We start from the raw sequence: 72,089 nt of genomic DNA, 5'->3' as shown, positions 1-72,089 counted from the left end.
AAACCGACCGTACTCCGCAGAATGCGAGAAATAAAGACAATGGAACTTCTTACGGCAAAACTGACCCAAAAGATGGATAAGTTCCATATGGCATGGGAAATTTGGTCAGGTACATAATAAATTCCTAAAGGAAAAGGCAGGATATATACAAAACTGGACGCCATCCCGCAGCACCTCTCCCCCCCCCCTTATCTCCCTTCTTTTTTCCCTCCTCTCTCTTTCTCTGCTCTCCACCTTTTCTTTTCTCTACTATACTACTAAAAACAGGACACACGGAAGCGGCAGCTTCCTAGTTTGAACCATAACAGCAGAAACGTACGAGCATTCAGACATACAAACATTTAGATAAACACCTATCTGAATAAAGAAAACGGAATACGGATGTTTTTATTAATATATGCAAATATCAATGTTTATCCAATCTATGTACAACAAAGTTTACTATCTGTTGTGTACCCTGATAAAACAAAAAAAAATATCTCAAAAGCCCCTGGCCCCGACGGCTTCTCCAATGTTTATTACAAAAGATTCTCCCCGATCCTAACTAAACACCTACTCAGCTTATTCAATTCATTCATGGAGGGCAGCCCAATCCCCCCATCAATGACCCAGGCCAATCTCGCCATCATCCACAAAGAGCGTAGGGACCCACTGCTATGTGGGAGCTACCGACTAATCTCCCTACTAAATAACGATCTTAAGCTATACAGCAAAATCCTGGCAAATAGACTGAATCCCATCCTACCGAGATTAATTCACAACGACCAGGTGGGGTTTGTATCTGGCAGACAAGCCTCAGACAACACCCGCAAAATTATAAATATAGTTGATCATGCCCACCTCACAGCTACCAAAGCGCTTCTGTTAAGCCTGGACGCAGAGAAGACGTTCGATAGAATTGATTGGCTATTTCTTGACAAAACAATGCAGAAATTCGGCTTAAAAGATGCGTATCTAGCGGGAGTCCGAGCGCTGTACTGCTGCCCGTCTGCAGTGGTGAAACTCCCGGGGGGTACAGCAAAAAAATTTGAAATGAAAAATGGAACGAGACAGGGATGCCTTTTGTCCCCTCTCCTCTTCGCCCTAACAATCGAACCACTAGCGTCTAAAATACGAGACAATATAAATATACAGGGGGTACCAATTGGCGGAATAAACTATAAAGTCTCATTGTTCGCAGACGATATCATATTAACATTAACGCAGCCCCAGATCTCCCTTCCCAACTTACACAAAGAATTAAAGGAATTTGGCAAAATATCAGGATACAAAATTAACAGTGATAAGTCAGAAGCCCTCAACTTAAATCTATCAGAACCAGAGATGCGGACATTGAAATCAAACTTTAATTATAAGTGGAGCCCTATATACATCAAATACCTGGGAGTACATGTATCGAGGCACTATTGCTCCCTATACCAAAATAATTATCCCAACCTATTTAGGAAAATTAAAAAAGATCTGGATAAATGGGAAAAATACCAGATCTCATGGATCGGGAGAATGATCTCAGTTAAAATGAATATACTCCCCCGATTATTATATTATTTCCAGACGCTCCCGATCCATGTCCCTGGTTCTGAATTAAAAACTATCCAAAATAAAATCCTCCAATTTATTTGGAACGGAAGGAGACCCCGGGTAGCTAGGTCGGTTCTTATGGCGTCTAGGACAAAAAGAGGACTGGGGGTCCCAGACATTAATAGATATTACCAAGCTGCCCAATTAAAACAGGCGGTAATGTGGAACTCGGACCCAGACAAGCTATGTTGGCTAGCAATTGAATCTCATTACTCCAGAACGCCTTCTCTACCAGCTTTTCTCTGGAGCGGTGACAGGGGAAATGACATGGCGCCCAAATTCGGGCTGGGGGCAATAAAACATACTTGGGACATATGGGCAAAAACTAAAACTAAATTCTTACTCTCGTCCCCTTGCTCTCAGCTCATTCCAATATTTGACAACCCTAAATTCCCACCAGGGTGTGAAACCCGACAATTCGACCTATTTAAAACAATGGGGATCAGAGCGATCGCGGACCTGCTGAGCGATGGACAGTTCCTGAGTCTCCAAGAATTGCGAACCAAATTAAAATTACCCCACCTGGATACATTTAAGTTTCTCCAAATTCGACACTTTCTACAAAAAATGTCCCCATCATTGAAATTCCCCCCTCTCACAAAATTTGAGAAACTCTGTCGCGAAGGAGTACATCAAAAAGGTCTAATAACACAAATATATGCCGGCATGGAGAATCCGGTGAACTCTACCGCTCACGACTATATGCTTAAATGGGAAGCGGAATTGGACATAGTTATTGACAGAGAGGACTGGGAGGAAATATGAGATGCAGCCTCAGGAACTTCCATCTGTACCACAGTGAAGGAAAACATCTATAAAATAATGTATCATTGGTATCTTACCCCAGTGAGGTTAAAACAAATCTACCCTCTGGCCTCAGATCTATGCTGGAGAGGCTGTGGACATAGAGGGGACATGGCCCATATCTGGTGGTCATGTCCAGAAATTCAGAAATACTGGCTTACGGTACAAGATTTGATAAAAGAGGTCACAGGCCTCACAATTCCTATAGATCCACTGACCTTCCTACTGGGCAGGCCGATAGAGGACATCGATCGCCCAGTATGGAAATTAATCTCCTTTATTCTAACAGCAGCAAGGTGTTCAGTCGCATACTCTTGGAAGAAGATAGCGCCCCCCACCAAACAGCTAGTGAAAAAAAGAGTTAACGATGTTATGAGTTTGGAAAAACTCACGGCCTTCTTGAACTGCTCAACTGAAGGTTTCTATAAAATCTGGGAACCCTGGTTAACCCATTAATCCGAACCAAATCAGGATACAACCCCAGACGGATCTGAACCACAGTAGAGCCGTGAAGGATGGATGCCGGGACCCGGCCGGACGAGGGTGGAATGACTCCCTCTCTCCCCCCCCCCCCTTCCTCTCTTTCTTTTTCCACACCCCAGAGACCATGACGTGGCCTTAGGGGATCTTTCCTTTCTTTCTCTCTCCCCCCACATGAACAAGGAAAATACAACTGTATTAGGCCAACACTGATAATGTAAAACCAATGTCTGTAAAGATGATTATGCCTAATAAAAATGTTTGGGGAAATTTTTTTTTTTAAATGGTACGAGACAAGGGTACCCATTATCTCCTCCTCTCTTCGCTCTAACGATTGAGCCATTGGCTGCTAAAATAAGAGCAAATAGTAATATACATTGCATATAGTGATTGGGAAAACAAATGATAAAATCTCATTATTCGCAGACGATATTATTCTGACTTTAGCAAGCCCTCAGACTTCTTTACCCAACCTCCAAAAGGCGCTATCAGACTTTGGAAAAATCTCTGGATATAAAATGAACAGCGACAAGTCACAGTCTTTTAATCTGAATCTTTCGGATCCAGAGATAAAATTACCAAAACTGAATTTCAGCTACAGATGGAGTTCCTCACATATTAAATATCTGGGAGTAAATGTGTCTAGGAACTACCACTCCCTATATCAAGGCAACTATCCACCATTGTTTGATAAGATTAAAAGGGATCTGGCAAAGTGGGAAGGATATCAGGTGTCATGGATTGGGAGAATAGTATCAGTCAAGATGAATATACTCCCTAGGTTATTATATCATTTCCAGACTCTCCCAGTCCGGATACCGGGATCCGAACTGAAAAATTTCCCAAATAGAATATTTAATTTTATTTGGCAAGGTAAAAGGCCTAGAACAGCTAGATCGGTGATGATGGCTTTAAAGACAAGAGGAGGTTTGGGTGTCCCAGATATCTCGAAATACTACCAAGCTGCCCAACTAAGGCAGGTGGTGATGTGGAACGCTGATCCAACACAATATTGTTGGTTAGCTATAGAATCCCAATATGCTAGAACGTCTTCTCTGCCAGTGTCCCTATGGGCACTGGCTAAGGAGGTGTACGCCAAAATGTTTGAGCTAGATCTGACGAGATTTACCTGGGAGAGTTGGAGCAAGTCTAAGGGCAAATTAAATCTTGTGACTCCCGTTTCGCAACTCACTCCGCTTTTTAACAATCCCAATTTCCCCCCAGGCTGTGATTATAAACAATTCGACCAAATTAAAGCTAAACATATTAGAGTAGTTGCCGACCTACTGCATAAAGGAAAACTTTCTAGTTTCCAAGAGTTCCTAACTAGGTATGAGGCACCAGACCTTAGTATGTTTAAATATCTACAGATCAGAATTTTTTTCCAAAAATGTCCCCAAAATTAGAATTTACTCCCTTCACAAGTTTTGAAGCACTATGTAGGAGAGGTAAGTGGTGTTTATGGTGCATCACCATAGATGGCTCATTAGTATACTGATAATTCCATATACCATAATGGATCCAGGTTCAGGGACATAGAGTATAATCCACCTTGAGAAAGTCCTTTACGGACGAAACGCGTAGGTGCGCTCTTACCATTGTTCTGTTTTGCACTGACCATTAAAGTACTCTTTTAATACTCATCCCTGCTTGGAGTTACCCTCATTTTGGCGATCCACTAGCTGGTATGCTGCCAAGAAACGCTGCTGTGCTCCTCTACATCTCTGCTGCCTATGTAGGAGAGGTAGTTATCAAAAAGGTTTGATAACTAGAATAAAAGCCAGTTTGGAGGCCTTGGTCAATTCACATGATCATGACTGCATGCTCAAATGGGCAGCGGATTTGAAAATAGAAATTGAAAGGGATGATTGGGAGGATATATGGGAGTTTGCTGCAAAAACTTCCATATGCACAGCAACTAAAGAAAATATATATAAAATTTTATTCATTGGTACCTCACGCCATGGCGGCTGAAGCAAATCTACCCTGTGGTGTCTGATCTGTGCTGGAGGGGTTGTGGGCAGAGAAGCGATATGGTCCACATTTGGTGAACGTGTCCGGCAATAGAAATATTGGATCGTTATCCAATCTATTAAAAAAAGAAATAACGGATGTGTCCATTTCTATGGACCCACTGACTATTTTGTTGGCTAAACCAGTTGAAGATATTGGCTGCCCGCCTTCTTGCGCCCTACCTGATCCCTCCTGAGCCTGCCTGCGCCCCCACTGTGAAGAGAGGGTCTGATCAGAGCTGTGGTCTGAATAAGAGCTTTCTGAGTAGGAGCTATCTTCATGTCATGTGTTTCAGCCTGCGTTCCATCTGGATCCAAGATGGCCGCCTCCCGTTTCAGTTAAAGACACAGCTTCCCTAAAAAAAAAAAACACAGCCAGATCCTAAGTTGTCTATGACAATACTGAATTTTGATGATCCATTAAAAATGTGCTAAAGGGATGGGTTTCCGATGATGTCATCAGGAATGGGGGTGTAGGAGGGGAGCTCCGCAGACCCACCGGCTAAAACTTAATAAATAACACTCCCAAACCAGAAATTCAAGGCTCAAAAACATACCCCCATTACTTGGAGAGATCGGAGCATGTCCAAACACACAAAGAAGCCCGCAGCACAGGCGGTGTCACGGTTCTTCTCCCCGACACAGAAGAGTCCAGCAAACCAAGAGGGTGGCGGACCACGAGGCTCACAAGAGCCGCAAGCAGCTCTAAATATGGGTACGAAAGCCCATGCAACTCTTGAAATGGATATAGAGGAACCGATCACCCGATCCTACCTGGAGAGCCTATTCTCCACCATGCATGTCAAGCTCCAAACATCCCTGCAGGCAGAAATCAAAGCAGCAGTAGCGGAGATTAAACAGGAGATGTCTGGCCTAACAGAGAGGACAACGACTCTGGAAGGTGGACTGGAGGAGTCCCTGGCAAGACAAACAGCAGCCGAGGAAGAAATCATCCGGCTAGGAGAGGAGATCTCCCGTCTCAAAGACGGGCAGGAAGACCAAGAAAATAGGGACAGGCGCCAGAATCTGCGCATAAGAAATGTACCGGAGACGGTCTTACCTGGCCAGCTTCGTCCCTATCTTGCGGAACTGTTCACATCGCTCTGCGGCCCGCTAGAGGACATGGACCTAGAGATGGATAGGGCCCACCGGGCGGTAGCTCCCAGATCAGAAGATCCCAACCGGCGACGCGATGTAATCATAAGATTACACAGCTATACAGTAAAGGAGAAGATCATCACCGCCTGCAGAGGGAAAGAGTCACTACCTTTCCAAAATGAAACTCTCCAAATTTTCAACGACCTGTCACGGATAACAGTCGAACGAAGGAGAGAAATTAAGCCCTTGACCTCATTCCTCCGGGAGGAGGTGAAGTACCGCTGGGGCTTTCCGTTCAAGCTTACGGTAAGCTATGACGGCAAATTCCTAACCATCCGCCGCCCTGAGGACATGGCCCCATTCGTGAAAGCCCTGGGTCTGACCCCGCCGCTTTCCTGGACAACGGAGCAACTACAAGACCCACCGCACCGGGAGGACGCGGAACCACGCAGCACCCGTCCCGCGAGGAGAACGGCGGCGCCAAGGCAGTCTAAGAACAGATGAGAAGCACCGTAGTCCACAGCGAAGACGGGAGCACATGACGGCTCAAGAACCACACCAGACCCAGCCAGACGCATAGCTTCTGAATCCGACCCCTGACGATCGGAGGCAACCCACAGCTGAAGCTACTATAACTTTTGACGCTGACCGAATGGCAGTTGAAGAGTGCTGAGGTCCGGCTGGGCTTTAGGGGTTGGCGGGGGGAATAGGAGGGGAGCGCGATGCTACGACAACAGCACTGCGATCTGCTAACTGTAAGTAGCAAAATTTAATCTGTCTAAGGCCCGGGTACAGGACTATGGACCCCAGGCTCGGTTCGCACGACTGTTGCTACCCTCCCCACCCCCCGGACTAGGAAATACTAGTTAACTGGGAAGCTGCCTAATGAGCCCTGCACAAGACAGGAAGCCCAAATGACTTCGATAATGGAAGCAGCGGCAGTGACACTATTACAGTAACTGGCAGTCTAGATTAGCTGGCCACATGGATCTAGTGCTAAGCCGTCCCTATGCCACAGTTGTTATGTAAAAAAAAAAACAACCAGTTCCTCAGTTGATGAATGTTTAAGTTGAGAAAAGTTGTACTGTATGTGTTATAATATAATGTACTCCCTTTTCTCTCCCCCCCTTCCCCCTCCCCCCCTCACGCTCCAAAGTCCATAAGCCTGCCCTTCCGCCGCAGAAGATATGGCCGCACGGCCCCATACTAATGATGCTGCCAGCAGTAATAAAATACGTTGTCAAACCCTCTGAGGAAGGCACACGGCGGGCCACATAGATCAAATAGAAATGTCATAAGGATCCTCGGATATTAACTTCACTAAATGTAAGAGCCCCATCCCTCCCCCCCTCTTCCCCGACCAGCAAGCGTAGGAAGTATTCCGTTTATGTTCAGCATGATACCTAAAAACATTAATGCAATGTGCTGTTGTGTTACCTGTCAACCCAGGTCTCCCCCTCCCCCCTATCTCCCCCCTCCCCATCTCCCCCCCTTTTCCCAGGTCCAAAACCTATAAGCTTGACCGACTGACAAAAAGAGAGGTTATAATGCTTTTCATGTACTGAGCTTGTTAAGAGTTGTTCTCACGTTTATTACATTGGTTTTAAGGATTGTCAGAAAGATCTCCATGTTATGGCTATGCTAGGAGTTTTCCCTCCCCTCCCCACGCCTTCCCCATGTCCAAAACCTATAAGCTTGACCGTAGTGGGTGAGGTATATTATCCCAATATTCAGGGCTCTGCTGTCCTAGGAACATACATGCATATTCAGAGTAATAAAATATGTAACCAAGGCATTAGAGCATGTATAAGAGCTAAGGAGACTCATTAGGATGATATAAACATAGGAGTGTACTAGTTACGCTGGACGGCTAACACAGATCTCTATACACTGGCGACACACTTTATTCGAGCTCGGCTAGTCCCACGAATTCGGGTATACCCGGGTGTATTGAGGTTTGTGACTGTTTTCTGCCCGAGTGCATTGAGGTATTTTCCAGGCAGGGATTGAAGCATTTTATTCCCGCTGGCTGCAATACTGCACAGTATATATATATATACTGCATTACAATTCATGAATTTATGCCATCTGGTAGACACGCGAAGCATTGCAGCCTATTAAATCCTAATCATTATCATTTAACAGATCAGCCGCCCGTCAGCCAGGCATGAACCCAGGCTGGGAAGGCAAACGCAACGGGGTTTGTCAGAGGTGAGGAGCGGCGCATTCCAGGTATCTGCCAGGTACATACTGGGTATTTGCTCGAATAAAGTGTGTCGGTGCAGTATATACCATAAAGGTCCTGTATAGACCCCCAGCAAAACAAAAGTACATACCAATCAAACGATCAATGTGAGGAACTCCCTTGAAGCACAGCTCAGTCCTTGATTAGTGGGTGCGTCATGCCAGACGTAATTGCAGAGAGTAGTCCCATAGGGTACAGTGGCGGAGCACAACCGTGCAAACAATGGGGGCTGCAAACCAGTATCGGATATAAAAAGGTTTATTAAGTGGTCAAAAGGAGTACATAGTAACTCTGACGCGTTTCGTGACCTGCGTCCCTTTGACCCCTTTCCCCCCCTCCCATTTCCCCCCCTCCCCCCACCCTCTTAAACTAAGGTAGAGCTTACACTAAGCAAGTACAAGGGTCAAGGGTCCGCACCTTCCCTGCACGCCCATGCCTGAACCATCGGATTCCCCCCCCATTGGGCCTTAAGCCCAAATGCCGGTAGCCAATCCCGGCCGTACTTATTGGAGGTCCTTAGCTGACCTCGTCCCACTTTGCCTCTTGCTGCTGACCCTGTCCCAGCAGCCTATTCCCCCCCCCCTCTCGACCTTCCCTGCCCTCCTCACACCCAACCCCTCGTCGGGCGGGCCTGACACCCATACTCAAACAGCACCATCAAGAAGCGTTAAAAAGGTTCTCTGAACCAAAGAACCAGGATCTCCCCGGTGGGAAGGGCGAGACCCCGATGGACACTAAACTCTCTCGCCCAAATGGCTAGTCAGTCCGCAATTAAACTTGTATCACTAAACGTAAAGGGCCTGAATAATAATAGAAAAAGACGACTGGCGCTCCAAGAGCTGAAAAAGTCCAAGGGAGATATCATCTTCCTCCAAGAGACGCACTTTACATCCCAAGAGCTGCCCAAATTGATTAGCAATGGATTCCCTACGGGTTTCTTCTCGTCATTTAACAGTAAAAAGCGAGGAGTAGCGATCCTGCTCCGACAAGGAACCCCATTCAATATCACCAAAACCACTTCAGACCCAGAGGGTAGATTTCTAATGGTATATGGCTCACTGGCTGGCTCGCCGGTCGCTCTGATCAACATCTACGCGCCAAATGATAATCAAACGGAATTCCTGAAAGCAGTGTTAGAAAAGGTTGACCCTACCTACCTATCTTCGTTGATTGTGGGCGGAGACTTTAATATGGCCATAAACTCTGCGGAGGACAGAACCTCAGGCCAACAAGGCCAACACAGAGCTCCACCTCAGAGGATGGAGAAACAATTTAAAACAATCACCAAGGAATATTCCTTAATGGACATCTGGAGAATCCAACACCAGGGCCAAAAAGATTACACATTCTATTCCGCACCCCACCAGTCATACTCTCGTATAGACTATTTTTTTGCTACCAAATACTGCTGCGGCACAGTTTATTCGAGCATTTGCCCGTTCTGTGCCGCAGCAGTAGCCTGGCGCGCGCCCGAGTGTGACGGGCGCGCGCCGAAGCAGTGGAAGAGCGCCCTCTGATCGGGGCGCTCTCCCTCCCGCTGCCGGGTCCGCCGGGTCCCCCGGAACCCCCTGCCGCCGTCCCGCAGATCGCGGGACACCAGGGCTCCCTCGGGGAGCCCTGGACGCGCGTGCAGGGGGCGCAGGCTCCCGAAGACGCGTGACCGCGCCGAGGGGCGGCCACTAGCAAGCCGGGAAATCTCCCGGCTTGCGGATCTGGCCGCACTGCGATAAAGTGTGTCGCCAGTGTATATCCTGGAAGCCTGCACAAATTCGGACTTAGGCCCCATTACATGGTCAGATCACGCCCCCATCACATTAACCCTATCCACCCCATTTCATAAATTAACCGCCTACACTTGGAAGCTGAACGACTCCCTACTGAACCACCCGGAGGTAGAAAAAGAAATTAAAAAGGCTCTTAGGGAGTACTTCGCTCTCATCTGGGGCATAGTAGACTCTCCGGCGGTTCTGTGGGAAGCCCATAGGGCAGCAATTAGGGGAACTTTTATTTCAATTGCATCCCACAGAAAGGCCAAGGTGAAATTAATAACAGATCTGACAACTAAAATAATTATACATATATAAGGAGACAAAGGATGCTCCTAAAAAGATCCCACTTTAATGCACAGCAAAGCCGAAAATAGTCCACAGGTATAGTAACCCACTAGAGTAATGGTAAGGCTATAAGGGTACAATTAAGTAACCGCTCCCAACACTGTGGGGGGACAATTACCACTAAAATGCCCTAGGGCAAAAATAATAAATGATTTATTGATATTCAGAAGTCGACGCAGTAACACACACTCAAAATAACCATAAAAACAATTAAAACATAAATCACGGGTGAGGCTGAACCTTGAGAAAGCGCCAGCCCCTTATGCGCGAAACGATCGTCGGCATGACGTCACCACGTTGACGTCGTGTAGGAGGAGTCACGGGTGAGACTGTTCCTGGTAGTTTGTGTGGGGTTGTTCGAGTTGTTAACTGCCTAGCAGAGGTAGTTTATGCATATATCAGGTCCGGTTTTTGATGCACATGCCGCGGTTCATTTATATAATGTGGTATAATGTGCACTAATGATTTACTGAATCATTGATCATGTGACCTAGTACCTATATAGGTTTTGTGATATATGACAGTGGCACATTTATTTGCATTCACTACTCTGCATGCATCACTACCTACTGTCAGTGTGATATCCAACTATTGATACTGAGCAGATCAATCACAGCATGCAATGATTAGTGCAACCTCCACCATACCCTGAGACCAGAGGCTCTAGCATTCTCTATTGCCTATCATTTGTATTTACCATTGTGTCTCACACTACCACCTGGTACTGGTAAGGGGACATACATTAATATTTGGGAATTCATCTTATAATAATATCCCCTTACCCTGCCTCACCCGTGATTTATGTTTTAATTGTTTTTATGGTTATTTTGAGTGTGTGTTACTGCGTCGACTTCTGAATATCAATAAATCATTTATTATTTTTGCCCTAGGGCATTTTAGTGGTAATTGTCCTCCCACAGTGTTGGGAGCGGTTACTTAATTGTACCCTTATAGCCTTACCATTACTCTAGTGGGTTACTATACCTGTGGACTATTTTCGGCTTTGCTGTGCATTAAAGTGGGATCCTTTTAGGAGCATCCTTTGTCTCCTTATATATGTATGTCTGTCATCCCTATCATAGAGTTGGTATTCAATATTGAGGTGAGCGGTATGTCACTAGTTGTTACAACTAAAATAATTAAGCTGGAACAACAGCACAAACCCAACCCCTCGAAAAAGATTTATAAAACCTTGACCGCAGCCAGGAATGAGCTAAAACAAGCCCAAATGGAAGAAGTAGAAAAAGCTCTTACATGGACTTGTCAGAAATACTATGACAAGGGCAATAAGGCTGACAGACTTTTGGCGAGCAAACTAAGAGGTATACAGAAGCGTTCCCAGATCACAGCGATAAAAAATTAATCGTGAGAAATCATCTATAACGAACAGAAAATAGCGGAGGAATTTACCGCATTTTATATTAAACTTTATAACTTCAAGGCTCAGGGTGGGAACACGGGGACAACAAGTTCCAAAAGGCGCTATCAGGGAGACTTCCTGTGACGTCACGAGGAATGGCATGCGCGGCTGGCTGGTGATGGACGCTTAGTCACTCAGCTCCACCAACCGCCGGCATAATAAAGATAATAAATCAGACTAAAACCGACTTCGGACAAAAGCAAAAAGGCAATACGTGAACGTAAATACACCCCGATCTGGCAAATAAGCCCTAGACCCTGATGGCGGCAACGAGGCAGAAAGCCCGACGCAAGTCGGATGTCAGGGCCTACTTCACGGGACAAAGTAAGGCAGGGGCCGCGGAGATGTCAGCGGTGTCGGACTCCGATTCCGCCCAGGATGCTGAGGGATCAAGAGCAGCGGCGGAACAATCCAAAATTATTAAAAAGGAAATCTCCAGGCTCTTGGTGGATCTGAAATCCTTTTTCAGGGGGGAGGTGGAGGGGCTCCGGCATGATCTTATGCAGATCGGGACCAGAACCAACGACTTGGAGGAGCGCATGGAAGCTAGCGCTAACTCACAGCAGGAAACAAACACCCGTATACAGGCCCTAGAACAGAGGGTGATGGAATTGGAGGCCCGCCAGGAAGACGGAGAAAACAGGGATAGGAGGAACAACTTGAGAGTCAGGGGGATCCCGGAGGAGATCTTGGACCCGGAGGCGCTGCTGACACGCTGGATGGCCTCCATCCTGCCGGATAAGCCGGAATCTGACTTCAGGATGGACAGGTGCCATAGAGCCCTGCGCTCTAAGCCACTGGCCTCAAATCCCCCTAGGGATGTGATCCTCCGCCTCCACTACTTCTCCGTAAAGGAGGAGGTGGGAAGGATAGCCCGGGCCACCCCCCATATCACCTTTGAGGGGGTCACCCTCACAGTATATCAGGACCTGTCGCCCCTCACTCTGGCTCGGCGAAGAGCGGTAGGCCATGTTACACGGGCACTCAGAGACAGTGAAATAAGATACCGCTGGGCCTTCCCCTTTGCCCTGGTGGCCACGAAAAATGGAAGACCCCACGTCCTCAAACATCCTTCGGAGGGGGCATCCTTCCTGAAAAAGCTTGGAGTGCAGGGAAATGTGGCTAACTCCACAGAGGGGGCCCAACAAGGTCCCAATGCGGACTCCCCGCCAAGACGTCAGGGTCCCTCTCCCCCGAAGGATAAGAGCCTAAACAGAAAAGATGGGAGCGGGAAAAGCCCTTAAAACAAGGAAGGGAATAAAGTCAGCATAGTTCTGTTACGCTTGTTGCGTTTTTTCTTTCCAACCAGTTATTACCCTTCAAGACTGCCAAATTGTTACCCCAAGGACTACTAAGGCCGGAGAGGGAGACCAAGGACAGAAGGCCTCAAATGGTGGCCGTTAATCTCATCTAACACAGATCTGGAGGAACCAAGATGGCGTTTCCTTACCTATCTGAGCGGGAAGGTGGGGATGAAGCGCGAAGACTTCCATGGCGGCGCAGCTTTTGGCAGGATGGAATGCTCCGGCAACGGGACCCGCCCAGGGAGCTGCCCCCGGACCAGCCCTCTCTCCTCGGAGGCCCGCCTGTGAATGAGAATGGCCCGCCCAGCTCGGTGACGTCAAAGCGTTGGATCTCGCGAGAACGCTGGAAGGGAAGGCAATGGAGCGCCGGGATGGAGTCGCGGTGACGTCAAGAGGACGGCGACGACCCGGATGTGCTGCGGGGCTCCTCGGCGGAGGCACGCGAGATCCGCCGCCGGGGAGAAGCTCCGACACAGGAGGGACAAAGGGGACATGGGCGATGGTGGGGGGCAGGAGAGCGGAGGTCTCGAGGACGGTCGGGGGGGTCCCGAGGGGGAGGGGGGGAAGGAAAGTGAGAGGCGGGCGGTAGGAAAGAAGGCAGATTCACACCCGATAGCATGGAGCCACAGAGGGACGCTAAGGGCCACAGAGTCCACTAAAAAGGATTAAGTCCCAGCGTTAACAGGCGGTCAAGGGAAAAATTATCCCCAGGAGGGAAGCGAGGGGTAGGTAGGGCACAAGAGTCTGCAGGTGGGTATAGCAGAAACGGAGGAAGGACAGAATTGAAGGGTTAAAGTAGTTCAGAGTTTTGGGAAGTAGTATAGAGAATGTCGAGGGGGAGAGAGTAGATTATAGAGGATAATTAGGGTTTACACTAGGTTTGGGTGGGGGTGGAAAGGGGGAAAAAAAAAATTGCCCAAACACGACAGTAGTTCAGAGTTAGAGGTTAGGTTTTAGTTTAGCATAACTGCCGGCGAGGGGGGGGAGTACCCACCACTCTGCCTGCAGGCATGTGCATCCAATCCAGGAGATGGGATAAAACCCACCTTCCTGGCAAAGACCCGGTTGTCCGTGGCTGGTCTCAGGAGCCACGGAGGTGGACCAAGGGGGGGAGAGGTCCAGGAAGAAAAGATCACAGCCGGGCATTGAACCCGAGGTCTCTTAGGACCAATACGGTTCTTGTTATTTCTATATGTGATGTATATATGTTATTTTCCCTCATGTTTTCTCCCCTCCCCATCCCAGCCCCAACAGGCGTCAGACGGAACCCGCTCGGGAAGGGCAAGCACCACGGCTCGCAAGCCCATCAGGAGCCCCAGGACAGGGGTAAGAGTAATTACGCCTATACACCCTATCTGCACACACAACTTATCTCAATATGGCGGTAACCTTTATATCACAAAACGCCAAAGGGCTTAATAGTCCACACAAGCGGAGAGTCGCTGAGGTGGTCTTTCTTCAGGAGACACACTTCAGTTCTAGACACAGCCCTAAATTTATAGACTCACACTTCCGTCAGTTTTTCTTGGCTTCAGGGGAGGAAAAAAAGAGAGGGGTAGCTATATTAATAAACAATAACACCCAATTCCAGGTCGAGAAGATCAAAAGGGACCCCGGGGGCAGGTATATCGTGCTGATTGGGCTCCTCAAACAGACCAGAATTACATTGGCATGTATATACGCGCCTAGTGAAGGACAAACAGATTTTTTTAACGCTTTCTTTCAAAAGCTGCAACAGTGGGCCGAGGGTCATATTGTTTTGGGAGGGGACTTTAACACCGTACTCAACCCTAAGGTCGATCGCACGACACCCCAACAGTCTAGAAGGCAAGTAGGTAACACTGCACTTCTGAGGGGACTAAGACAAACTGGCCTAGTAGATATTTGGAGAGAGCAGCACCAGGGTGAACGCAGCTACTCCTTTTATTCCCATCCCCATGACAGTTACAGTAGGATTGACCACTTCTTTGTATCGGGCAGAATGGTCCCACAAATCTCCGACACAAACATACACGATATTACATGGTCGGACCATGCATCGATTGAGCTTAGATGCACTCAAATTGGATTTGTCAGGCCGGGAGCAAATTGGAAGCTAAACGAATCAATAATTAAAATCCCGGAAATACAAAAAAAAGTCAAAACCGAGATATCAGCCTACTTCAGGATAAATAGTGGCAGTGTGGATTCCCATTCTCTGTTATGGGAGGCTCATAAAGCCACGATCCGTGGGGTCTTAATCAGCATAGCTGCAAGTAGAAAAAAGAAAAAGGAAGCCAAATTAACGCAGCTCTATAAAAGGTTACATGAGCTCTCTACACTACATAACCGGACAGGTAGAGAGGATACCCTGAAGGAGTTGAAGGATGTTAGGATTGAACTGAACCTCCTCCTTACCTCCAGGGCTGAGAAAGACATGAGTTGGACTCAGAGGAAGTTTTATGAGAAAGCTAACAAACCGGACACTATGCTGGCTACCAGACTCCGAAACCGGAAACCAAATTTTAATATTCAGTCTATCAAAACAAGTGGGGGCCAGTGTTCCTCAAACCCTAAAGTCATAGTGGGGGAGTTTGCGAAATTTTACGCACAGCTATACAATGGGGAGAAGGTGGTCCACAATGCAAGGACAAGTAGTAAGCTACGGAAATTCCTGGCAGACGCGGCTTTGCCACAATTGACCAGATTGGAGCGAGAGGCACTACAGAGCGACTTTACGAGGGAGGAATTGGAGGCGGTAGTAAAAAACCTAAAAGCGTCAAAAGCCCCGGGCCCGGATGGGTTCTCCAATCTGTACTATAAAAAATTTATTGGAGTTCTGGCTCCTCACATGCTCCAGTTATTCAATGGAGTGCTAGCAGGAGAGCCCTTTCCGGGACAGATGCTCCAGGCGTCAATTTCAGTAATTCATAAAGAGGACAAAGATCCCACTAGCTGCCAGAGTTACAGGCCAATATCATTAATAAATACAGATGTTAAAATCTATTCTAAATTACTGGCCAATAGATTAAATATAATCCTGCCGAGGCTTATCCACCCGGATCAAGTTGGCTTTATAAGAAATAGACAAGCGGCCGACAACACTAGAAGGATTGTTGATATCATAGACTTTATAGAAGCCAAGGAGATCCGAAGTGTGGCCCTAAGCCTAGATGCGGAAAAGGCCTTTGACAGGATTGATTGGCCATACCTGGAGTCCGCGCTTGGAGCATTTGGGTTTGGGGGTATATTCCAACAGGCAGTCAAGGCTTTGTACACGGCACCAACAGCTAGGGTGGTCCACCAAGGATACCCATCAGATCCTTTTCCAATTAAAAGCGGCACGAGACAGGGGTGTCCGCTTTCGCCCCTGCTCTTCGCCCTATGCATCGAGCCACTTGCAGCACAAATTCGGAACAACGCTGATATCTCTGGGGTGCAAATCCACTCACAGGAGCACAAAGTGGCTTTGTACGCAGATGACATCATTCTAACCCTTACTAAGCCGCTCGTCTCGCTACCCAATCTGTTCGAGCTTCTAGAGCGGTTTGCCCAGATCTCAGGCTTTAAAATAAATCAATCCAAATCAGAGGCCTTAAGCCTCAACATGCCAAGAGAGATGGAGAAGCTGATAGAACTCAATTTCGGGTTTAGATGGCGTCCTTCCTCCATGAAGTACCTAGGAGTGCAGATTACAAAACGGATAAGCTCCTTATATTCGGCTAACTATCCCAAACTGCTGAGGACTCTAAAAAAAGAGCTGCAGGACTGGAAGGCATATGGTATTTCCTGGTTAGGGAGGATCTATAGCGTCAAGATGAACGTCCTTCCCCGGATTCTATATCTGTTTCAAACTCTCCCGATTCCCGTGGTAAGAGCAGACATTACAGGGCTTCAAAAATCAATATCTCAATTTATTTGGAATGGTAGAAAACCACGTATTAAAGTAAAAACAATGCAGAAAGCTAAGGAAGCTGGTGGCCTAGCGGTTCCGAGTGTTATTTCCTACTACAAAGCGGCACAATTGTGCCAAATTACGCAGTGGCACGGAGATCCTGGGCTGAGACGGTGGGTGGCGCTGGAGAGGGAGGTGTGCGCCCCGCTGGAGCTCATGGACCTGATCTGGTACCCGAGGAAACGGGTGAGGGATATTCTCATTCCACTGACCTCTGTACTCAACTCACTCTCGGTCTGGGAGGCTTCCAAAGATAACAGCTCATTAACCTCCAAACATACTCTGATGGCACCTTTATATGGCAACCCGGACTTTGCTCCTGGCCTGACAGATAAGAGCTTCCCGCTCTGGCGTAAATCGGGGGTTAGACGGTTGAAGGACCTGGAGGTTAAAGGAAAGATCAAATCCTTCGAATCATTACAGTCAGAAACAGGCATTCCTAACACGGATTTTATGAAATACCTCCAGGTCAGGGCATATTATAAAACACACCCGGTGAGACCACCGCTGACGAATTTTGAGCCGCGGTATTTAAGGCCGCGGCCACTAGCTCCATCTGCACAACATTGAAGGAGAACTCGTATAAAGTATTACTACGTTGGTATCTCACCCCAGTTAGATTAGCTAAATTCAATCGGGGATCTTCCCCGCTCTGCCCCAGGCAGTGCGGGGAACAAGGGGATCTGGTTCACATGCTGTGGTCTTGCCCGAAAATAGTGCCGATCTGGACCCAGATCCGAGATTGGCTGCAGAGGATCTTCTTAGGGCTCCAAATTCAGCTGGACCCGTGGCTATTTTTATTAGGTAAACCTACGAATGAGGTATCGCGGTCGGGTAACAAGCTGATAGCACACTTTGCTACCGCTATGAGGTGTGAGACCGCAGCATTGTGGAATCAGAATGCGATTCCTTCTATAGACAAAATCAGGAACAGAATTTGGTTCATTTGCCGAATGGAGAAGTTGACGAGTTTAGTCAACGATTCGGCCGATAAATTCGAAAAAGTCTGGTCACTGTGGTTGGCCCAGACCGACATACAGGGGATGAATGAGGCCACAATATGGCTTTGATAGATGGAAGTGGGTTCTCCTTGGATGCTGGGCGGGGAGTTGCACGGGACGTTCGGACGGCAGGGATCCCCCAGGGTTGTAGTATTATCCCAACGGGAACGAAGTCGAAAAGCGGATGCGGAGTTGGCTCAGGGCTCTCTGCGAGGTGGTCAAAAGCAGGGTGATAGCAGTGGCGGCTCAGGTCATCGGATCATCAGGTGGTGTGAGTCTCGGCTACGCCTCTCCCTCCCTACCCCCCCCCTCCTTCCCCCCCCTATCTCTCCGTAGATGTTGTATGTCTGTCAATGTCTTGTCCTGTGGGTCTCCCCAAAGTGCGTCCGTCATTTGAAGTTTGTCCTTGCAAGTTAAGTGTATACATGTAATAATTATCAACGTAATGTAACCAAATGGTTGTATGCACTAAAAACCAATAAAAACAAAGTTGAAAAAAAAAAAAAAATCTCAAAAGCCGGAGACTTCCGGTGACGTCAAGGGGAATGGCAGCTTGAAAGAGACGCTCCCGACCCGGTCTGAATGAATAGCACTAACGAAGCATATTAAATAATAAAATAATCAGGAGAAGCGGAGGAATCCCTAAGTTAACCCCCAAAGACTTTGCTCCGGTGACTAGCTGGGCTCCGAAGTGGCTGGCTCCGGCGTCCCGGAGAGCTGTGTCAGAGACCCCCTGCCCCCGGTGCGGGACTTTCCCCTCTGCAGCCCGCAAAATTCAAATCTGACGGAGAGACTCCGGAGACGAGAGGCGACGGGACTCCGCGCGCCCCGAGGAGCCAAGAATAGAGGGGAATCAGCGGTGATCGGGGACGGAACCCCCGACCCCCTGTGGGGTAAGAGAAGCGCCCGCTGTGGCCGTGAGGAAAGGCGCGAGCGGAGACCCCCCGTTACGGGTCCAGCTCCCCCCCCCAGGACGGCACACGTAAATAAAAGGTACAAACCTGACCTAGGGCCCTGCTGGGAGTGAAGAACACCGGGAGGGGACCCACTAGTGAAGGGAGCCATAGGCCTCAGTAGCGTGGTGAGGGAGGAGGCGGCCATCTTGGGGGAGCACCACCACGTGGAAGCACCACCACCACACAAAGGTGCCTCAGAGAGAACGACCTGCAGGTCAGAAACACAGCCCTAAGGCCAGAACCCCTGGGTCCAATAACCCCATATCTACCCAGACAAGCTGTACTAGACTAAACAAACAATCCTATCCTACTGCACTAAAAAGACCCCACAGTTCCTGCGGCATCTCTACATCTAAACCCCCCCAATAAATACATACAAGCGGAGGGGAAGGTAGCCAGCATGAGCGGCAAAAATAAGAAGGCAGCTCAGCAGTCAGTGACGAGCTACTTCCCACAAAGCCAGCGGACCGCGGGGAGTTGCGAGACCTCCCAAGATGGCGGCTCAGCCGACACGCGGGAGGGCCCGAGCGGGGCGCACGAGCAGGAAATTGAAAACATAGATGTGAACAAAACATATTTAGAAAACCTCTTCACCAGAATGAGGAAGGAGTTTCGGGATGATTTGGGTAAAGCCATTAACACCCTAAGGGCGGACTTGAATCTCCAGAATGAGGAAGGAGTTTCGGGATGATTTGGGTAAAGCCATTAACATCCTAAGGGCGGACTAGATTCTCCTAACGGCCAAAACAGATGGGCTGGCAAACACAGTGGAAACACTGGAGCAGGCTCAGTCCTCCGCGGAGGACGAGATCAACCGCCTGCACTGGGAGATCAGAGGGCTCAAGGAAAGTGCCGAGGACCAGGAAAACCGCGATCGGCGGCAGAAATTGGTCCCAGAAACAGTGGAGACTGAACAGCTGCACACATACCTATCAGACCTCTTTATTCATCTGGTACCTGACCTAACTCCTTAAAAGCTAGAGATGGACAGAGCCCATAGGGCCCTCGGACCTAGGTCCACGGACCCCAAGAGGACCAGAGATATACTGGTCAGGTTCCATTATTACTCCACAAAGGAGAAAATACTGACGGCGAGCAGGGAGAAAGGACACATCCAGTTCCGGAATGTACATATTGAGATATACAGTGATCTCTCAAAACGTACAGTAGACCGCAGGAGAGAGCTCAGACCCCTCACACTAAAATTAAGGGACAACAAGATTAAATATCGCTGGGGATTCCCTTTTAAAATTGTGGCCCAGGCTGGAGGCAAATTCCACACCCTTTCCTACCCGGAAGAGATACCAAGATTCCTAAAGGGGCTCGGTGTCCCCCACAAGAATGGAGGTGGAATTGCCCCTGAAGATACGGACGGAGACCCAGATCACAGGCCAACAAAGAGGGGACCACGCTCCTCTCAGAGAATAGCAACCCAACGTAACCAGGCAGGTGAGGACTGAGAAATGTCACCTGGAGAGGAAAAGACTACTCCCGGCAAAATTTATATGTTTGGACGACCTATTGCCCCCCCCCCCCCCCCCCCCCCTTACGAGCTTCTGAGACACATACGAGATGAGGAACGCTTGTCTGCCCCCGGCGGGGAACACATACCTACCTGTCCACAAAGAGGGCGCATGCCCCTGGAGCTACAAGGATCTACACATCCCAGCGCAGCAAAGAAGTGGAGACCCCTTTGACCTGGTGAAAGGATTTGAACGCAGAGCCTAAAGCTTATGGGAAAGAGGGGACCCGACTGTATCCGGAAAGCCCTGGAGCTGTTTGCTGGATGGCTCCGAAAATGGCTCCAAATACAACACTTAAACTAGTGTCCCTAAATGTTAGGGGACTTAACTCAGCAATCAAAAGAAAGCTCGCCTTACAAGAATTAAAAAAAACTAAAGGAGATGTGCTATTCTTACAAGAAACGCACTTTAATACGATATCGCCCCCTAACACCTTTCAGAGATACTACCCCCAGGCATATTATGCATCCTGCTCCACTAAAAAAAAAGGGGTAGCCATCTTATTTAGACAAAATGTCAAATTCACACTTCAAAAACAGACCGTAGACCCAGAAGGTAGATTCCTCATTCTGCAAGGCACACTATCAGATGTGGAGATTACCCTTGTTAATATATACGCCCCAAATGAGGGTCAAGCTGACTTTTTGAGAGATCTATGTGACAAGCTAGCCCCCCAACCTAGAACTACGCTATTGATAGCAGGAGATTATAATATGGTTGTAGCACCTGATCAAGATAGGACAAGCCCACTGGGTACTCCCCACCCACGCATTACGACTACAAATGCCAAAAGGTTTCAGAACATACTGAAAGAGTTTTCGCTGATAGATATTTGGCGGGTGCAGCATCAGGGCCAGAGGGACTATTCGTATTTTTCTCCCCCGCACCAGACCTATTCAAGGATTGATTATTTTCTGGGTACTAAAGATATCTTTCAGGCAACCTCCCACATAGGTTCTATAACATGGTCGGACCACGCTCCGGTCTCGCTGACGCTCTCCCTCCCCTTCTATAAATATAATCAATATAATTGGAAACTAAACGATTCTGTTAAACCAAATAGATGTAGAGATAGAGATTAAGCAAAAGCTCAGAGAATATTTTGCGCTGAACAAGGGCTCTGTAAAGTCATCAGCGATGCTATGGGAGGCCCATACGGCCACGATTCGAGGGAATATAATTTCCATAGCATCATATAAGAAAAAGCAAAAACAGAAATTGTACGACGAATTAGCGGAGAAAGTTAAACTCCTAGAACATAAACATAAAGCTAATCCCTCAAAACAACTACGCAAAGTACTGGACAAGGCTAGATCTGATTTCAGGCAGATACAAATAGATGAAGTGGAGAGGGCGCTGAGGTGGACGAAGCAGAAATATTATGACAAAGGAAATAAGGCCGACCGGTTATTAGCATCTAAATTAAGAGGTCTGAGAACCAAATCCCAAATATCCGTCATACAAACAAAGACGGGCATCAAAACATATTGCGAAAAACAGATAGCGGCCACATTCTCAGACTTCTACTCCAAACTATATAATTTGAACTTCCCCCAAAACAGCTCCTCAAATGCAGAAGCTATTACTAAGTACCTAGCGTCATGTAACCTTCCAAGCCTTTCAGAAGCTGACTTACTAGAGCTAAATAAAGAAATCGCGCAGGATGATTTACTAGAAGCCATCTCACAACTAAAACCTAGTAAAACGCCAGGCCCGGATGGGTTTTCCAATCAATACTATAAAAAATTTAAATTGATCTTGGCACCACATCTCCTGGATATGTTTAATGAGTTTCTGGAGGGAACGGCTATCCCCGCTTCTATGTCTAGAGCGAATTTGGCACTCATACCAAAGGAAGGGAGACACCCACTACAGTGTGGTAATTATCGCCCCATAGCCCTCCTTAATTCGGACCTAAAACTTTATAGCAAAATCCTAGCTAACAGACTAACTCCCATTCTCCCAGGCCTGATCCACAAGGACCAAGTCGTATTTATTTCAGGCAGACAAGCCTCAGATAATACGAGAAAAATTATAAACATAATCGACCATGTACATCTCTCATCCACGAAAGCCATCCTGTTACGTTTAGACGCGGAAAAGGCGTTTGACAGGATCAGATGGGAATTTTTAGACCAAACATTAATTAAATTCGGATTTAAGGGCCCATATCTTGAGGGGGTTAGAGCCCTCTATAAAACTCCCACGGCTGTATTGAAACTCCCAGGAGGAAACTCGAATCCTATAAACATTAGGAATGGTACTAGACAGGGATGTCCCTTGTCTCCACTTCTGTTTGCCCTCTCTATAGAACCCTTGGCAACAACAATCAGAGAGGACAACAATATAAGTGGCATTACAATTGGAGATACGGATTACAAGATATCCCTTTTTGCTGACGACATTATCCTAACTCTAGCCAACCCCTTGACTTCACTCCCGAATTTACATTCACAATTAGATACATTTAGCAAAATCTCGGGGTATAAAATCAATATGGATAAGTCGGAAGCATTAAATGTATCTCTACCTAATCCCGAGGCCAAACTGCTACAATTAAATTTTAATTATAAGTGGAGTTCCACGAAAATCAAATACTTGGGAATCCAAATAACACGGGAGTACAAATCACTATATCAATATAACTATCCGCCCCTATTTGAGAGGCTAAAAAAAGACTTACAGTACAGAGCTGGAATGAATACCAGATATCTTGGTTAGGCAGAATAGCTACGGTCAAAATGAATATCCTGCCAAGACTTCTGTATTACTTCCAGACTCTCCCAATTGATATCCCAATGTCGGAATTAAAGAATATACAAAACAGAATTTTTCAATTCATTTGGCAAAACAAAAGACCAAGAGTAGCTAGAACCATAATGTTAGCACCAAAAGAATGTGGAGGCTTGGCAGTCCCAGATATCATTAAATATTATTTGGCGGCCCAACTGAAACAAGTGATAATGTGGAACAATGACCCAACTACAAGCTGTTTGACAGGGATAGAGTTTTCCTACGCGAGACCCCTCTCACTCCCGGCCACCCTGTGGACTGTGCGGGGTAGAGAGATCCTCTCGGAAACATTAAAACTGGGAGCAATGAAATGTACATGGAGAGTATGGACCAAAAATAAAGACAAATATGGCTTGACGGCTCACCCCTCCCTATTAACACCCATATTCGATAACCCAGAATTTCCCCCCGGCGGGTTCCCACAGAGACTCAGTAAATTTAAACAGCTGAAGATGATGATAGCAGAGGATTTCTCTGGGCAAGGTAGGCTCTTGCTGACCCAAGAACTGGAAAAAAAATATCAAACGACAAACCTCCCAATATTTGGCTTTTTACAAATCAGGCACTACCTGCAAACAGTATCCAAAGATAAGGCTTTCCAGCAGCTAACAAATTTTGAACGACTGTGCAGGAAAGGGTACTATGCTAAAGGATTGATCTGGGAAATATATCTGGGCCTGGCGCGATCAACAGGCTGTTCCCAACACAGGTATATGTCCAAATGGGCGGAGGATTTAAATATAGAGATTGATAGAGAAGACTGGGAGGATATCTGGGAGGCAGCATCCAAAACATCGATTTGTACTACCATTAAAGAGAACATCTATAAAATTATATTTTACTGGTACCTAACCCCGAATAGGTTGAGCCAGATCTTCCCCGGGACCCCAGATTTGTGTTGGAGGGGTTGCGGGCAAAGAGGAGACATGGCTCATATCTGGTGGAACTGCCCCAAGACTCAGGTGTTCTGGGTCATGATTCAAACACTAATCCGAGAGTACCTGGGGGTAGAGATTGAGGTGGACCCGCTGACCATGGTGCTGGCCAAGCCAATTGACGAATTAGACCCAGCAGAGAGTAAGATGGTGAGCCATGTGCTCACGGCGGCACGTTGTTCCGTTGCTGCAGCGTGGAAGAAGGTGAATGCCCCTGCTAAACCGACCGTACTCCGCAGAATGCGAGAAATAAAGACAATGGAACTTCTTACGGCAAAACTGACCCAAAAGATGGATAAGTTCCATATGGCATGGGAAATTTGGTCAGGTACATAATAAATTCCTAAAGGAAAAGGCAGGATATATACAAAACTGGACGCCATCCCGCAGCACCTCTCCCCCCCCCCTTATCTCCCTTCTTTTTTCCCTCCTCTCTCTTTCTCTGCTCTCCACCTTTTCTTTTCTCTACTATACTACTAAAAACAGGACACACGGAAGCGGCAGCTTCCTAGTTTGAACCATAACAGCAGAAACGTACGAGCATTCAGACATACAAACATTTAGATAAACACCTATCTGAATAAAGAAAACGGAATACGGATGTTTTTATTAATATATGCAAATATCAATGTTTATCCAATCTATGTACAACAAAGTTTACTATCTGTTGTGTACCCTGATAAAACAAAAAAAAATATCTCAAAAGCCCCTGGCCCCGACGGCTTCTCCAATGTTTATTACAAAAGATTCTCCCCGATCCTAACTAAACACCTACTCAGCTTATTCAATTCATTCATGGAGGGCAGCCCAATCCCCCCATCAATGACCCAGGCCAATCTCGCCATCATCCACAAAGAGCGTAGGGACCCACTGCTATGTGGGAGCTACCGACTAATCTCCCTACTAAATAACGATCTTAAGCTATACAGCAAAATCCTGGCAAATAGACTGAATCCCATCCTACCGAGATTAATTCACAACGACCAGGTGGGGTTTGTATCTGGCAGACAAGCCTCAGACAACACCCGCAAAATTATAAATATAGTTGATCATGCCCACCTCACAGCTACCAAAGCGCTTCTGTTAAGCCTGGACGCAGAGAAGACGTTCGATAGAATTGATTGGCTATTTCTTGACAAAACAATGCAGAAATTCGGCTTAAAAGATGCGTATCTAGCGGGAGTCCGAGCGCTGTACTGCTGCCCGTCTGCAGTGGTGAAACTCCCGGGGGGTACAGCAAAAAAATTTGAAATGAAAAATGGAACGAGACAGGGATGCCTTTTGTCCCCTCTCCTCTTCGCCCTAACAATCGAACCACTAGCGTCTAAAATACGAGACAATATAAATATACAGGGGGTACCAATTGGCGGAATAAACTATAAAGTCTCATTGTTCGCAGACGATATCATATTAACATTAACGCAGCCCCAGATCTCCCTTCCCAACTTACACAAAGAATTAAAGGAATTTGGCAAAATATCAGGATACAAAATTAACAGTGATAAGTCAGAAGCCCTCAACTTAAATCTATCAGAACCAGAGATGCGGACATTGAAATCAAACTTTAATTATAAGTGGAGCCCTATATACATCAAATACCTGGGAGTACATGTATCGAGGCACTATTGCTCCCTATACCAAAATAATTATCCCAACCTATTTAGGAAAATTAAAAAAGATCTGGATAAATGGGAAAAATACCAGATCTCATGGATCGGGAGAATGATCTCAGTTAAAATGAATATACTCCCCCGATTATTATATTATTTCCAGACGCTCCCGATCCATGTCCCTGGTTCTGAATTAAAAACTATCCAAAATAAAATCCTCCAATTTATTTGGAACGGAAGGAGACCCCGGGTAGCTAGGTCGGTTCTTATGGCGTCTAGGACAAAAAGAGGACTGGGGGTCCCAGACATTAATAGATATTACCAAGCTGCCCAATTAAAACAGGCGGTAATGTGGAACTCGGACCCAGACAAGCTATGTTGGCTAGCAATTGAATCTCATTACTCCAGAACGCCTTCTCTACCAGCTTTTCTCTGGAGCGGTGACAGGGGAAATGACATGGCGCCCAAATTCGGGCTGGGGGCAATAAAACATACTTGGGACATATGGGCAAAAACTAAAACTAAATTCTTACTCTCGTCCCCTTGCTCTCAGCTCATTCCAATATTTGACAACCCTAAATTCCCACCAGGGTGTGAAACCCGACAATTCGACCTATTTAAAACAATGGGGATCAGAGCGATCGCGGACCTGCTGAGCGATGGACAGTTCCTGAGTCTCCAAGAATTGCGAACCAAATTAAAATTACCCCACCTGGATACATTTAAGTTTCTCCAAATTCGACACTTTCTACAAAAAATGTCCCCATCATTGAAATTCCCCCCTCTCACAAAATTTGAGAAACTCTGTCGCGAAGGAGTACATCAAAAAGGTCTAATAACACAAATATATGCCGGCATGGAGAATCCGGTGAACTCTACCGCTCACGACTATATGCTTAAATGGGAAGCGGAATTGGACATAGTTATTGACAGAGAGGACTGGGAGGAAATATGAGATGCAGCCTCAGGAACTTCCATCTGTACCACAGTGAAGGAAAACATCTATAAAATAATGTATCATTGGTATCTTACCCCAGTGAGGTTAAAACAAATCTACCCTCTGGCCTCAGATCTATGCTGGAGAGGCTGTGGACATAGAGGGGACATGGCCCATATCTGGTGGTCATGTCCAGAAATTCAGAAATACTGGCTTACGGTACAAGATTTGATAAAAGAGGTCACAGGCCTCACAATTCCTATAGATCCACTGACCTTCCTACTGGGCAGGCCGATAGAGGACATCGATCGCCCAGTATGGAAATTAATCTCCTTTATTCTAACAGCAGCAAGGTGTTCAGTCGCATACTCTTGGAAGAAGATAGCGCCCCCCACCAAACAGCTAGTGAAAAAAAGAGTTAACGATGTTATGAGTTTGGAAAAACTCACGGCCTTCTTGAACTGCTCAACTGAAGGTTTCTATAAAATCTGGGAACCCTGGTTAACCCATTAATCCGAACCAAATCAGGATACAACCCCAGACGGATCTGAACCACAGTAGAGCCGTGAAGGATGGATGCCGGGACCCGGCCGGACGAGGGTGGAATGACTCCCTCTCTCCCCCCCCCCTTCCTCTCTTTCTTTTTCCACACCCCAGAGACCATGACGTGGCCTTAGGGGATCTTTCCTTTCTTTCTCTCTCCCCCCACATGAACAAGGAAAATACAACTGTATTAGGCCAACACTGATAATGTAAAACCAATGTCTGTAAAGATGATTATGCCTAATAAAAATGTTTGGGGAAATTTTTTTTTTTAAATGGTACGAGACAAGGGTACCCATTATCTCCTCCTCTCTTCGCTCTAACGATTGAGCCATTGGCTGCTAAAATAAGAGCAAATAGTAATATACATTGCATATAGTGATTGGGAAAACAAATGATAAAATCTCATTATTCGCAGACGATATTATTCTGACTTTAGCAAGCCCTCAGACTTCTTTACCCAACCTCCAAAAGGCGCTATCAGACTTTGGAAAAATCTCTGGATATAAAATGAACAGCGACAAGTCACAGTCTTTTAATCTGAATCTTTCGGATCCAGAGATAAAATTACCAAAACTGAATTTCAGCTACAGATGGAGTTCCTCACATATTAAATATCTGGGAGTAAATGTGTCTAGGAACTACCACTCCCTATATCAAGGCAACTATCCACCATTGTTTGATAAGATTAAAAGGGATCTGGCAAAGTGGGAAGGATATCAGGTGTCATGGATTGGGAGAATAGTATCAGTCAAGATGAATATACTCCCTAGGTTATTATATCATTTCCAGACTCTCCCAGTCCGGATACCGGGATCCGAACTGAAAAATTTCCCAAATAGAATATTTAATTTTATTTGGCAAGGTAAAAGGCCTAGAACAGCTAGATCGGTGATGATGGCTTTAAAGACAAGAGGAGGTTTGGGTGTCCCAGATATCTCGAAATACTACCAAGCTGCCCAACTAAGGCAGGTGGTGATGTGGAACGCTGATCCAACACAATATTGTTGGTTAGCTATAGAATCCCAATATGCTAGAACGTCTTCTCTGCCAGTGTCCCTATGGGCACTGGCTAAGGAGGTGTACGCCAAAATGTTTGAGCTAGATCCGACGAGATTTACCTGGGAGAGTTGGAGCAAGTCTAAGGGCAAATTAAATCTTGTGTCTCCCGTTTCGCAACTCACTCCGCTTTTTAACAATCCCAATTTCCCCCCAGGCTGTGATTATAAACAATTCGACCAAATTAAAGCTAAACATATTAGAGTAGTTGCCGACCTACTGCATAAAGGAAAACTTTCTAGTTTCCAAGAGTTCCTAACTAGGTATGAGGCACCAGACCTTAGTATGTTTAAATATCTACAGATCAGAATTTTTTTCCAAAAATGTCCCCAAAATTAGAATTTACTCCCTTCACAAGTTTTGAAGCACTATGTAGGAGAGGTAAGTGGTGTTTATGGTGCATCACCATAGATGGCTCATTAGTATACTGATAATTCCATATACCATAATGGATCCAGGTTCAGGGACATAGAGTATAATCCACCTTGAGAAAGTCCTTTACGGACGAAACGCGTAGGTGCGCTCTTACCATTGTTCTGTTTTGCACTGACCATTAAAGTACTCTTTTAATACTCATCCCTGCTTGGAGTTACCCTCATTTTGGCGATCCACTAGCTGGTATGCTGCCAAGAAACGCTGCTGTGCTCCTCTACATCTCTGCTGCCTATGTAGGAGAGGTAGTTATCAAAAAGGTTTGATAACTAGAATAAAAGCCAGTTTGGAGGCCTTGGTCAATTCACATGATCATGACTGCATGCTCAAATGGGCAGCGGATTTGAAAATAGAAATTGAAAGGGATGATTGGGAGGATATATGGGAGTTTGCTGCAAAAACTTCCATATGCACAGCAACTAAAGAAAATATATATAAAATTTTATTCATTGGTACCTCACGCCATGGCGGCTGAAGCAAATCTACCCTGTGGTGTCTGATCTGTGCTGGAGGGGTTGTGGGCAGAGAAGCGATATGGTCCACATTTGGTGAACGTGTCCGGCAATAGAAATATTGGATCGTTATCCAATCTATTAAAAAAAGAAATAACGGATGTGTCCATTTCTATGGACCCACTGACTATTTTGTTGGCTAAACCAGTTGAAGATATTGGCTGCCCGCCTTCTTGCGCCCTACCTGATCCCTCCTGAGCCTGCCTGCGCCCCCACTGTGAAGAGAGGGTCTGATCAGAGCTGTGGTCTGAATAAGAGCTTTCTGAGTAGGAGCTATCTTCATGTCATGTGTTTCAGCCTGCGTTCCATCTGGATCCAAGATGGCCGCCTCCCGTTTCAGTTAAAGACACAGCTTCCCTAAAAAAAAAAAACACAGCCAGATCCTAAGTTGTCTATGACAATACTGAATTTTGATGATCCATTAAAAATGTGCTAAAGGGATGGGTTTCCGATGATGTCATCAGGAATGGGGGTGTAGGAGGGGAGCTCCGCAGACCCACCGGCTAAAACTTAATAAATAACACTCCCAAACCAGAAATTCAAGGCTCAAAAACATACCCCCATTACTTGGAGAGATCGGAGCATGTCCAAACACACAAAGAAGCCCGCAGCACAGGCGGTGTCACGGTTCTTCTCCCCGACACAGAAGAGTCCAGCAAACCAAGAGGGTGGCGGACCACGAGGCTCACAAGAGCCGCAAGCAGCTCTAAATATGGGTACGAAAGCCCATGCAACTCTTGAAATGGATATAGAGGAACCGATCACCCGATCCTACCTGGAGAGCCTATTCTCCACCATGCATGTCAAGCTCCAAACATCCCTGCAGGCAGAAATCAAAGCAGCAGTAGCGGAGATTAAACAGGAGATGTCTGGCCTAACAGAGAGGACAACGACTCTGGAAGGTGGACTGGAGGAGTCCCTGGCAAGACAAACAGCAGCCGAGGAAGAAATCATCCGGCTAGGAGAGGAGATCTCCCGTCTCAAAGACGGGCAGGAAGACCAAGAAAATAGGGACAGGCGCCAGAATCTGCGCATAAGAAATGTACCGGAGACAGTCTTACCTGGCCAGCTTCGTCCCTATCTTGCGGAACTGTTCACATCGCTCTGCGGCCCGCTAGAGGACATGGACCTAGAGATGGATAGGGCCCACCGGGCGGTAGCTCCCAGATCAGAAGATCCCAACCGGCGACGCGATGTAATCATAAGATTACACAGCTATACAGTAAAGGAGAAGATCATCACCGCCTGCAGAGGGAAAGAGTCACTACCTTTCCAAAATGAAACTCTCCAAATTTTCAACGACCTGTCACGGATAACAGTCGAACGAAGGAGAGAAATTAAGCCCTTGACCTCATTCCTCCGGGAGGAGGTGAAGTACCGCTGGGGCTTTCCGTTCAAGCTTACGGTAAGCTATGACGGCAAATTCCTAACCATCCGCCGCCCTGAGGACATGGCCCCATTCGTGAAAGCCCTGGGTCTCACCCCGCCGCTTTCCTGGACAACGGAGCAACTACAAGACCCACCGCACCGGGAGGACGCGGAACCACGCAGCACCCGTCCCGCGAGGAGAACGGCGGCGCCAAGGCAGTCTAAGAACAGATGAGAAGCACCGTAGTCCACAGCGAAGACGGGAGCCCATGACGGCTCAAGAACCACACCAGACCCAGCCAGACGCATAGCTTCTGAATCCGACCCCTGACGATCGGAGGCAACCCACAGCTGAAGCTACTATAACTTTTGACGCTGACCGAATGGCAGTTGAAGAGTGCTGAGGTCCGGCTGGGCTTTAGGGGTTGGCGGGGGGAATAGGAGGGGAGCTCGATGCTACGACAACAGCACTGCGATCTGCTAACTGTAAGTAGCAAAATTTAATCTGTCTAAGGCCCGGGTACAGGACTATGGACCCCAGGCTCGGTTCGCACGACTGTTGCTACCCTCCCCACCCCCCGGACTAGGAAATACTAGTTAACTGGGAAGCTGCCTAATGAGCCCTGCACAAGACAGGAAGCCCAAATGACTTCGATAATGGAAGCAGCGGCAGTGACACTATTACAGTAACTGGCAGTCTAGATTAGCTGGCCACATGGATCTAGTGCTAAGCCGTCCCTATGCCACAGTTGTTATGTAAAAAAAAAAACAACCAGTTCCTCAGTTGATGAATGTTTAAGTTGAGAAAAGTTGTACTGTATGTGTTATAATATAATGTACTCCCTTTTCTCTCCCCCCCTTCCCCCTCCCCCCCTCACGCTCCAAAGTCCATAAGCCTGCCCTTCCGCCGCAGAAGATATGGCCGCACGGCCCCATACTAATGATGCTGCCTGCAGTAATAAAATACGTTGTCAAACCCTCTGAGGAAGGCACACGGCGGGCCACATAGATCAAATAGAAATGTCATAAGGATCCTCGGATATTAACTTCACTAAATGTAAGAGCCCCATCCCTCCCCCCCTCTTCCCCGACCAGCAAGCGTAGGAAGTATTCCGTTTATGTTCAGCATGATACCTAAAAACATTAATGCAATGTGCTGTTGTGTTACCTGTCAACCCAGGTCTCCCCCTCCCCCCTATCTCCCCCCTCCCCATCTCCCCCCCTTTTCCCAGGTCCAAAACCTATAAGCTTGACCGACTGACAAAAAGAGAGGTTATAATGCTTTTCATGTACTGAGCTTGTTAAGAGTTGTTCTCACGTTTATTACATTGGTTTTAAGGATTGTCAGAAAGATCTCCATGTTATGGCTATGCTAGGAGTTTTCCCTCCCCTCCCCACGCCTTCCCCATGTCCAAAACCTATAAGCTTGACCGTAGTGGGTGAGGTATATTATCCCAATATTCAGGGCTCTGCTGTCCTAGGAACATACATGCATATTCAGAGTAATAAAATATGTAACCAAGGCATTAGAGCATGTATAAGAGCTAAGGAGACTCATTAGGATGATATAAACATAGGAGTGTACTAGTTACGCTGGACGGCTAACACAGATCTCTATACACTGGCGACACACTTTATTCGAGCTCGGCTAGTCCCACGAATTCGGGTATACCCGGGTGTATTGAGGTTTGTGACTGTTTTCTGCCCGAGTGCATTGAGGTATTTTCCAGGCAGGGATTGAAGCATTTTATTCCCGCTGGCTGCAATACTGCACAGTATATATATATATATATACTGCATTACAATTCATGAATTTATGCCATCTGGTAGACACGCGAAGCATTGCAGCCTATTAAATCCTAATCATTATCATTTAACAGATCAGCCGCCCGTCAGCCAGGCATGAACCCAGGCTGGGAAGGCAAACGCAACGGGGTTTGTCAGAGGTGAGGAGCGGCGCATTCCAGGTATCTGCCAGGTACATACTGGGTATTTGCTCGAATAAAGTGTGTCGGTGCAGTATATACCATAAAGGTCCTGTATAGACCCCCAGCAAAACAAAAGTACATACCAATCAAACGATCAATGTGAGGAACTCCCTTGAAGCACAGCTCAGTCCTTGATTAGTGGGTGCGTCATGCCAGACGTAATTGCAGAGAGTAGTCCCATAGGGTACAGTGGCGGAGCACAACCGTGCAAACAATGGGGGCTGCAAACCAGTATCGGATATAAAAAGGTTTATTAAGTGGTCAAAAGGAGTACATAGTAACTCTGACGCGTTTCGTGACCTGCGTCCCTTTGACCCCTTTCCCCCCCTCCCATTTCCCCCCCTCCCCCCACCCTCTTAAACTAAGGTAGAGCTTACACTAAGCAAGTACAAGGGTCAAGGGTCCGCACCTTCCCTGCACGCCCATGCCTGAACCATCGGATTCCCCCCCCATTGGGCCTTAAGCCCAAATGCCGGTAGCCAATCCCGGCCGTACTTATTGGAGGTCCTTAGCTGACCTCGTCCCACTTTGCCTCTTGCTGCTGACCCTGTCCCAGCAGCCTATTCCCCCCCCCCTCTCGACCTTCCCTGCCCTCCTCACACCCAACCCCTCGTCGGGCGGGCCTGACACCCATACTCAAACAGCACCATCAAGAAGCGTTAAAAAGGTTCTCTGAACCAAAGAACCAGGATCTCCCCGGTGGGAAGGGCGAGACCCCGATGGACACTAAACTCTCTCGCCCAAATGGCTAGTCAGTCCGCAATTAAACTTGTATCACTAAACGTAAAGGGCCTGAATAATAATAGAAAAAGACGACTGGCGCTCCAAGAGCTGAAAAAGTCCAAGGGAGATATCATCTTCCTCCAAGAGACGCACTTTACATCCCAAGAGCTGCCCAAATTGATTAGCAATGGATTCCCTACGGGTTTCTTCTCGTCATTTAACAGTAAAAAGCGAGGAGTAGCGATCCTGCTCCGACAAGGAACCCCATTCAATATCACCAAAACCACTTCAGACCCAGAGGGTAGATTTCTAATGGTATATGGCTCACTGGCTGGCTCGCCGGTCGCTCTGATCAACATCTACGCGCCAAATGATAATCAAACGGAATTCCTGAAAGCAGTGTTAGAAAAGGTTGACCCTACCTACCTATCTTCGTTGATTGTGGGCGGAGACTTTAATATGGCCATAAACTCTGCGGAGGACAGAACCTCAGGCCAACAAGGCCAACACAGAGCTCCACCTCAGAGGATGGAGAAACAATTTAAAACAATCACCAAGGAATATTCCTTAATGGACATCTGGAGAATCCAACACCAGGGCCAAAAAGATTACACATTCTATTCCGCACCCCACCAGTCATACTCTCGTATAGACTATTTTTTTGCTACCAAATACTGCTGCGGCACAGTTTATTCGAGCATTTGCCCGTTCTGTGCCGCAGCAGTAGCCTGGCGCGCGCCCGAGTGTGACGGGCGCGCGCCGAAGCAGTGGAAGAGCGCCCTCCGATCGGGGCGCTCTCCCTCCCGCTGCCGGGTCCGCCGGGTCCCCCGGAACCCCCTGCCGCCGTCCCGCAGATCGCGGGACACCAGGGCTCCCTCGGGGAGCCCTGGACGCGCGTGCAGGGGGCGCAGGCTCCCGAAGACGCGTGACCGCGCGGCCGAGGGGCGGCCACTAGCAAGCCGGGAAATCTCCCGGCTTGCGGATCTGGCCGCACTGCGATAAAGTGTGTCGCCAGTGTATATCCTGGAAGCCTGCACAAATTCGGACTTAGGCCCCATTACATGGTCAGATCACGCCCCCATCACATTAACCCTATCCACCCCATTTCATAAATTAACCGCCTACACTTGGAAGCTGAACGACTCCCTACTGAACCACCCGGAGGTAGAAAAAGAAATTAAAAAGGCTCTTAGGGAGTACTTCGCTCTCATCTGGGGCATAGTAGACTCTCCGGCGGTTCTGTGGGAAGCCCATAGGGCAGCAATTAGGGGAACTTTTATTTCAATTGCATCCCACAGAAAGGCCAAGGTGAAATTAATAACAGATCTGACAACTAAAATAATTATACATATATAAGGAGACAAAGGATGCTCCTAAAAAGATCCCACTTTAATGCACAGCAAAGCCGAAAATAGTCCACAGGTATAGTAACCCACTAGAGTAATGGTAAGGCTATAAGGGTACAATTAAGTAACCGCTCCCAACACTGTGGGGGGACAATTACCACTAAAATGCCCTAGGGCAAAAATAATAAATGATTTATTGATATTCAGAAGTCGACGCAGTAACACACACTCAAAATAACCATAAAAACAATTAAAACATAAATCACGGGTGAGGCTGAACCTTGAGAAAGCGCCAGCCCCTTATGCGCGAAACGATCGTCGGCATGACGTCACCACGTTGACGTCGTGTAGGAGGAGTCACGGGTGAGACTGTTCCTGGTAGTTTGTGTGGGGTTGTTCGAGTTGTTAACTGCCTAGCAGAGGTAGTTTATGCATATATCAGGTCCGGTTTTTGATGCACATGCCGCGGTTCATTTATATAATGTGGTATAATGTGCACTAATGATTTACTGAATCATTGATCATGTGACCTAGTACCTATATAGGTTTTGTGATATATGACAGTGGCACATTTATTTGCATTCACTACTCTGCATGCATCACTACCTACTGTCAGTGTGATATCCAACTATTGATACTGAGCAGATCAATCACAGCATGCAATGATTAGTGCAACCTCCACCATACCCTGAGACCAGAGGCTCTAGCATTCTCTATTGCCTATCATTTGTATTTACCATTGTGTCTCACACTACCACCTGGTACTGGTAAGGGGACATACACTAATATTTGGGAATTCATCTTATAATAATATCCCCTTACCCTGCCTCACCCGTGATTTATGTTTTAATTGTTTTTATGGTTATTTTGAGTGTGTGTTACTGCGTCGACTTCTGAATATCAATAAATCATTTATTATTTTTGCCCTAGGGCATTTTAGTGGTAATTGTCCTCCCACAGTGTTGGGAGCAGTTACTTAATTGTACCCTTATAGCCTTACCATTACTCTAGTGGGTTACTATACCTGTGGACTATTTTCGGCTTTGCTGTGCATTAAAGTGGGATCTTTTTAGGAGCATCCTTTGTCTCCTTATATATGTATGTCTGTCATCCCTATCATAGAGTTGGTATTCAATATTGAGGTGAGCGGTATGTCACTAGTTGTTACAACTAAAATAATTAAGCTGGAACAACAGCACAAACCCAACCCCTCGAAAAAGATTTATAAAACCTTGACCGCAGCCAGGAATGAGTTAAAACAAGCCCAAATGGAAGAAGTAGAAAAAGCTCTTACATGGACTTGTCAGAAATACTATGACAAGGGCAATAAGGCTGACAGACTTTTGGCGAGCAAACTAAGAGGTATACAGAAGCGTTCCCAGATCACAGCGATAAAAAATTAATCGTGAGAAATCATCTATAACGAACAGAAAATAGCGGAGGAATTTACCGCATTTTATATTAAACTTTATAACTTCAAGGCTCAGGGTGGGAACACGGGGACAACAAGTTCCAAAAGGCGCTATCAGGGAGACTTCCTGTGACGTCACGAGGAATGGCATGCGCGGCTGGCTGGTGATGGACGCTTAGTCACTCAGCTCCACCAACCGCCGGCATAATAAAGATAATAAATCAGACTAAAACCGACTTCGGACAAAAGCAAAAAGGCAATACGTGAACGTAAATACACCCCGATCCGGCAAATAAGCCCTAGACCCTGATGGCGGCAACGAGGCAGAAAGCCCGACGCAAGTCGGATGTCAGGGCCTACTTCACGGGACAAAGTAAGGCAGGGGCCGCGGAGATGTCAGCGGTGTCGGACTCCGATTCCGCCCAGGATGCTGAGGGATCAAGAGCAGCGGCGGAACAATCCAAAATTATTAAAAAGGAAATCTCCAGGCTCTTGGTGGATCTGAAATCCTTTTTCAGGGGGGAGGTGGAGGGGCTCCGGCATGATCTTATGCAGATCGGGACCAGAACCAACGACTTGGAGGAGCGCATGGAAGCTAGCGCTAACTCACAGCAGGAAACAAACACCCGTATACAGGCCCTAGAACAGAGGGTGATGGAATTGGAGGCCCGCCAGGAAGACGGAGAAAACAGGGATAGGAGGAACAACTTGAGAGTCAGGGGGATCCCGGAGGAGATCTTGGACCCGGAGGCGCTGCTGACACGCTGGATGGCCTCCATCCTGCCGGATAAGCCGGAATCTGACTTCAGGATGGACAGGTGCCATAGAGCCCTGCGCTCTAAGCCACTGGCCTCAAATCCCCCTAGGGATGTGATCCTCCGCCTCCACTACTTCTCCGTAAAGGAGGAGGTGGGAAGGATAGCCCGGGCCACCCCCCATATCACCTTTGAGGGGGTCACCCTCACAGTATATCAGGACCTGTCGCCCCTCACTCTGGCTCGGCGAAGAGCGGTAGGCCATGTTACACGGGCACTCAGAGACAGTGAAATAAGATACCGCTGGGCCTTCCCCTTTGCCCTGGTGGCCACGAAAAATGGAAGACCCCACGTCCTCAAACATCCTTCGGAGGGGGCATCCTTCCTGAAAAAGCTTGGAGTGCAGGGAAATGTGGCTAACTCCACAGAGGGGGCCCAACAAGGTCCCAATGCGGACTCCCCGCCAAGACGTCAGGGTCCCTCTCCCCCGAAGGATAAGAGCCTAAACAGAAAAGATGGGAGCGGGAAAAGCCCTTAAAACAAGGAAGGGAATAAAGTCAGCATAGTTCTGTTACGCTTGTTGCGTTTTTTCTTTCCAACCAGTTATTACCCTTCAAGACTGCCAAATTGTTACCCCAAGGACTACTAAGGCCGGAGAGGGAGACCAAGGACAGAAGGCCTCAAATGGTGGCCGTTAATCTCATCTAACACAGATCTGGAGGAACCAAGATGGCGTTTCCTTACCTATCTGAGCGGGAAGGTGGGGATGAAGCGCGAAGACTTCCATGGCGGCGCAGCTTTTGGCAGGATGGAATGCTCCGGCAACGGGACCCGCCCAGGGAGCTGCCCCCGGACCAGCCCTCTCTCCTCGGAGGCCCGCCTGTGAATGAGAATGGCCCGCCCAGCTCGGTGACGTCAAAGCGTTGGATCTCGCGAGAACGCTGGAAGGGAAGGCAATGGAGCGCCGGGATGGAGTCGCGGTGACGTCAAGAGGACGGCGACGACCCGGATGTGCTGCGGGGCTCCTCGGCGGAGGCACGCGAGATCCGCCGCCGGGGAGAAGCTCCGACACAGGAGGGACAAAGGGGACATGGGCGATGGTGGGGGGCAGGAGAGCGGAGGTCTCGAGGACGGTCGGGGGGGTCCCGAGGGGGAGGGGGGGAAGGAAAGTGAGAGGCGGGCGGTAGGAAAGAAGGCAGATTCACACCCGATAGCATGGAGCCACAGAGGGACGCTAAGGGCCACAGAGTCCACGAAAAAGGATTAAGTCCCAGCGTTAACAGGCGGTCAAGGGAAAAATTATCCCCAGGAGGGAAGCGAGGGGTAGGTAGGGCACAAGAGTCTGCAGGTGGGTATAGCAGAAACGGAGGAAGGACAGAATTGAAGGGTTAAAGTAGTTCAGAGTTTTGGGAAGTAGTATAGAGAATGTCGAGGGGGAGAGAGTAGATTATAGAGGATAATTAGGGTTTACACTAGGTTTGGGTGGGGGTGGAAAGGGGGAAAAAAAAAAAAAAAATTGCCCAAACACGACAGTAGTTCAGAGTTAGAGGTTAGGTTTTAGTTTAGCATAACTGCCGGCGAGGGGGGGGAGTACCCACCACTCTGCCTGCAGGCATGTGCATCCAATCCAGGAGATGGGATAAAACCCACCTTCCTGGCAAAGACCCGGTTGTCCGTGGCTGGTCTCAGGAGCCACGGAGGTGGACCAAGGGGGGGAGAGGTCCAGGAAGAAAAGATCACAGCCGGGCATTGAACCCGAGGTCTCTTAGGACCAATACGGTTCTTGTTATTTCTATATGTGATGTATATATGTTATTTTCCCTCATGTTTTCTCCCCTCCCCATCCCAGCCCCAACAGGCGTCAGACGGAACCCGCTCGGGAAGGGCAAGCACCACGGCTCGCAAGCCCATCAGGAGCCCCAGGACAGGGGTAAGAGTAATTACGCCTATACACCCTATCTGCACACACAACTTATCTCAATATGGCGGTAACCTTTATATCACAAAACGCCAAAGGGCTTAATAGTCCACACAAGCGGAGAGTCGCTGAGGTGGTCTTTCTTCAGGAGACACACTTCAGTTCTAGACACAGCCCTAAATTTATAGACTCACACTTCCGTCAGTTTTTCTTGGCTTCAGGGGAGGAAAAAAAGAGAGGGGTAGCTATATTAATAAACAATAACACCCAATTCCAGGTCGAGAAGATCAAAAGGGACCCCGGGGGCAGGTATATCGTGCTGATTGGGCTCCTCAAACAGACCAGAATTACATTGGCATGTATATACGCGCCTAGTGAAGGACAAACAGATTTCTTTAACGCTTTCTTTCAAAAGCTGCAACAGTGGGCCGAGGGTCATATTGTTTTGGGAGGGGACTTTAACACCGTACTCAACCCTAAGGTCGATCGCACGACACCCCAACAGTCTAGAAGGCAAGTAGGTAACACTGCACTTCTGAGGGGACTAAGACAAACTGGCCTAGTAGATATTTGGAGAGAGCAGCACCAGGGTGAACGCAGCTACTCCTTTTATTCCCATCCCCATGACAGTTACAGTAGGATTGACCACTTCTTTGTATCGGGCAGAATGGTCCCACAAATCTCCGACACAAACATACACGATATTACATGGTCGGACCATGCATCGATTGAGCTTAGATGCACTCAAATTGGATTTGTCAGGCCGGGAGCAAATTGGAAGCTAAACGAATCAATAATTAAAATCCCGGAAATACAAAAAAAAGTCAAAACCGAGATATCAGCCTACTTCAGGATAAATAGTGGCAGTGTGGATTCCCATTCTCTGTTATGGGAGGCTCATAAAGCCACGATCCGTGGGGTCTTAATCAGCATAGCTGCAAGTAGAAAAAAGAAAAAGGAAGCCAAATTAACGCAGCTCTATAAAAGGTTACATGAGCTCTCTACACTACATAACCGGACAGGTAGAGAGGATACCCTGAAGGAGTTGAAGGATGTTAGGATTGAACTGAACCTCCTCCTTACCTCCAGGGCTGAGAAAGACATGAGTTGGACTCAGAGGAAGTTTTATGAGAAAGCTAACAAACCGGACACTATGCTGGCTACCAGACTCCGAAACCGGAAACCAAATTTTAATATTCAGTCTATCAAAACAAGTGGGGGCCAGTGTTCCTCAAACCCTAAAGTCATAGTGGGGGAGTTTGCGAAATTTTACGCACAGCTATACAATGGGGAGAAGGTGGTCCACAATGCAAGGACAAGTAGTAAGCTACGGAAATTCCTGGCAGACGCGGCTTTGCCACAATTGACCAGATTGGAGCGAGAGGCACTACAGAGCGACTTTACGAGGGAGGAATTGGAGGCGGTAGTAAAAAACCTAAAAGCGTCAAAAGCCCCGGGCCCGGATGGGTTCTCCAATCTGTACTATAAAAAATTTATTGGAGTTCTGGCTCCTCACATGCTCCAGTTATTCAATGGAGTGCTAGCAGGAGAGCCCTTTCCGGGACAGATGCTCCAGGCGTCAATTTCAGTAATTCATAAAGAGGACAAAGATCCCACTAGCTGCCAGAGTTACAGGCCAATATCATTAATAAATACAGATGTTAAAATCTATTCTAAATTACTGGCCAATAGATTAAATATAATCCTGCCGAGGCTTATCCACCCGGATCAAGTTGGCTTTATAAGAAATAGACAAGCGGCCGACAACACTAGAAGGATTGTTGATATCATAGACTTTATAGAAGCCAAGGAGATCCGAAGTGTGGCCCTAAGCCTAGATGCGGAAAAGGCCTTTGACAGGATTGATTGGCCATACCTGGAGTCCGCGCTTGGAGCATTTGGGTTTGGGGGTATATTCCAACAGGCAGTCAAGGCTTTGTACACGGCACCAACAGCTAGGGTGGTCCACCAAGGATACCCATCAGATCCTTTTCCAATTAAAAGCGGCACGAGACAGGGGTGTCCGCTTTCGCCCCTGCTCTTCGCCCTATGCATCGAGCCACTTGCAGCACAAATTCGGAACAACGCTGATATCTCTGGGGTGCAAATCCACTCACAGGAGCACAAAGTGGCTTTGTACGCAGATGACATCATTCTAACCCTTACTAAGCCGCTCGTCTCGCTACCCAATCTGTTCGAGCTTCTAGAGCGGTTTGCCCAGATCTCAGGCTTTAAAATAAATCAATCCAAATCAGAGGCCTTAAGCCTCAACATGCCAAGAGAGATGGAGAAGCTGATAGAACTCAATTTCGGGTTTAGATGGCGTCCTTCCTCCATGAAGTACCTAGGAGTGCAGATTACAAAACGGATAAGCTCCTTATATTCGGCTAACTATCCCAAACTGCTGAGGACTCTAAAAAAAGAGCTGCAGGACTGGAAGGCATATGGTATTTCCTGGTTAGGGAGGATCTATAGCGTCAAGATGAACGTCCTTCCCCGGATTCTATATCTGTTTCAAACTCTCCCGATTCCCGTGGTAAGAGCAGACATTACAGGGCTTCAAAAATCAATATCTCAATTTATTTGGAATGGTAGAAAACCACGTATTAAAGTAAAAACAATGCAGAAAGCTAAGGAAGCTGGTGGCCTAGCGGTTCCGAGTGTTATTTCCTACTACAAAGCGGCACAATTGTGCCAAATTACGCAGTGGCACGGAGATCCTGGGCTGAGACGGTGGGTGGCGCTGGAGAGGGAGGTGTGCGCCCCGCTGGAGCTCATGGACCTGATCTGGTACCCGAGGAAACGGGTGAGGGATATTCTCATTCCACTGACCTCTGTACTCAACTCACTCTCGGTCTGGGAGGCTTCCAAAGATAACAGCTCATTAACCTCCAAACATACTCTGATGGCACCTTTATATGGCAACCCGGACTTTGCTCCTGGCCTGACAGATAAGAGCTTCCCGCTCTGGCGTAAATCGGGGGTTAGACGGTTGAAGGACCTGGAGGTTAAAGGAAAGATCAAATCCTTCGAATCATTACAGTCAGAAACAGGCATTCCTAACACGGATTTTATGAAATACCTCCAGGTCAGGGCATATTATAAAACACACCCGGTGAGACCACCGCTGACGAATTTTGAGAAGCTCTGTGTGCGCGGGACAGGCACAAGGGGACTGATCTCTGCCTTGTACAGAGAGGTGGTCAATACTGACACAGACAGGACAGTCAAACCCCGTTTTATGGTTCAATGGGAAGAGGATCTCCAGGGCCAACTAGAGGACGAGGACTGGGCCGCGGTATTTAAGGCCGCGGCCACTAGCTCCATCTGCACAACATTGAAGGAGAACTCGTATAAAGTATTACTACGTTGGTATCTCACCCCAGTTAGATTAGCTAAATTCAATCGGGGATCTTCCCCGCTCTGCCCCAGGCAGTGCGGGGAACAAGGGGATCTGGTTCACATGCTGTGGTCTTGCCCGAAAATAGTGCCGATCTGGACCCAGATCCGAGATTGGCTGCAGAGGATCTTCTTAGGGCTCCAAATTCAGCTGGACCCGTGGCTATTTTTATTAGGTAAACCTACGAATGAGGTATCGCGGTCGGGTAACAAGCTGATAGCACACTTTGCTACCGCTATGAGGTGTGAGACCGCAGCATTGTGGAATCAGAATGCGATTCCTTCTATAGACAAAATCAGGAACAGAATTTGGTTCATTTGCCGAATGGAGAAGTTGACGAGTTTAGTCAACGATTCGGCCGATAAATTCGAAAAAGTCTGGTCACTGTGGTTGGCCCAGACCGACATACAGGGGATGAATGAGGCCACAATATGGCTTTGATAGATGGAAGTGGGTTCTCCTTGGATGCTGGGCGGGGAGTTGCACGGGACGTTCGGACGGCAGGGATCCCCCAGGGTTGTAGTATTATCCCAACGGGAACGAAGTCGAAAAGCGGATGCGGAGTTGGCTCAGGGCTCTCTGCGAGGTGGTCAAAAGCAGGGTGATAGCAGTGGCGGCTCAGGTCATCGGATCATCAGGTGGTGTGAGTCTCGGCTACGCCTCTCCCTCCCTACCCCCCCCCCTCCTTCCCCCCCCTATCTCTCCGTAGATGTTGTATGTCTGTCAATGTCTTGTCCTGTGGGTCTCCCCAAAGTGCGTCCGTCATTTGAAGTTTGTCCTTGCAAGTTAAGTGTATACATGTAATAATTATCAATGTAATGTAACCAAATGGTTGTATGCACTAAAAACCAATAAAAACAATGTTGAAAAAAAAAAAAAAATCTCAAAAGCCGGAGACTTCCGGTGACGTCAAGGGGAATGGCAGCTTGAAAGAGACGCTCCCGACCCGGTCTGAATGAATAGCACTAACGAAGCATATTAAATAATAAAATAATCAGGAGAAGCGGAGGAATCCCTAAGTTAACCCCCAAAGACTTTGCTCCGGTGACTAGCTGGGCTCCGAAGTGGCTGGCTCCGGCGTCCCGGAGAGCTGTGTCAGAGACCCCCTGCCCCCGGTGCGGGACTTTCCCCTCTGCAGCCCGCAAAATTCAAATCTGACGGAGAGACTCCGGAGACGAGAGGCGACGGGACTCCGCGCGCCCCGAGGAGCCAAGAATAGAGGGGAATCAGCGGTGATCGGGGACGGAACCCCCGACCCCCTGTGGGGTAAGAGAAGCGCCCGCTGTGGCCGTGAGGAAAGGCGCGAGCGGAGACCCCCCGTTACGGGTCCAGCTCCCCCCCCCAGGACGGCACACGTAAATAAAAGGTACAAACCTGACCTAGGGCCCTGCTGGGAGTGAAGAACACCGGGAGGGGACCCACTAGTGAAGGGAGCCATAGGCCTCAGTAGCGTGGTGAGGGAGGAGGCGGCCATCTTGGGGGAGCACCACCACCACACAAAGGTGCCTCAGAGAGAACGACCTGCAGGTCAGAAACACAGCCCTAAGGCCAGAACCCCTGGGTCCAATAACCCCATATCTACCCAGACAAGCTGTACTAGACTAAACAAACAATCCTATCCTACTGCACTAAAAAGACCCCACAGTTCCTGCGGCATCTCTACATCTAAACCCCCCCAATAAATACATACAAGCGGAGGGGAAGGTAGCCAGCATGAGCGGCAAAAATAAGAAGGCAGCTCAGCAGTCAGTGACGAGCTACTTCCCACAAAGCCAGCGGACCGCGGGGAGTTGCGAGACCTCCCAAGATGGCGGCTCAGCCGACACGCGGGAGGGCCCGAGCGGGGCGCACGAGCAGGAAATTGAAAACATAGATGTGAACAAAACATATTTAGAAAACCTCTTCACCAGAATGAGGAAGGAGTTTCGGGATGATTTGGGTAAAGCCATTAACACCCTAAGGGCGGACTTGAATCTCCAGAATGAGGAAGGAGTTTCGGGATGATTTGGGTAAAGCCATTAACATCCTAAGGGCGGACTAGATTCTCCTAACGGCCAAAACAGATGGGCTGGCAAACACAGTGGAAACACTGGAGCAGGCTCAGTCCTCCGCGGAGGACGAGATCAACCGCCTGCACTGGGAGATCAGAGGGCTCAAGGAAAGTGCCGAGGACCAGGAAAACCGCGATCGGCGGCAGAAATTGGTCCCAGAAACAGTGGAGACTGAACAGCTGCACACATACCTATCAGACCTCTTTATTCATCTGGTACCTGACCTAACTCCTTAAAAGCTAGAGATGGACAGAGCCCATAGGGCCCTCGGACCTAGGTCCACGGACCCCAAGAGGACCAGAGATATACTGGTCAGGTTCCATTATTACTCCACAAAGGAGAAAATACTGACGGCGAGCAGGGAGAAAGGACACATCCAGTTCCGGAATGTACATATTGAGATATACAGTGATCTCTCAAAACGTACAGTAGACCGCAGGAGAGAGCTCAGACCCCTCACACTAAAATTAAGGGACAACAAGATTAAATATCGCTGGGGATTCCCTTTTAAAATTGTGGCCCAGGCTGGAGGCAAATTCCACACCCTTTCCTACCCGGAAGAGATACCAAGATTCCTAAAGGGGCTCGGTGTCCCCCACAAGAATGGAGGTGGAATTGCCCCTGAAGATACGGACAGAGACCCAGATCACAGGCCAACAGAGAGGGGACCACGCTCCTCTCAGAGAATAGCCACCCAACGTAACCAGGCAGGTGAGGACTGAGAAATGTCACCTGGAGAGGAAAAGACTACTCCCGGCAAAATTTATATGTTTGGACGACCTATTGCCCCCCCCCCCCCCTTACGAGCTTCTGAGACACATACGAGATGAGGAACGCTTGTCTGCCCCCGGCGGGGAACACATACCTACCTGTCCACAAAGAGGGCGCATGCCCCTGGAGCTACAAGGATCTACACATCCCAGTGCAGCAAAGAAGTGGAGACCCCTTTGACCTGGTGAAAGGATTTGAACGCAGAGCCTAAAGCTTATGGGAAAGAGGGGACCCGACTGTATCCGGAAAGCCCTGGAGCTGTTTGCTGGATGGCTCCGAAAATGGCTCCAAATACAACACTTAAACTAGTGTCCCTAAATGTTAGGGGACTTAACTCAGCAATCAAAAGAAAGCTCGCCTTACAAGAATTAAAAAAAACAAAAGGAGATGTGCTATTCTTACAAGAAACGCACTTTAATACGATATCGCCCCCTAACACCTTTCAGAGATACTACCCCCAGGCATATTATGCATCCTGCTCCACTAAAAAAAAAGGGGTAGCCATCTTATTTAGACAAAATGTCAAATTCACACTTCAAAAACAGACCGTAGACCCAGAAGGTAGATTCCTCATTCTGCAAGGCACACTATCAGATGTGGAGATTACCCTTGTTAATATATACGCCCCAAATGAGGGTCAAGCTGACTTTTTGAGAGATCTATGTGACAAGCTAGCCCCCCAACCTAGAACTACGCTATTGATAGCAGGAGATTATAATATGGTTGTAGCACCTGATCAAGATAGGACAAGCCCACTGGGTACTCCCCACCCACGCATTACGACTACAAATGCCAAAAGGTTTCAGAACATACTGAAAGTGTTTTCGCTGATAGATATTTGGCGGGTGCAGCATCAGGGCCAGAGGGACTATTCGTATTTTTCTCCCCCGCACCAGACCTATTCAAGGATTGATTATTTTCTGGGTACTAAAGATATCTTTCAGGCAACCTCCCACATAGGTTCTATAACATGGTCGGACCACGCTCCGGTCTCGCTGACGCTCTCCCTCCCCTTCTATAAATATAATCAATATAATTGGAAACTAAACGATTCTGTTAAACCAAATAGATGTAGAGATAGAGATTAAGCAAAAGCTCAGAGAATATTTTGCGCTGAACAAGGGCTCTGTAAAGTCATCAGCGATGCTATGGGAGGCCCATACGGCCACGATTCGAGGGAATATAATTTCCATAGCATCATATAAGAAAAAGCAAAAACAGAAATTGTACGACGAATTAGCGGAGAAAGTTAAACTCCTAGAACATAAACATAAAGCTAATCCCTCAAAACAACTACGCAAAGTACTGGACAAGGCTAGATCTGATTTCAGGCAGATACAAATAGATGAAGTGGAGAGGGCGCTGAGGTGGACGAAGCAGAAATATTATGACAAAGGAAATAAGGCCGACCGGTTATTAGCATCTAAATTAAGAGGTCTGAGAACCAAATCCCAAATATCCGTCATACAAACAAAGACGGGCATCAAAACATATTGCGAAAAACAGATAGCGGCCACATTCTCAGACTTCTACTCCAAACTATATAATTTGAACTTCCCCCAAAACAGCTCCTCAAATGCAGAAGCTATTACTAAGTACCTAGCGTCATGTAACCTTCCAAGCCTTTCAGAAGCTGACTTACTAGAGCTAAATAAAGAAATCGCGCAGGATGATTTACTAGAAGCCATCTCACAACTAAAACCTAGTAAAACGCCAGGCCCGGATGGGTTTTCCAATCAATACTATAAAAAATTTAAATTGATCTTGGCACCACATCTCCTGGATATGTTTAATGAGTTTCTGGAGGGAACGGCTATCCCCGCTTCTATGTCTAGAGCGAATTTGGCACTCATACCAAAGGAAGGGAGAGACCCACTACAGTGTGGTAATTATCGCCCCATAGCCCTCCTTAATTCGGACCTAAAACTTTATAGCAAAATCCTAGCTAACAGACTAACTCCCATTCTCCCAGGCCTGATCCACAAGGACCAAGTCGTATTTATTTCAGGCAGACAAGCCTCAGATAATACGAGAAAAATTATAAACATAATCGACCATGTACATCTCTCATCCACGAAAGCCATCCTGTTACGTTTAGACGCGGAAAAGGCGTTTGACAGGATCAGATGGGAATTTTTAGACCAAACATTAATTAAATTCGGATTTAAGGGCCCATATCTTGAGGGGGTTAGAGCCCTCTATAAAACTCCCACGGCTGTATTGAAACTCCCAGGAGGAAACTCGAATCCTATAAACATTAGGAATGGTACTAGACAGGGATGTCCCTTGTCTCCACTTCTGTTTGCCCTCTCTATAGAACCCTTGGCAACAACAATCAGAGAGGACAACAATATAAGTGGCATTACAATTGGAGATACGGATTACAAGATATCCCTTTTTGCTGACGACATTATCCTAACTCTAGCCAACCCCTTGACTTCACTCCCGAATTTACATTCACAATTAGATACATTTAGCAAAATCTCGGGGTATAAAATCAATATGGATAAGTCGGAAGCATTAAATGTATCTCTACCTAATCCCGAGGCCAAACTGCTACAATTAAATTTTAATTATAAGTGGAGTTCCACGAAAATCAAATACTTGGGAATCCAAATAACACGGGAGTACAAATCACTATATCAATATAACTATCCGCCCCTATTTGAGAGGCTAAAAAAAGACTTACAGTACAGAGCTGGAATGAATACCAGATATCTTGGTTAGGCAGAATAGCTACGGTCAAAATGAATATCCTGCCAAGACTTCTGTATTACTTCCAGACTCTCCCAATTGATATCCCAATGTCGGAATTAAAGAATATACAAAACAGAATTTTTCAATTCATTTGGCAAAACAAAAGACCAAGAGTAGCTAGAACCATAATGTTAGCACCAAAAGAATGTGGAGGCTTGGCAGTCCCAGATATCATTAAATATTATTTGGCGGCCCAACTGAAACAAGTGATAATGTGGAACAATGACCCAACTACAAGCTGTTTGACAGGGATAGAGTTTTCCTACGCGAGACCCCTCTCACTCCCGGCCACCCTGTGGACTGTGCGGGGTAGAGAGATCCTCTCGGAAACATTAAAACTGGGAGCAATGAAATGTACATGGAGAGTATGGACCAAAAATAATGACAAATATGGCTTGACGGCTCACCCCTCCCTATTAACACCCATATTCGATAACCCAGAATTTCCCCCCGGCGGGTTCCCACAGAGACTCAGTAAATTTAAACAGCTGAAGATGATGATAGCAGAGGATTTCTCTGGGCAAGGTAGGCTCTTGCTGACCCAAGAACTGGAAAAAAAATATCAAACGACAAACCTCCCAATATTTGGCTTTTTACAAATCAGGCACTACCTGCAAACAGTATCCAAAGATAAGGCTTTCCAGCAGCTAACAAATTTTGAACGACTGTGCAGGAAAGGGTACTATGCTAAAGGATTGATCTGGGAAATATATCTGGGCCTGGCGCGATCAACAGGCTGTTCCCAACACAGGTATATGTCCAAATGGGCGGAGGATTTAAATATAGAGATTGATAGAGAAGACTGGGAGGATATCTGGGAGGCAGCATCCAAAACATCGATTTGTACTACCATTAAAGAGAACATCTATAAAATTATATTTTACTGGTACCTAACCCCGAATAGGTTGAGCCAGATCTTCCCCGGGACCCCAGATTTGTGTTGGAGGGGTTGCGGGCAAAGAGGAGACATGGCTCATATCTGGTGGAACTGCCCCAAGACTCAGGTGTTCTGGGTCATGATTCAAACACTAATCCGAGAGTACCTGGGGGTAGAGATTGAGGTGGACCCGCTGACCATGGTGCTGGCCAAGCCAATTGACGAATTAGACCCAGCAGAGAGTAAGATGGTGAGCCATGTGCTCACGGCGGCACGTTGTTCCGTTGCTGCAGCGTGGAAGAAGGTGAATGCCCCTGCTAAACCGACCGTACTCCGCAGAATGCGAGAAATAAAGACAATGGAACTTCTTACGGCAAAACTGACCCAAAAGATGGATAAGTTCCATATGGCATGGGAAATTTGGTCAGGTACATAATAAATTCCTAAAGGAAAAGGCAGGATATATACAAAACTGGACGCCATCCCGCAGCACCTCTCCCCCCCCCTTATCTCCCTTCTTTTTTCCCTCCTCTCTCTTTCTCTGCTCTCCACCTTTTCTTTTCTCTACTATACTACTAAAAACAGGACACACGGAAGCGGCAGCTTCCTAGTTTGAACCATAACAGCAGAAACGTACGAGCATTCAGACATACAAACATTTAGATAAACACCTATCTGAATAAAGAAAACGGAATACGGATGTTTTTATTAATATATGCAAATATCAATGTTTATCCAATCTATGTACAACAAAGTTTACTATCTGTTGTGTACCCTGATAAAACAAAAAAAAATATCTCAAAAGCCCCTGGCCCCGACGGCTTCTCCAATGTTTATTACAAAAGATTCTCCCCGATCCTAACTAAACACCTACTCAGCTTATTCAATTCATTCATGGAGGGCAGCCCAATCCCCCCATCAATGACCCAGGCCAATCTCGCCATCATCCACAAAGAGTGTAGGGACCCACTGCTATGTGGGAGCTACCGACTAATCTCCCTACTAAATAACGATCTTAAGCTATACAGCAAAATCCTGGCAAATAGACTGAATCCCATCCTACCGAGATTAATTCACAACGACCAGGTGGGGTTTGTATCTGGCAGACAAGCCTCAGACAACACCCGCAAAATTATAAATATAGTTGATCATGCCCACCTCACAGCTACCAAAGCGCTTCTGTTAAGCCTGGACGCAGAGAAGACGTTCGATAGAATTGATTGGCTATTTCTTGACAAAACAATGCAGAAATTCGGCTTAAAAGATGCGTATCTAGCGGGAGTCCGAGCGCTGTACTGCTGCCCGTCTGCAGTGGTGAAACTCCCGGGGGGTACAGCAAAAAATTTGAAATGAAAAATGGAACGAGACAGGGATGCCTTTTGTCCCCTCTCCTCTTCGCCCTAACAATCGAACCACTAGCGTCTAAAATACGAGACAATATAAATATACAGGGGGTACCAATTGGCGGAATAAACTATAAAGTCTCATTGTTCGCAGACGATATCATATTAACATTAACGCAGCCCCAGATCTCCCTTCCCAACTTACACAAAGAATTAAAGGAATTTGGCAAAATATCAGGATACAAAATTAACAGTGATAAGTCAGAAGCCCTCAACTTAAATCTATCAGAACCAGAGATGCGGACATTGAAATCAAACTTTAATTATAAGTGGAGCCCTATATACATCAAATACCTGGGAGTACATGTATCGAGGCACTATTGCTCCCTATACCAAAATAATTATCCCAACCTATTTAGGAAAATTAAAAAAGATCTGGATAAATGGGAAAAATACCAGATCTCATGGATCGGGAGAATGATCTCAGTTAAAATGAATATACTCCCCCGATTATTATATTATTTCCAGACGCTCCCGATCCATGTCCCTGGTTCTGAATTAAAAACTATCCAAAATAAAATCCTCCAATTTATTTGGAACGGAAGGAGACCCCGGGTAGCTAGGTCGGTTCTTATGGCGTCTAGGACAAAAAGAGGACTGGGGGTCCCAGACATTAATAGATATTACCAAGCTGCCCAATTAAAACAGGTGGTAATGTGGAACTCGGACCCAGACAAGCTATGTTGGCTAGCAATTGAATCTCATTACTCCAGAACGCCTTCTCTACCAGCTTTTCTCTGGAGCGGTGACAGGGGAAATGACATGGCGCCCAAATTCGGGCTGGGGGCAATAAAACATACTTGGGACATATGGGCAAAAACTAAAACTAAATTCTTACTCTCGTCCCCTTGCTCTCAGCTCATTCCAATATTTGACAACCCTAAATTCCCACCAGGGTGTGAAACCCGACAATTCGACCTATTTAAAACAATGGGGATCAGAGCGATCGCGGACCTGCTGAGCGATGGACAGTTCCTGAGTCTCCAAGAATTGCGAACCAAATTAAAATTACCCCATCTGGATACATTTAAGTTTCTCCAAATTCGACACTTTCTACAAAAAATGTCCCCATCATTGAAATTCCCCCCTCTCACAAAATTTGAGAAACTCTGTCGCGAAGGAGTACATCAAAAAGGTCTAATAACACAAATATATGCCGGCATGGAGAATCCGGTGAACTCTACCGCTCACGACTATATGCTTAAATGGGAAGCGGAATTGGACATAGTTATTGACAGAGAGGACTGGGAGGAAATATGAGATGCAGCCTCAGGAACTTCCATCTGTACCACAGTGAAGGAAAACATCTATAAAATAATGTATCATTGGTATCTTACCCCAGTGAGGTTAAAACAAATCTACCCTCTGGCCTCAGATCTATGCTGGAGAGGCTGTGGACATAGAGGGGACATGGCCCATATCTGGTGGTCATGTCCAGAAATTCAGAAATACTGGCTTACGGTACAAGATTTGATAAAAGAGGTCACAGGCCTCACAATTCCTATAGATCCACTGACCTTCCTACTGGGCAGGCCGATAGAGGACATCGATCGCCCAGTATGGAAATTAATCTCCTTTATTCTAACAGCAGCAAGGTGTTCAGTCGCATACTCTTGGAAGAAGATAGCGCCCCCCACCAAACAGCTAGTGAAAAAAAGAGTTAACGATGTTATGAGTTTGGAAAAACTCACGGCCTTCTTGAACTGCTCAACTGAAGGTTTCTATAAAATCTGGGAACCCTGGTTAACCCATTAATCCGAACCAAATCAGGATACAACCCCAGACGGATCTGAACCACAGTAGAGCCGTGAAGGATGGATGCCGGGACCCGGCCGGACGAGGGTGGAATGACTCCCTCTCTCCCCCCCCCCCCCTTCCTCTCTTTCTTTTTCCACACCCCAGAGACCATGACGTGGCCTTAGGGGATCTTTCCTTTCTTTCTCTCTCCCCCCACATGAACAAGGAAAATACAACTGTATTAGGCCAACACTGATAATGTAAAACCAATGTCTGTAAAGATGATTATGCCTAATAAAAATGTTTGGGGAAATTTTTTTTTTTAAATGGTACGAGACAAGGGTACCCATTATCTCCTCCTCTCTTCGCTCTAACGATTGAGCCATTGGCTGCTAAAATAAGAGCAAATAGTAATATACATTGCATATAGTGATTGGGAAAACAAATGATAAAATCTCATTATTCGCAGACGATATTATTCTGACTTTAGCAAGCCCTCAGACTTCTTTACCCAACCTCCAAAAGGCGCTATCAGACTTTGGAAAAATCTCTGGATATAAAATGAACAGCGACAAGTCACAGTCTTTTAATCTGAATCTTTCGGATCCAGAGATAAAATTACCAAAACTGAATTTCAGCTACAGATGGAGTTCCTCACATATTAAATATCTGGGAGTAAATGTGTCTAGGAACTACCACTCCCTATATCAAGGCAACTATCCACCATTGTTTGATAAGATTAAAAGGGATCTGGCAAAGTGGGAAGGATATCAGGTGTCATGGATTGGGAGAATAGTATCAGTCAAGATGAATATACTCCCTAGGTTATTATATCATTTCCAGACTCTCCCAGTCCGGATACCGGGATCCGAACTGAAAAAATTCCCAAATAGAATATTTAATTTTATTTGGCAAGGTAAAAGGCCTAGAACAGCTAGATCGGTGATGATGGCTTTAAAGACAAGAGGAGGTTTGGGTGTCCCAGATATCTCGAAATACTACCAAGCTGCCCAACTAAGGCAGGTGGTGATGTGGAACGCTGATCCAACACAATATTGTTGGTTAGCTATAGAATCCCAATATGCTAGAACGTCTTCTCTGCCAGTGTCCCTATGGGCACTGGCTAAGGAGGTGTACGCCAAAATGTTTGAGCTAGATCTGACGAGATTTACCTGGGAGAGTTGGAGCAAGTCTAAGGGCAAATTAAATCTTGTGACTCCCGTTTCGCAACTCACTCCGCTTTTTAACAATCCCAATTTCCCCCCAGGCTGTGATTATAAACAATTCGACCAAATTAAAGCTAAACATATTAGAGTAGTTGCCGACCTACTGCATAAAGGAAAACTTTCTAGTTTCCAAGAGTTCCTAACTAGGTATGAGGCACCAGACCTTAGTATGTTTAAATATCTACAGATCAGAATTTTTTTCCAAAAATGTCCCCAAAATTAGAATTTACTCCCTTCACAAGTTTTGAAGCACTATGTAGGAGAGGTAAGTGGTGTTTATGGTGCATCACCATAGATGGCTCATTAGTATACTGATAATTCCATATACCATAATGGATCCAGGTTCAGGGACATAGAGTATAATCCACCTTGAGAAAGTCCTTTACGGACGAAACGCGTAGGTGCGCTCTTACCATTGTTCTGTTTTGCACTGACCATTAAAGTACTCTTTTAATACTCATCCCTGCTTGGAGTTACCCTCATTTTGGCGATCCACTAGCTGGTATGCTGCCAAGAAACGCTGCTGTGCTCCTCTACATCTCTGCTGCCTATGTAGGAGAGGTAGTTATCAAAAAGGTTTGATAACTAGAATAAAAGCCAGTTTGGAGGCCTTGGTCAATTCACATGATCATGACTGCATGCTCAAATGGGCAGCGGATTTGAAAATAGAAATTGAAAGGGATGATTGGGAGGATATATGGGAGTTTGCTGCAAAAACTTCCATATGCACAGCAACTAAAGAAAATATATATAAAATTTTATTCATTGGTACCTCACGCCATGGCGGCTGAAGCAAATCTACCCTGTGGTGTCTGATCTGTGCTGGAGGGGTTGTGGGCAGAGAAGCGATATGGTCCACATTTGGTGAACGTGTCCGGCAATAGAAATATTGGATCGTTATCCAATCTATTAAAAAAAGAAATAACGGATGTGTCCATTTCTATGGACCCACTGACTATTTTGTTGGCTAAACCAGTTGAAGATATTGGCTGCCCGCCTTCTTGCGCCCTACCTGATCCCTCCTGAGCCTGCCTGCGCCCCCACTGTGAAGAGAGGGTCTGATCAGAGCTGTGGTCTGAATAAGAGCTTTCTGAGTAGGAGCTATCTTCATGTCATGTGTTTCAGCCTGCGTTCCATCTGGATCCAAGATGGCCGCCTCCCGTTTCAGTTAAAGACACAGCTTCCCTAAAAAAAAAAAACACAGCCAGATCCTAAGTTGTCTATGACAATACTGAATTTTGATGATCCATTAAAAATGTGCTAAAGGGATGGGTTTCCGATGATGTCATCAGGAATGGGGGTGTAGGAGGGGAGCTCCGCAGACCCACCGGCTAAAACTTAATAAATAACACTCCCAAACCAGAAATTCAAGGCTCAAAAACATACCCCCATTACTTGGAGAGATCGGAGCATGTCCAAACACACAAAGAAGCCCGCAGCACAGGCGGTGTCACGGTTCTTCTCCCCGACACAGAAGAGTCCAGCAAACCAAGAGGGTGGCGGACCACGAGGCTCACAAGAGCCGCAAGCAGCTCTAAATATGGGTACGAAAGCCCATGCAACTCTTGAAATGGATATAGAGGAACCGATCACCCGATCCTACCTGGAGAGCCTATTCTCCACCATGCATGTCAAGCTCCAAACATCCCTGCAGGCAGAAATCAAAGCAGCAGTAGCGGAGATTAAACAGGAGATGTCTGGCCTAACAGAGAGGACAACGACTCTGGAAGGTGGACTGGAGGAGTCCCTGGCAAGACAAACAGCAGCCGAGGAAGAAATCATCCGGCTAGGAGAGGAGATCTCCCGTCTCAAAGACGGGCAGGAAGACCAAGAAAATAGGGACAGGCGCCAGAATCTGCGCATAAGAAATGTACCGGAGACGGTCTTACCTGGCCAGCTTCGTCCCTATCTTGCGGAACTGTTCACATCGCTCTGCGGCCCGCTAGAGGACATGGACCTAGAGATGGATAGGGCCCACCGGGCGGTAGCTCCCAGATCAGAAGATCCCAACCGGCGACGCGATGTAATCATAAGATTACACAGCTATACAGTAAAGGAGAAGATCATCACCGCCTGCAGAGGGAAAGAGTCACTACCTTTCCAAAATGAAACTCTCCAAATTTTCAACGACCTGTCACGGATAACAGTCGAACGAAGGAGAGAAATTAAGCCCTTGACCTCATTCCTCCGGGAGGAGGTGAAGTACCGCTGGGGCTTTCCGTTCAAGCTTACGGTAAGCTATGACGGCAAATTCCTAACCATCCGCCGCCCTGAGGACATGGCCCCATTCGTGAAAGCCCTGGGTCTCACCCCGCCGCTTTCCTGGACAACGGAGCAACTACAAGACCCACCGCACCGGGAGGACGCGGAACCACGCAGCACCCGTCCCGCGAGGAGAACGGCGGCGCCAAGGCAGTCTAAGAACAGATGAGAAGCACCGTAGTCCACAGCGAAGACGGGAGCCCATGACGGCTCAAGAACCACACCAGACCCAGCCAGACGCATAGCTTCTGAATCCGACCCCTGACGATCGGAGGCAACCCACAGCTGAAGCTACTATAACTTTTGACGCTGACCGAATGGCAGTTGAAGAGTGCTGAGGTCCGGCTGGGCTTTAGGGGTTGGCGGGGGGAATAGGAGGGGAGCGCGATGCTACGACAACAGCACTGCGATCTGCTAACTGTAAGTAGCAAAATTTAATCTGTCTAAGGCCCGGGTACAGGACTATGGACCCCAGGCTCGGTTCGCACGACTGTTGCTACCCTCCCCACCCCCCGGACTAGGAAATACTAGTTAACTGGGAAGCTGCCTAATGAGCCCTGCACAAGACAGGAAGCCCAAATGACTTCGATAATGGAAGCAGCGGCAGTGACACTATTACAGTAACTGGCAGTCTAGATTAGCTGGCCACATGGATCTAGTGCTAAGCCGTCCCTATGCCACAGTTGTTATGTAAAAAAAAAAACAACCAGTTCCTCAGTTGATGAATGTTTAAGTTGAGAAAAGTTGTACTGTATGTGTTATAATATAATGTACTCCCTTTTCTCTCCCCCCCTTCCCCCTCCCCCCCTCACGCTCCAAAGTCCATAAGCCTGCCCTTCCGCCGCAGAAGATATGGCCGCACGGCCCCATACTAATGATGCTGCCTGCAGTAATAAAATACGTTGTCAAACCCTCTGAGGAAGGCACACGGCGGGCCACATAGATCAAATAGAAATGTCATAAGGATCCTCGGATATTAACTTCACTAAATGTAAGAGCCCCATCCCTCCCCCCCTCTTCCCCGACCAGCAAGCGTAGGAAGTATTCCGTTTATGTTCAGCATGATACCTAAAAACATTAATGCAATGTGCTGTTGTGTTACCTGTCAACCCAGGTCTCCCCCTCCCCCCTATCTCCCCCCTCCCCATCTCCCCCCCTTTTCCCAGGTCCAAAACCTATAAGCTTGACCGACTGACAAAAAGAGAGGTTATAATGCTTTTCATGTACTGAGCTTGTTAAGAGTTGTTCTCACGTTTATTACATTGGTTTTAAGGATTGTCAGAAAGATCTCCATGTTATGGCTATGCTAGGAGTTTTCCCTCCCCTCCCCACGCCTTCCCCATGTCCAAAACCTATAAGCTTGACCGTAGTGGGTGAGGTATATTATCCCAATATTCAGGGCTCTGCTGTCCTAGGAACATACATGCATATTCAGAGTAATAAAATATGTAACCAAGGCATTAGAGCATGTATAAGAGCTAAGGAGACTCATTAGGATGATATAAACATAGGAGTGTACTAGTTACGCTGGACGGCTAACACAGATCTCTATACAGTATATACCATAAAGGTCCTGTATAGACCCCCAGCAAAACAAAAGTACATACCAATCAAACGATCAATGTGAGGAACTCCCTTGAAGCACAGCTCAGTCCTTGATTAGTGGGTGCGTCATGCCAGACGTAATTGCAGAGAGTAGTCCCATAGGGTACAGTGGCGGAGCACAACCGTGCAAACAATGGGGGCTGCAAACCAGTATCGGATATAAAAAGGTTTATTAAGTGGTCAAAAGGAGTACATAGTAACTCTGACGCGTTTCGTGACCTGCGTCCCTTTGACCCCTTTCCCCCCCTCCCCCCACCCTCTTAAACTAAGGTAGAGCTTACACTAAGCAAGTACAAGGGTCAAGGGTCCGCACCTTCCCTGCACGCCCATGCCTGAACCATCGGATTCCCCCCCCATTGGGCCTTAAGCCCAAATGCCGGTAGCCAATCCCGGCCGTACTTATTGGAGGTCCTTAGCTGACCTCGTCCCACTTTGCCTCTTGCTGCTGACCCTGTCCCAGCAGCCTATTCCCCCCCCCCTCTCGACCTTCCCTGCCCTCCTCACACCCAACCCCTCGTCGGGCGGGCCTGACACCCATACTCAAACAGCACCATCAAGAAGCGTTAAAAAGGTTCTCTGAACCAAAGAACCAGGATCTCCCCGGTGGGAAGGGCGAGACCCCGATGGACACTAAACTCTCTCGCCCAAATGGCTAGTCAGTCCGCAATTAAACTTGTATCACTAAACGTAAAGGGCCTGAATAATAATAGAAAAAGACGACTGGCGCTCCAAGAGCTGAAAAAGTCCAAGGGAGATATCATCTTCCTCCAAGAGACGCACTTTACATCCCAAGAGCTGCCCAAATTGATTAGCAATGGATTCCCTACGGGTTTCTTCTCGTCATTTAACAGTAAAAAGCGAGGAGTAGCGATCCTGCTCCGACAAGGAACCCCATTCAATATCACCAAAACCACTTCAGACCCAGAGGGTAGATTTCTAATGGTATATGGCTCACTGGCTGGCTCGCCGGTCGCTCTGATCAACATCTACGCGCCAAATGATAATCAAACGGAATTCCTGAAAGCAGTGTTAGAAAAGGTTGACCCTACCTACCTATCTTCGTTGATTGTGGGCGGAGACTTTAATATGGCCATAAACTCTGCGGAGGACAGAACCTCAGGCCAACAAGGCCAACACAGAGCTCCACCTCAGAGGATGGAGAAACAATTTAAAACAATCACCAAGGAATATTCCTTAATGGACATCTGGAGAATCCAACACCAGGGCCAAAAAGATTACACATTCTATTCCGCACCCCACCAGTCATACTCTCGTATAGACTATTTTTTTGCTACCAAATACTGCTGCGGCACAGTTTATTCGAGCATTTGCCCGTTCTGTGCCGCAGCAGTAGCCTGGCGCGCGCCCGAGTGTGACGGGCGCGCGCCGAAGCAGTGGAAGAGCGCCCTCCGATCGGGGCGCTCTCCCTCCCGCTGCCGGGTCCGCCGGGTCCCCCGGAACCCCCTGCCGCCGTCCCGCAGATCGCGGGACACCAGGGCTCCCTCGGGGAGCCCTGGACGCGCGTGCAGGGGGCGCAGGCTCCCGAAGACGCGTGACCGCGCGGCCGAGGGGCGGCCACTAGCAAGCCGGGAAATCTCCCGGCTTGCGGATCTGGCCGCACTGCGATAAAGTGTGTCGCCAGTGTATATCCTGGAAGCCTGCACAAATTCGGACTTAGGCCCCATTACATGGTCAGATCACGCCCCCATCACATTAACCCTATCCACCCCATTTCATAAATTAACCGCCTACACTTGGAAGCTGAACGACTCCCTACTGAACCACCCGGAGGTAGAAAAAGAAATTAAAAAGGCTCTTAGGGAGTACTTCGCTCTCATCTGGGGCATAGTAGACTCTCCGGCGGTTCTGTGGGAAGCCCATAGGGCAGCAATTAGGGGAACTTTTATTTCAATTGCATCCCACAGAAAGGCCAAGGTGAAATTAATAACAGATCTGACAACTAAAATAATTATACATATATAAGGAGACAAAGGATGCTCCTAAAAAGATCCCACTTTAATGCACAGCAAAGCCGAAAATAGTCCACAGGTATAGTAACCCACTAGAGTAATGGTAAGGCTATAAGGGTACAATTAAGTAACCGCTCCCAACACTGTGGGGGGACAATTACCACTAAAATGCCCTAGGGCAAAAATAATAAATGATTTATTGATATTCAGAAGTCGACGCAGTAACACACACTCAAAATAACCATAAAAACAATTAAAACATAAATCACGGGTGAGGCTGAACCTTGAGAAAGCGCCAGCCCCTTATGCGCGAAACGATCGTCGGCATGACGTCACCACGTTGACGTCGTGTAGGAGGAGTCACGGGTGAGACTGTTCCTGGTAGTTTGTGTGGGGTTGTTCGAGTTGTTAACTGCCTAGCAGAGGTAGTTTATGCATATATCAGGTCCGGTTTTTGATGCACATGCCGCGGTTCATTTATATAATGTGGTATAATGTGCACTAATGATTTACTGAATCATTGATCATGTGACCTAGTACCTATATAGGTTTTGTGATATATGACAGTGGCACATTTATTTGCATTCACTACTCTGCATGCATCACTACCTACTGTCAGTGTGATATCCAACTATTGATACTGAGCAGATCAATCACAGCATGCAATGATTAGTGCAACCTCCACCATACCCTGAGACCAGAGGCTCTAGCATTCTCTATTGCCTATCATTTGTATTTACCATTGTGTCTCACACTACCACCTGGTACTGGTAAGGGGACATACACTAATATTTGGGAATTCATCTTATAATAATATCCCCTTACCCTGCCTCACCCGTGATTTATGTTTTAATTGTTTTTATGGTTATTTTGAGTGTGTGTTACTGCGTCGACTTCTGAATATCAATAAATCATTTATTATTTTTGCCCTAGGGCATTTTAGTGGTAATTGTCCTCCCACAGTGTTGGGAGCAGTTACTTAATTGTACCCTTATAGCCTTACCATTACTCTAGTGGGTTACTATACCTGTGGACTATTTTCGGCTTTGCTGTGCATTAAAGTGGGATCTTTTTAGGAGCATCCTTTGTCTCCTTATATATGTATGTCTGTCATCCCTATCATAGAGTTGGTATTCAATATTGAGGTGAGCGGTATGTCACTAGTTGTTACAACTAAAATAATTAAGCTGGAACAACAGCACAAACCCAACCCCTCGAAAAAGATTTATAAAACCTTGACCGCAGCCAGGAATGAGCTAAAACAAGCCCAAATGGAAGAAGTAGAAAAAGCTCTTACATGGACTTGTCAGAAATACTATGACAAGGGCAATAAGGCTGACAGACTTTTGGCGAGCAAACTAAGAGGTATACAGAAGCGTTCCCAGATCACAGCGACAAAAAATTAATCGTGAGAAATCATCTATAACGAACAGAAAATAGCGGAGGAATTTACCGCATTTTATATTAAACTTTATAACTTCAAGGCTCAGGGTGGGAACACGGGGACAACAAGTTCCAAAAGGCGCTATCAGGGAGACTTCCTGTGACGTCACGAGGAATGGCATGCGCGGCTGGCTGGTGATGGACGCTTAGTCACTCAGCTCCACCAACCGCCGGCATAATAAAGATAATAAATCAGACTAAAACCGACTTCGGACAAAAGCAAAAAGGCAATACGTGAACGTAAATACACCCCGATCCGGCAAATAAGCCCTAGACCCTGATGGCGGCAACGAGGCAGAAAGCCCGACGCAAGTCGGATGTCAGGGCCTACTTCACGGGACAAAGTAAGGCAGGGGCCGCGGAGATGTCAGCGGTGTCGGACTCCGATTCCGCCCAGGATGCTGAGGGATCAAGAGCAGCGGCGGAACAATCCAAAATTATTAAAAAGGAAATCTCCAGGCTCTTGGTGGATCTGAAATCCTTTTTCAGGGGGGAGGTGGAGGGGCTCCGGCATGATCTTATGCAGATCGGGACCAGAACCAACGACTTGGAGGAGCGCATGGAAGCTAGCGCTAACTCACAGCAGGAAACAAACACCCGTATACAGGCCCTAGAACAGAGGGTGATGGAATTGGAGGCCCGCCAGGAAGACGGAGAAAACAGGGATAGGAGGAACAACTTGAGAGTCAGGGGGATCCCGGAGGAGATCTTGGACCCGGAGGCGCTGCTGACACGCTGGATGGCCTCCATCCTGCCGGATAAGCCGGAATCTGACTTCAGGATGGACAGGTGCCATAGAGCCCTGCGCTCTAAGCCACTGGCCTCAAATCCCCCTAGGGATGTGATCCTCCGCCTCCACTACTTCTCCGTAAAGGAGGAGGTGGGAAGGATAGCCCGGGCCACCCCCCATATCACCTTTGAGGGGGTCACCCTCACAGTATATCAGGACCTGTCGCCCCTCACTCTGGCTCGGCGAAGAGCGGTAGGCCATGTTACACGGGCACTCAGAGACAGTGAAATAAGATACCGCTGGGCCTTCCCCTTTGCCCTGGTGGCCACGAAAAATGGAAGACCCCACGTCCTCAAACATCCTTCGGAGGGGGCATCCTTCCTGAAAAAGCTTGGAGTGCAGGGAAATGTGGCTAACTCCACAGAGGGGGCCCAACAAGGTCCCAATGCGGACTCCCCGCCAAGACGTCAGGGTCCCTCTCCCCCGAAGGATAAGAGCCTAAACAGAAAAGATGGGAGCGGGAAAAGCCCTTAAAACAAGGAAGGGAATAAAGTCAGCATAGTTCTGTTACGCTTGTTGCGTTTTTTCTTTCCAACCAGTTATTACCCTTCAAGACTGCCAAATTGTTACCCCAAGGACTACTAAGGCCGGAGAGGGAGACCAAGGACAGAAGGCCTCAAATGGTGGCCGTTAATCTCATCTAACACAGATCTGGAGGAACCAAGATGGCGTTTCCTTACCTATCTGAGCGGGAAGGTGGGGATGAAGCGCGAAGACTTCCATGGCGGCGCAGCTTTTGGCAGGATGGAATGCTCCGGCAACGGGACCCGCCCAGGGAGCTGCCCCCGGACCAGCCCTCTCTCCTCGGAGGCCCGCCTGTGAATGAGAATGGCCCGCCCAGCTCGGTGACGTCAAAGCGTTGGATCTCGCGAGAACGCTGGAAGGGAAGGCAATGGAGCGCCGGGATGGAGTCGCGGTGACGTCAAGAGGACGGCGACGACCCGGATGTGCTGCGGGGCTCCTCGGCGGAGGCACGCGAGATCCGCCGCCGGGGAGAAGCTCCGACACAGGAGGGACAAAGGGGACATGGGCGATGGTGGGGGGCAGGAGAGCGGAGGTCTCGAGGACGGTCGGGGGGGTCCCGAGGGGGAGGGGGGGAAGGAAAGTGAGAGGCGGGCGGTAGGAAAGAAGGCAGATTCACACCCGATAGCATGGAGCCACAGAGGGACGCTAAGGGCCACAGAGTCCACTAAAAAGGATTAAGTCCCAGCGTTAACAGGCGGTCAAGGGAAAAATTATCCCCAGGAGGGAAGCGAGGGGTAGGTAGGGCACAAGAGTCTGCAGGTGGGTATAGCAGAAACGGAGGAAGGACAGAATTGAAGGGTTAAAGTAGTTCAGAGTTTTGGGAAGTAGTATAGAGAATGTCGAGGTGGAGAGAGTAGATTATAGAGGATAATTAGGGTTTACACTAGGTTTGGGTGGGGGTGGAAAGGGGGAAAAAAAAAAAAAAAATTGCCCAAACACGACAGTAGTTCAGAGTTAGAGGTTAGGTTTTAGTTTAGCATAACTGCCGGCGAGGGGGGGGAGTACCCACCACTCTGCCTGCAGGCATGTGCATCCAATCCAGGAGATGGGATAAAACCCACCTTCCTGGCAAAGACCCGGTTGTCCGTGGCTGGTCTCAGGAGCCACGGAGGTGGACCAAGGGGGGGAGAGGTCCAGGAAGAAAAGATCACAGCCGGGCATTGAACCCGAGGTCTCTTAGGACCAATACGGTTCTTGTTATTTCTATATGTGATGTATATATGTTATTTTCCCTCATGTTTTCTCCCCTCCCCATCCCAGCCCCAACAGGCGTCAGACGGAACCCGCTCGGGAAGGGCAAGCACCACGGCTCGCAAGCCCATCAGGAGCCCCAGGACAGGGGTAAGAGTAATTACGCCTATACACCCTATCTGCACACACAACTTATCTCAATATGGCGGTAACCTTTATATCACAAAACGCCAAAGGGCTTAATAGTCCACACAAGCGGAGAGTCGCTGAGGTGGTCTTTCTTCAGGAGACACACTTCAGTTCTAGACACAGCCCTAAATTTATAGACTCACACTTCCGTCAGTTTTTCTTGGCTTCAGGGGAGGAAAAAAAGAGAGGGGTAGCTATATTAATAAACAATAACACCCAATTCCAGGTCGAGAAGATCAAAAGGGACCCCGGGGGCAGGTATATCGTGCTGATTGGGCTCCTCAAACAGACCAGAATTACATTGGCATGTATATACGCGCCTAGTGAAGGACAAACAGATTTCTTTAACGCTTTCTTTCAAAAGCTGCAACAGTGGGCCGAGGGTCATATTGTTTTGGGAGGGGACTTTAACACCGTACTCAACCCTAAGGTCGATCGCACGACACCCCAACAGTCTAGAAGGCAAGTAGGTAACACTGCACTTCTGAGGGGACTAAGACAAACTGGCCTAGTAGATATTTGGAGAGAGCAGCACCAGGGTGAACGCAGCTACTCCTTTTATTCCCATCCCCATGACAGTTACAGTAGGATTGACCACTTCTTTGTATCGGGCAGAATGGTCCCACAAATCTCCGACACAAACATACACGATATTACATGGTCGGACCATGCATCGATTGAGCTTAGATGCACTCAAATTGGATTTGTCAGGCCGGGAGCAAATTGGAAGCTAAACGAATCAATAATTAAAATCCCGGAAATACAAAAAAAAGTCAAAACCGAGATATCAGCCTACTTCAGGATAAATAGTGGCAGTGTGGATTCCCATTCTCTGTTATGGGAGGCTCATAAAGCCACGATCCGTGGGGTCTTAATCAGCATAGCTGCAAGTAGAAAAAAGAAAAAGGAAGCCAAATTAACGCAGCTCTATAAAAGGTTACATGAGCTCTCTACACTACATAACCGGACAGGTAGAGAGGATACCCTGAAGGAGTTGAAGGATGTTAGGATTGAACTGAACCTCCTCCTTACCTCCAGGGCTGAGAAAGACATGAGTTGGACTCAGAGGAAGTTTTATGAGAAAGCTAACAAACCGGACACTATGCTGGCTACCAGACTCCGAAACCGGAAACCAAATTTTAATATTCAGTCTATCAAAACAAGTGGGGGCCAGTGTTCCTCAAACCCTAAAGTCATAGTGGGGGAGTTTGCGAAATTTTACGCACAGCTATACAATGGGGAGAAGGTGGTCCACAATGCAAGGACAAGTAGTAAGCTACGGAAATTCCTGGCAGACGCGGCTTTGCCACAATTGACCAGATTGGAGCGAGAGGCACTACAGAGCGACTTTACGAGGGAGGAATTGGAGGCGGTAGTAAAAAACCTAAAAGCGTCAAAAGCCCCGGGCCCGGATGGGTTCTCCAATCTGTACTATAAAAAATTTATTGGAGTTCTGGCTCCTCACATGCTCCAGTTATTCAATGGAGTGCTAGCAGGAGAGCCCTTTCCGGGACAGATGCTCCAGGCGTCAATTTCAGTAATTCATAAAGAGGACAAAGATCCCACTAGCTGCCAGAGTTACAGGCCAATATCATTAATAAATACAGATGTTAAAATCTATTCTAAATTACTGGCCAATAGATTAAATATAATCCTGCCGAGGCTTATCCACCCGGATCAAGTTGGCTTTATAAGAAATAGACAAGCGGCCGACAACACTAGAAGGATTGTTGATATCATAGACTTTATAGAAGCCAAGGAGATCCGAAGTGTGGCCCTAAGCCTAGATGCGGAAAAGGCCTTTGACAGGATTGATTGGCCATACCTGGAGTCCGCGCTTGGAGCATTTGGGTTTGGGGGTATATTCCAACAGGCAGTCAAGGCTTTGTACACGGCACCAACAGCTAGGGTGGTCCACCAAGGATACCCATCAGATCCTTTTCCAATTAAAAGCGGCACGAGACAGGGGTGTCCGCTTTCGCCCCTGCTCTTCGCCCTATGCATCGAGCCACTTGCAGCACAAATTCGGAACAACGCTGATATCTCTGGGGTGCAAATCCACTCACAGGAGCACAAAGTGGCTTTGTACGCAGATGACATCATTCTAACCCTTACTAAGCCGCTCGTCTCGCTACCCAATCTGTTCGAGCTTCTAGAGCGGTTTGCCCAGATCTCAGGCTTTAAAATAAATCAATCCAAATCAGAGGCCTTAAGCCTCAACATGCCAAGAGAGATGGAGAAGCTGATAGAACTCAATTTCGGGTTTAGATGGCGTCCTTCCTCCATGAAGTACCTAGGAGTGCAGATTACAAAACGGATAAGCTCCTTATATTCGGCTAACTATCCCAAACTGCTGAGGACTCTAAAAAAAGAGCTGCAGGACTGGAAGGCATATGGTATTTCCTGGTTAGGGAGGATCTATAGCGTCAAGATGAACGTCCTTCCCCGGATTCTATATCTGTTTCAAACTCTCCCGATTCCCGTGGTAAGAGCAGACATTACAGGGCTTCAAAAATCAATATCTCAATTTATTTGGAATGGTAGAAAACCACGTATTAAAGTAAAAACAATGCAGAAAGCTAAGGAAGCTGGTGGCCTAGCGGTTCCGAGTGTTATTTCCTACTACAAAGCGGCACAATTGTGCCAAATTACGCAGTGGCACGGAGATCCTGGGCTGAGACGGTGGGTGGCGCTGGAGAGGGAGGTGTGCGCCCCGCTGGAGCTCATGGACCTGATCTGGTACCCGAGGAAACGGGTGAGGGATATTCTCATTCCACTGACCTCTGTACTCAACTCACTCTCGGTCTGGGAGGCTTCCAAAGATAACAGCTCATTAACCTCCAAACATACTCTGATGGCACCTTTATATGGCAACCCGGACTTTGCTCCTGGCCTGACAGATAAGAGCTTCCCGCTCTGGCGTAAATCGGGGGTTAGACGGTTGAAGGACCTGGAGGTTAAAGGAAAGATCAAATCCTTCGAATCATTACAGTCAGAAACAGGCATTCCTAACACGGATTTTATGAAATACCTCCAGGTCAGGGCATATTATAAAACACACCCGGTGAGACCACCGCTGACGAATTTTGAGAAGCTCTGTGTGCGCGGGACAGGCACAAGGGGACTGATCTCTGCCTTGTACAGAGAGGTGGTCAATACTGACACAGACAGGACAGTCAAACCCCGTTTTATGGTTCAATGGGAAGAGGATCTCCAGGGCCAACTAGAGGACGAGGACTGGGCCGCGGTATTTAAGGCCGCGGCCACTAGCTCCATCTGCACAACATTGAAGGAGAACTCGTATAAAGTATTACTACGTTGGTATCTCACCCCAGTTAGATTAGCTAAATTCAATCGGGGATCTTCCCCGCTCTGCCCCAGGCAGTGCGGGGAACAAGGGGATCTGGTTCACATGCTGTGGTCTTGCCCGAAAATAGTGCCGATCTGGACCCAGATCCGAGATTGGCTGCAGAGGATCTTCTTAGGGCTCCAAATTCAGCTGGACCCGTGGCTATTTTTATTAGGTAAACCTACGAATGAGGTATCGCGGTCGGGTAACAAGCTGATAGCACACTTTGCTACCGCTATGAGATGTGAGACCGCAGCATTGTGGAATCAGAATGCGATTCCTTCTATAGACAAAATCAGGAACAGAATTTGGTTCATTTGCCGAATGGAGAAGTTGACGAGTTTAGTCAACGATTCGGCCGATAAATTCGAAAAAGTCTGGTCACTGTGGTTGGCCCAGACCGACATACAGGGGATGAATGAGGCCACAATATGGCTTTGATAGATGGAAGTGGGTTCTCCTTGGATGCTGGGCGGGGAGTTGCACGGGACGTTCGGACGGCAGGGATCCCCCAGGGTTGTAGTATTATCCCAACGGGAACGAAGTCGAAAAGCGGATGCGGAGTTGGCTCAGGGCTCTCTGCGAGGTGGTCAAAAGCAGGGTGATAGCAGTGGCGGCTCAGGTCATCGGATCATCAGGTGGTGTGAGTCTCGGCTACGCCTCTCCCTCCCTACCCCCCCCCTCCTTCCCCCCCCTATCTCTCCGTAGATGTTGTATGTCTGTCAATGTCTTGTCCTGTGGGTCTCCCCAAAGTGCGTCCGTCATTTGAAGTTTGTCCTAGCAAGTTAAGTGTATACATGTAATAATTATCAACGTAATGTAACCAAATGGTTGTATGCACTAAAAACCAATAAAAACAAAGTTGAAAAAAAAAAAAAAATCTCAAAAGCCGGAGACTTCCGGTGACGTCAAGGGGAATGGCAGCTTGAAAGAGACGCTCCCGACCCGGTCTGAATGAATAGCACTAACGAAGCATATTAAATAATAAAATAATCAGGAGAAGCGGAGGAATCCCTAAGTTAACCCCCAAAGACTTTGCTCCGGTGACTAGCTGGGCTCCGAAGTGGCTGGCTCCGGCGTCCCGGAGAGCTGTGTCAGAGACCCCCTGCCCCCGGTGCGGGACTTTCCCCTCTGCAGCCCGCAAAATTCAAATCTGACGGAGAGACTCCGGAGACGAGAGGCGACGGGACTCCGCGCGCCCCGAGGAGCCAAGAATAGAGGGGAATCAGCGGTGATCGGGGACGGAACCCCCGACCCCCTGTGGGGTAAGAGAAGCGCCCGCTGTGGCCGTGAGGAAAGGCGCGAGCGGAGACCCCCCGTTACGGGTCCAGCTCCCCCCCCCAGGACGGCACACGTAAATAAAAGGTACAAACCTGACCTAGGGCCCTGCTGGGAGTGAAGAACACCGGGAGGGGACCCACTAGTGAAGGGAGCCATAGGCCTCAGTAGCGTGGTGAGGGAGGAGGCGGCCATCTTGGGGGAGCACCACCACGTGGAAGCACCACCACCACACAAAGGTGCCTCAGAGAGAACGACCTGCAGGTCAGAAACACAGCCCTAAGGCCAGAACCCCTGGGTCCAATAACCCCATATCTACCCAGACAAGCTGTACTAGACTAAACAAACAATCCTATCCTACTGCACTAAAAAGACCCCACAGTTCCTGCGGCATCTCTACATCTAAACCCCCCCAATAAATACATACAAGCGGAGGGGAAGGTAGCCAGCATGAGCGGCAAAAATAAGAAGGCAGCTCAGCAGTCAGTGACGAGCTACTTCCCACAAAGCCAGCGGACCGCGGGGAGTTGCGAGACCTCCCAAGATGGCGGCTCAGCCGACACGCGGGAGGGCCCGAGCGGGGCGCACGAGCAGGAAATTGAAAACATAGATGTGAACAAAACATATTTAGAAAACCTCTTCACCAGAATGAGGAAGGAGTTTCGGGATGATTTGGGTAAAGCCATTAACACCCTAAGGGCGGACTTGAATCTCCAGAATGAGGAAGGAGTTTCGGGATGATTTGGGTAAAGCCATTAACATCCTAAGGGCGGACTAGATTCTCCTAACGGCCAAAACAGATGGGCTGGCAAACACAGTGGAAACACTGGAGCAGGCTCAGTCCTCCGCGGAGGACGAGATCAACCGCCTGCACTGGGAGATCAGAGGGCTCAAGGAAAGTGCCGAGGACCAGGAAAACCGCGATCGGCGGCAGAAATTGGTCCCAGAAACAGTGGAGACTGAACAGCTGCACACATACCTATCAGACCTCTTTATTCATCTGGTACCTGACCTAACTCCTTAAAAGCTAGAGATGGACAGAGCCCATAGGGCCCTCGGACCTAGGTCCAAGGACCCCAAGAGGACCAGAGATATACTGGTCAGGTTCCATTATTACTCCACAAAGGAGAAAATACTGACGGCGAGCAGGGAGAAAGGACACATCCAGTTCCGGAATGTACATATTGAGATATACAGTGATCTCTCAAAACGTACAGTAGACCGCAGGAGAGAGCTCAGACCCCTCACACTAAAATTAAGGGACAACAAGATTAAATATCGCTGGGGATTCCCTTTTAAAATTGTGGCCCAGGCTGGAGGCAAATTCCACACCCTTTCCTACCCGGAAGAGATACCAAGATTCCTAAAGGGGCTCGGTGTCCCCCACAAGAATGGAGGTGGAATTGCCCCTGAAGATACGGACAGAGACCCAGATCACAGGCCAACAGAGAGGGGACCACGCTCCTCTCAGAGAATAGCCACCCAACGTAACCAGGCAGGTGAGGACTGAGAAATGTCACCTGGAGAGGAAAAGACTACTCCCGGCAAAATTTATATGTTTGGACGACCTATTGCCCCCCCCCCCCCCCCCCCTTACGAGCTTCTGAGACACATACGAGATGAGGAACGCTTGTCTGCCCCCGGCGGGGAACACATACCTACCTGTCCACAAAGAGGGCGCATGCCCCTGGAGCTACAAGGATCTACACATCCCAGTGCAGCAAAGAAGTGGAGACCCCTTTGACCTGGTGAAAGGATTTGAACGCAGAGCCTAAAGCTTATGGGAAAGAGGGGACCCGACTGTATCCGGAAAGCCCTGGAGCTGTTTGCTGGATGGCTCCGAAAATGGCTCCAAATACAACACTTAAACTAGTGTCCCTAAATGTTAGGGGACTTAACTCAGCAATCAAAAGAAAGCTCGCCTTACAAGAATTAAAAAAAACAAAAGGAGATGTGCTATTCTTACAAGAAACGCACTTTAATACGATATCGCCCCCTAACACCTTTCAGAGATACTACCCCCAGGCATATTATGCATCCTGCTCCACTAAAAAAAAAGGGGTAGCCATCTTATTTAGACAAAATGTCAAATTCACACTTCAAAAACAGACCGTAGACCCAGAAGGTAGATTCCTCATTCTGCAAGGCACACTATCAGATGTGGAGATTACCCTTGTTAATATATACGCCCCAAATGAGGGTCAAGCTGACTTTTTGAGAGATCTATGTGACAAGCTAGCCCCCCAACCTAGAACTACGCTATTGATAGCAGGAGATTATAATATGGTTGTAGCACCTGATCAAGATAGGACAAGCCCACTGGGTACTCCCCACCCACGCATTACGACTACAAATGCCAAAAGGTTTCAGAACATACTGAAAGAGTTTTCGCTGATATATTTGGCGGGTGCAGCATCAGGGCCAGAGGGACTATTCGTATTTTTCTCCCCCGCACCAGACCTATTCAAGGATTGATTATTTTCTGGGTACTAAAGATATCTTTCAGGCAACCTCCCACATAGGTTCTATAACATGGTCGGACCAAGCTCCGGTCTCGCTGACGCTCTCCCTCCCCTTCTATAAATATAATCAATATAATTGGAAACTAAACGATTCTGTTAAACCAAATAGATGTAGAGATAGAGATTAAGCAAAAGCTCAGAGAATATTTTGCGCTGAACAAGGGCTCTGTAAAGTCATCAGCGATGCTATGGGAGGCCCATACGGCCACGATTCGAGGGAATATAATTTCCATAGCATCATATAAGAAAAAGCAAAAACAGAAATTGTACGACGAATTAGCGGAGAAAGTTAAACTCCTAGAACATAAACATAAAGCTAATCCCTCAAAACAACTACGCAAAGTACTGGACAAGGCTAGATCTGATTTCAGGCAGATACAAATAGATGAAGTGGAGAGGGCGCTGAGGTGGACGAAGCAGAAATATTATGACAAAGGAAATAAGGCCGACCGGTTATTAGCATCTAAATTAAGAGGTCTGAGAACCAAATCCCAAATATCCGTCATACAAACAAAGACGGGCATCAAAACATATTGCGAAAAACAGATAGCGGCCACATTCTCAGACTTCTACTCCAAACTATATAATTTGAACTTCCCCCAAAACAGCTCCTCAAATGCAGAAGCTATTACTAAGTACCTAGCGTCATGTAACCTTCCAAGCCTTTCAGAAGCTGACTTACTAGAGCTAAATAAAGAAATCGCGCAGGATGATTTACTAGAAGCCATCTCACAACTAAAACCTAGTAAAACGCCAGGCCCGGATGGGTTTTCCAATCAATACTATAAAAAATTTAAATTGATCTTGGCACCACATCTCCTGGATATGTTTAATGAGTTTCTGGAGGGAACGGCTATCCCCGCTTCTATGTCTAGAGCGAATTTGGCACTCATACCAAAGGAAGGGAGAGACCCACTACAGTGTGGTAATTATCGCCCCATAGCCCTCCTTAATTCGGACCTAAAACTTTATAGCAAAATCCTAGCTAACAGACTAACTCCCATTCTCCCAGGCCTGATCCACAAGGACCAAGTCGTATTTATTTCAGGCAGACAAGCCTCAGATAATACGAGAAAAATTATAAACATAATCGACCATGTACATCTCTCATCCACGAAAGCCATCCTGTTACGTTTAGACGCGGAAAAGGCGTTTGACAGGATCAGATGGGAATTTTTAGACCAAACATTAATTAAATTCGGATTTAAGGGCCCATATCTTGAGGGGGTTAGAGCCCTCTATAAAACTCCCACGGCTGTATTGAAACTCCCAGGAGGAAACTCGAATCCTATAAACATTAGGAATGGTACTAGACAGGGATGTCCCTTGTCTCCACTTCTGTTTGCCCTCTCTATAGAACCCTTGGCAACAACAATCAGAGAGGACAACAATATAAGTGGCATTACAATTGGAGATACGGATTACAAGATATCCCTTTTTGCTGACGACATTATCCTAACTCTAGCCAACCCCTTGACTTCACTCCCGAATTTACATTCACAATTAGATACATTTAGCAAAATCTCGGGGTATAAAATCAATATGGATAAGTCGGAAGCATTAAATGTATCTCTACCTAATCCCGAGGCCAAACTGCTACAATTAAATTTTAATTATAAGTGGAGTTCCACGAAAATCAAATACTTGGGAATCCAAATAACACGGGAGTACAAATCACTATATCAATATAACTATCCGCCCCTATTTGAGAGGCTAAAAAAAGACTTACAGTACAGAGCTGGAATGAATACCAGATATCTTGGTTAGGCAGAATAGCTACGGTCAAAATGAATATCCTGCCAAGACTTCTGTATTACTTCCAGACTCTCCCAATTGATATCCCAATGTCGGAATTAAAGAATATACAAAACAGAATTTTTCAATTCATTTGGCAAAACAAAAGACCAAGAGTAGCTAGAACCATAATGTTAGCACCAAAAG

The sequence above is a fragment of the Ascaphus truei genome, chromosome 1 (assembly GCF_040206685.1).
Source record: "Ascaphus truei isolate aAscTru1 chromosome 1, aAscTru1.hap1, whole genome shotgun sequence".
In the NCBI taxonomy this organism is placed as follows: Eukaryota; Metazoa; Chordata; class Amphibia; order Anura; family Ascaphidae; genus Ascaphus; species Ascaphus truei.
The sequence above is the reverse complement of the archived record's forward strand: the minus strand, read 5'-3'. Positions refer to the sequence as shown.